Here is a 72,089-nt window from a genome sequence, read left to right as displayed (position 1 = left end):
CAAAACACTCTCTGACATCAACATCATGAATATTTTCTCAGGTCAGTCTCCCAAAGCAATAGAAATTAGAGCAAAAATAAACCCATGGGACCTCATCAAACTGAAAAGCTTTTGCACAGCAAAGGAAACCCAAAAGAAAACAAAAAGACAACTTACAGAATGGGAGAAAATAGTTTCAAATGATGCAACTGACAAGGGCTTAATCTCTAGAATATACAAGCAACTTATACAACTCAACAGCAAAAAAACCAATCAATCAATGGAAAAATGGGCAAAAGACCTGGGTAGACATTTCTCCAAAGAAGATATACAGATGGCCAACAAACACATGAAAAAATGCTCAACATCGCTGATTATAAGAGAAATGCAAATCAAAACTACCATGAGATACCACCTCACACCAGTCAGAATGGCCATCATTAATAAATCCACAAATAACAAGTGCTGGAGGGGCTGTGGAGAAAAGGGAACCCTCCTGCACTGTTGGTGGGAATGTAAACTGGTACAGCCACTATGGAGAACAGTTTGGAGATACCTTAGAAATCTATACATAGAACTTCCATATGACCCCGCAATCCCACTCTTGGGCATCTATCCGGACAAAGCTCTACTTAAAAGAGACACATGCACCCGCATGTTCATTGCAGCACTATTCACAATAGCCAGGACATGGAAACAATCCAAATGTCCATCGACAGAGGATTGGATTCGGAAGATGTGGTATATATACACGATGGAATACTACTCAGCCATAAAAAAGGATGACATAATGCCATTTGCAGCAACATGGATGGAACTAGAGAATCTCATCCTGAGTGAAATGAGCCAGAAAGACAAAGACAAATACCATATGACATCACTTATAACTGGAATCTAATATCCAGCACAAATGAACATCTCCTCAGAAAAGAAAATCAATCATGGACTTGGAGAAGAGACTTGTGGTTGCCTGATGGGAGGGGGAGGGAGTGGGAGGGATCGGGAGCTTGGGCTTATCAGACACAACTTAGAATAGATTTACAAGGAGATCCCGCTGAATAGCATTGAGAACTATGTCTAGATACTCATGTTGCAACAGAAGAAATGGTGGGGGAAAAACTGTAATTGTAACGTATACATGTAAGGATAACCTGACCCCCTTGCTGTACAGTGGGAAAATAAAATTAAAAAAAAAAAAAAAAAAAAAAAAAAAAAAAAGAGATAGAGACCATCTATTTCTCATTCTTGAGGTCAAGGAAACCCCTGAAACGAAAAGGTTCCTTGGGGGTCAGAGAAAGGAGGGGCACCAGACCATAGTACATCCTGTCAACTTCCCAGAAACCCTGGTGGTAGAATCTATCCTGGCTAAAAGACGGGAGGGCCCTCAGTCAGGCCAAATATGGGCTCAAGGACAGACTGAGCAAGATGATTGGCCAGAGGAAGCCTGGAAGGACATCCCCCATACAAGGAATTTAAAGGACCTTCAAACCATGTGTTGCTCTCTTCCTTTCTTGCTCTTTCTCTCTGCAACACCCCACCCCTACTGCCACAAGCCTGCCTGTGCTTTCATCACATGTATCATCTCTCTTAATAACACTTATTTTGCCTCACCACCCTCAGTCTCTTTGCTGAATTCTTTCTTCAAAGGGACAAGTCCTGGAGACCTAGGTCAAATGCTTAGTGTTCAGTGTTCTCACTCCACGGCCACCAGAGAACATTTTGGTCCTACGAACAATGTCATGAGGAGAAAAGGATTTTACAACGTGCCAGAACATTCAGGGAAAATAACTAGGTTAGTTTCCAGATTTTACGAGTTTTTTTTTTTTTTTTTTTTTGTAATGGTAAGCTTTTTGAAGATTGTAAGGTATTGTGATTTCTTTTCTTACTCTAAATAATTTTGTATTCATAATTTTTATTCTCTAAAGCGGTGTCTGCAAACTATAAATTTCAAGCTTCGCAAAACTTGGATCTGTCCCTGCTGAAGAGAAGGTAGAAGGCTGCTCTCAGAACAACATATTTTATGAAAAAGAGAGTAAAAGGACATCGAATAACAAAAACATGACCAATAAGCTTTTAAACTTGTTTTCAAATTTCTTAGCTTTCAATTCTGCTTATTTGAGTCTGATAATTTTTTTTTCTTTTTATAGCTGCTCCTACAGTATACAGAAGTTTCCAGGCTAGAAGTCAAATTGGAGCTGCAGCTGTGGACTACACCACAGCCACAGCCATGCCAGATTGGAGCCTCACCTGTGGCCTATGCTGTAGCTTGAGACAATGTCAGATCCTTAACCCACTGAATGAGGCCATGAATGGAACCCTCATCCTCATGGACACTACGTCAAATTCTTAACTCACTGAGTGACAATGGGAACTCCTGATAATATTTTTATTTGTAATGAAGCTATTTCAAAGTAGGGACTATGTGTTATTGTCCATCTGTGCCTCCAGTGATCAGCAAAGTAATTTGTATATAAAAAAAACCCATATTGACTTACTAATGCTTCTTTCCAGTACACTTTCTTCTATTGTTTAATAATCTTTTTTGGCTTATAAAAGCATTCTTTTTTTGGGGGGGGGGGCTGCAGAAGTTCCTGGGCCAGGGATTGAACCTGAGCCACAGCAGTGACCCAAGCTGCTGTAGTGACAACACTGGATCCTTAACCCAGTGTGCCACAAGTGAACTCCTTCTTTCCAGTACTCTGATTCCAAAATGATTATACTTTCTTTTTATTTGGACATACACAAAGGTCCAAGCCCCATAGCTTAAGCTAGGAGTTAAATTATTAACTCAAAGGATCCTATATAGAAATACTATTATGGCAATAGTAAAACATGTTTTATAGAACAACACAATGACCTAAGCATTGCTCATGGACTTATTTCAAATATTTATCTATTGCCTATGTCCCCCGTATTTGTTGAAATAGAACTTTTATTTATTTATTTATTTATTTATTTATTTTTTGTCTTTTTGCCATTTCTTGGGCTGCTCTAGGCTAGGCATGTGGAGGTTCCCAGGCTAGGGTCGAATCGGAGCTGTAGCTGCCGGCCTACACCAGAGCCACAGCAACACAGGATCCGAGCCGTGTCTGCAACCTACACCACAGCTCACGGCAACGCCGGATCCTCAACCCACTGAGCAAGGCCAGGGATGGAACCTGCAACCTCATGGTTCCTAGTCGGATTCGTTAACCACTGAGCCACAACGGGAACTCCTGAAATAGAACTTTTAACTAAAATGAAAAATCTTGCCTGATGTAAAGTAAGATTGGTATTAAGAAGTATTAAATGTAACTCAGTGTTTTCTAGCACCCTTGAAAAGTATACATTTATTTTAGTAGTTGCTCTACAAAAATGCATTTTAGGAAAGAATTAATGTGAAGCTACTTAGGAGAGAAACATTTGAATTGTACTTCTTACCCTGACCTTTCCAGAAAAGATTTTGGATTCTTGAGTTTTGTTGCTAACTGAAATTCACTCTCACTGAGAAAGCTTGTGAGAATCAATTTGGTCAAGTTTGTAGAGATTGTAGTCATGGGTAGGGAGAGGAGAAGCTCTCACTCCTGCAGAATCTGTGGCTTCTTCTAGAACTTCTTCACTTGTCAGTTATGGGTGACACTTTGACACATTATTAAGCAATCACAGTTTGGGCTTCTTGGGGTCTACTTGGAACAAATCCCAAACAAACATGCATTTATCTTTTGTACTTTGCTGTGTGCTAAGTCATCTCTCTCAGCACAACATATTCATTTGTGAAAACCAGGGTGTCGTTTCAGAACAATCTTTGAGGTCTAAGCACTTGTGACATTCTGTTATTCTAGGATCCTACTCTATATATTCCCTGGCAAATGTTGAAAGGCTTGATTAACATGGGAAGTAGTTCCCTGAAACTCTGGAATCTTCTTCAACTTATTGTAAATATACTGACTTTAAGCTTTTCTGGGAAATTTCTGGGAATGAGTAATATTTTCCAATATTTCTTAGAAGGGAGGAGATGTCTCTTTCCCCTCAGTGGTTATACCACCCCGCCTCAGAAATCATCTTGGATTTGACATATTTATAGAAATGGTTGGAAGGCTTCAGAATCACCTGAAGGTTTACCAAACCCAGCTAGTATAGGGCACAGTGAGAGTGTGCATTTATAACAAGTCCCCAAGTGATGCTGCTGGTGCTGTTTCACAACCAAATGCAGAGAACAATCTTTTATAGCATTCACCCATTTAGTCAATCCTTCACTTGAAGGATGGAGGACATTTAGTGTCTGTCCTCATGTAGGATGAGGTCTAGATATTCTTGTCCCTAAAGACATCTCTTTTTTCCCTTCACTGCCCCCCATCAACTCAGGCTAGGAAACTCAAAGCTACAGTACCAGGCAGTCCAGCCAGATGGTGGGTGCACAATTTCCAATCTCTGGCATGAAGTACGGAGGGGGCCTAGACAATAATTTCTTCTTTTCACCAGTGGTTTGTATTGGGAGACTTCTTATTTAGGTAGACTAGAGCCAGGTGGCACTCCTGACCTTTCATTCAATTAATTCTATAGATTCTTGTTTAATTCCAAAATATGGCATTTCATCCACCTATTTATCTACCTGCCCAGCTATACAGCCATTTATCTAAACAATTCATAAGCACTCTAAAAAACTGAAAAGTAAATGTAAACATAAAATTAAAAGCATCAAAAATTCAATTAGGCCAAGAAAACCACTTCCAAACATTTTTTCCATAACTATAGAAACACAAGGAGTTTCCTGGTGGCTAATGGTTAAGGACTTGGCATTGTTACCACTATAGCTTGGGCTTGGGTCCAATCCCTGGCCCAGGAATTTCTGCATACCATGGGCATGACCAAAAAAAAAGAAACACAAATTACAAACATGAGATTATATTGCTGTGAAACATGCATTGCCATCCATTATGAATATCTTTCCATGTCAATAAATGTATATACTACACATGTAATTTTAATTTTAAAATGATATATTATTGATTATAAAAGTAACAACATCCTAGTATAAAAGCTTCACACAATCAGAAATATATAAAAAAAGAAAATCTTATCCTGATAAAAAAGAATGAAACTGGATGCATAACCCTTCCAGACTTCAGACTATACTACAAAACCACAGTCATCAAAACAGCATGGTATTGGCATACACACAAAAAACCAGACATATTGATCAATGCAACAGAATAGAGAACCCAGAAATAAACCCATGTACCTATGATCAATTAATCTACAACAAAGGATGCAAGAATATACAATGGATAAAAGACAGTCTCTTCAATAAGTGGTGTTGGGAAAGCTGGACAACCTCATGTAAATCAGTGAAAATATAACATTCCCATACATCATACACAAAAATAAACTCGAAATGGCATAAAGACTTTCATATAAGACATGACACCATAAAACTAGAAGAGAACATAGGCAGAACAGTCTCTGACATAAATTGAACTAATGTCTTCTTAGTCTCCCAAGACAACAGAAATAAAAGCAAAAATAAACAAGTAAAACTTAAAAGCTTTTGCACAGCAAAGAAAACCATCAACAAAATGAAAAAGTCAACTTAAAAATGGGAGAAAATATTTGCAAATTATGTGACTGTCAAGGTGTTAATAGCTAAAATATATAGCCCATATAATCCAATATTGAAAAAGGAAACAACCCAATCAAAAAATGGGCATAAAATCTAAGTAGACATTTCTCCAAGGAAGACATACAGATGGTCAAAAATCACATGAAAAGACACTCAATATCACTCATTATTAGAGAAATGCAAATCAATACTACAATGAGGTATCACTTCACACCAGTTAAAATGGCCATCATCAAAAGTCTACAAACAATAAATGCTGGTTAGAGTGCTGGGTAAAAGGGAACCCTCCTACACTATTGGTGGGAATGTAAACTGGCACAACCTCTACAAAAAACAGTATGGAAATTCCCTAAAAACTAAATATAGAACTATCATTTGATAGTAATCCCACTCCTGGGTATATATCCAGATGAAACTCTAATTATAAAAGATACATGCACCCCAATGTTCATTGTAGCACTATTTACAATAGTAAAGACATGGAAACAACCTAAATTTCCATCAACAAAGGAATGGATTAAGACGATATGGTGTGTGTATATATATACAGAGTCGAATATTATTCAGCCCTAAAAATAAGGAAATGTTGCCATTTGCAGCAACATGGATGGATCTAGAGAATATTATGCTTAGTGAAATAATAAGACAAAAACATGCAATATATCATTTATATGTTAATATAAAAAATAATACAAATGAATCTATATACAAAACAGAAACAGACTCACAGACATTTAAAACAAATTTATGGTTATAAAAGGGAGGAAGGGAGGGATAATTTAGGGGTATGGAAACTACTATACACAAAATAGATAAGCAACAAGGATTTACTTTATATCACAGGGAATTATATTCAATGTCTTGTAATAACCTATAATAGAATATAATCTTCGATAAAAATGACTGAATCACTATGCTGTAATATGAAACTAATGCAATATTTTAAATCAACTGTAAAAGAGAAAGTCTCATTTTCCCATACCAAAACATCATTTTCAATAGCTGTATTTTATTACATAGAAAACACCATAACTTAACCATTTCCAGGTGAACATTTAGGCTATAAGTTGCTTTCTCTTTTGCTTCTATTATAAGTAGCACTGTACTGAAAAATTTTGCATATAGACATTGGCACATTTCTATGGTTATTTCCTTATTTTAATGCTATTTTAATATCTTCATGTTTATGAGGGTAATATATGTTTATAAAATTTAGAAATAATAAAAACATTTTTATCTGAGGCAGTTGTGACCAGTATAAAACTGATTAACTGAAAAAGTTAGAAAAGAAGGAATAAAAAAAAAGAGAAGGAATTTTATGAAAGGTTAAGATGACTCTAATAATATTTAAATTGTTTCATAGCATAGAAAGAAACATAATTCAAATGAAGCCAAAATAACATTTATAAAAATATGCAACTATTACACAGGAAAATCATAGAGAGGTCTTATTTATGAGTATCAGTACAACAACAAAAATCCGACATAAATATTAGCAAACAGACTTCAGCAGCATATTAAAAGAATAATAACATTAACAATTAGGAATTTCAGGGATACAAGGACTATTCAATATTTGGAAATCTATTATTATGGTAAGATAAAATTAATATTTTTTTCCAACAGGTACTAAGAAGGCATTTGATAAAATTCAACATCCATTGTTGGTAAAGATGCAGTAAGTTAGCAACAGATGGATACTTTCTTAACAGGGTCAATCACATCTGTCTCAACCTAAAAGCCAGCATTGAGCATTATGGAGAAAGAGCACACATTTCATTAAAATTAAAAGTAGGGCAAATATGTCTAGTAACACTGCAATTATTTAACATTATTCTGTAGGTACTAGCTAATTCAATTAGATAAAAGAGAGAAACTAGAAGTATATACGTATTTTTTAAAAAAACAGTTAACATAATCACTACTTGGAGATGAAGTATGCTCTACACAAAGTCCAAGATAGTGACATGAAAAATGATGTCAAACAATATGGGAAGAAATTTGGCTTGCTATAAAACAAACAAACAAAAAAACCTGACAGAAATAAACAGTCTTTTAAATAAAAAACAATAATCAGTTAGAGGATGTAATGGAAGACTCTATTTACACTGTAACTGAAAAAGTAAATTAAACTTATAATAAATATTGAAGTTCTTTTGGGGGGGGGGCATGCCTACAGCATGTGGAAATTCCCCAGCCAGGGATCAAATCCACACCACAGCAGTAACCAGAGCCACAGAAGTGACAACACTGGACTCTTAACTCACTGAGCCACAAGGGAACTCCTTGAAGTTCTAATTAAAGAAAAATTTAAAACACTACTGACAGATACATAAGAGAAGTGGACAAATGAAAAGGCATGTTCTGCTTTTGAGTAAAAAGACACAACATTGCATATAAATCAATGAAACTAGAACACACCCTCATACCATACACAAGAATAAACTGAAAATGGCTTAAAGACTTAAACTTGAGATATGATACCATAAAACTCCTAGAAGAGAACACAGGCAAAACATTCTCTGACATAAACTGTACAAATGTTTTTGTAGGTCAGTCTCCAAAGGTAATAGAAACAAAAACAAAAATAAACAAATGGGACTTAATCAAACCTAAAAGCTTTTGCACAGCAAAGGAAACCATAAAAAAAAAAATGAAAAAGACAACCTAGGGGATGTGAAAAAACAGTTGCAAACAATGCAATCAATAATGGTTTAATGTCCCAAAATATACAAACAACTCAATAACACAAAACAAACAACCCAGTCAAAAAATGGGCAGAAGAGCTAGATAGAGATTTCTTCAAAGTAGACATATGGATGACCAATAGGCACATGAAAAGATGCTCAACATCACTAATTATTAGAGAAATGCAAATCAAAATCACAATGAGGTACCACTTCATACCGGTCAGAATGGCCACCATTAGTAAGTCTACAAATAACAAATGCTGGAGAGGGTGTGGAGAAAAGGGAACCCTCCTGCAATTGTTGGTGGGAATGCAAATTGTTACAACCACTATGGAGGAAAGTATGGCGGTACTGCAGAAAACTAAATATGGAACGACCATATGATATAGCAATCCCACTCCTGGGCATATATCTGGTAAAAACTACAATTTGAAAAGATACACACACCTGTATGTTCACAGCAATACCATTCACAAGAGCCAAGACATGGAAATAACCTAAATGTCCATGAACAGATGAATGGATTGAGAAGATGTGGTACATATATACAGTGGAATACTACTCAGCCATAAAAAGAACAATACCATTTTCAGCAACATGGATGCAACTAGAGATTCTCATACTAAGTGAAGTCAAAAAGAGACAGACAAATACCATATGATATCACTTACATGTGGAATCTAAAAAATGACACAAATGAATCTCTAGAACAGCAACAGACTCATAGACATAGAGACGAGACTTTTGGTTGCCAACGTGTAGGGAGTGGGATGGACTGGGAGTTTGGGGGTAGTAGATTGAAACTACTAACATTTAGAGTAGATAACCAATGAGATCCTGCTATATAGCACAGGGAACTATATCCAATCACTTCTGATAGAACATATTGGAAGATAATAGGAGAAAAAGAATGTGTGTATGTGAGTGTGTGTGCATGACTGAGTTACTTTGTTATACAGCAGAAATTGAAAAAAACACTGTAAATCAACTATAATTTAATTTTTAAAATTTTAAAAAGATACACACACCCCTATGTTCTTTGCAGCATTATTCACAATAGCCAAGACATGGAAACAACCCAAATGTCCATTGACAGAGGAATGGATTAAAAATATGTGGTACATATATACAGTGGAATACCACTCAGCCATAAAAAAATAAAATAATGCTATTTGCAGCAACATGGATATGACTAGAGATTATCATACTAAGTGAAGAGAAAGAATGTGTGTGTGTATATGTATAACTGGGTCACTTTGTTATACAATAGAAATTGGCACAATATTGTAAATCAATAATAAAAATGTACATTAAAAAAGACAATATCATACTGATGTCAACTTTCCTTACTTTAAGGCAATCTCAGTAAAAACAGTGTAAGGAATTTTTTTGAGACCAATTACAATGCCTCTCAAGTCAATATGTGAAGTAAATGGGCAAGAAGAGCCAGGATAATTATTTTAAAAAGAGAGGGAAACCAACCCAGACATTAAAACATTGTAAAGTCATAACAATTTTTCTTGCATGTGTGTCTTTTTAGGGCCACACCCATGGCATATGGAAGTTCCCAGGCTAGGGGTCCAATCAGAGCTGCAGATGCTGGCCTATGCCACAGCTACAGCAATGCCAGATTCGAGCCACATCTGTAACCTACACCACAGCTCACAGCAAGGGCAGATCCTTAACCCACTGAGCCAGGCCAGGGATTGAACCTGCACCCTCATGGATACTAGTTGGGTTGGTAACCTGCTGAGCGACAACAGGAACTCCAACAATTTAGGAAGTACGGTGTTGACATGTGATAGGCAGCTCAATGGACTAGAGTGGAAAGTCCTGGAACGATCCCCAAAACTTATATATGACATAGTATATGGCACTTGCTGTTGTTCTGCTACATGATAAAGGTACATTTAAACAAGAAGAGAAAAAATAAATTATTCAGTCAATGGCACTGGAACAAACTGGGTGACTGTCTGGAAATAAACTAAGTTAGATCCATACTTCATAGCTTACACCAAATAAATTTCAGATGGGTCAAAGACTTAAATATAAGAAGTAAAGAGAAGTAGGAAAAAGTATGGAGACATTTTCATCTTGGAGTAGGGGGGAAGTTTTCTATGTATGATGAAATCTGGAAGAATTTTTTAAAAGTTTGATAAATTGAGCTACATAAAAATGAAAAAGTTCAATATAACAAAAATTACCATTAAAAAAGTCAAAATTCAAACGACAAACTGGGGGTAAGTTTGCTAGTTTTATCATATATAAAGATTTTTATTTCTCTGTTATAGTAAAGACATACAAATGAGTAAGAAAAATACCTACGACTACAAAAGGATGTGAACTGTTGCAGGAAGACACAAAAGGCTCTTAAATATATGAAACGATACTCTATCTCACTCATAATAGGGAAATGCAAAAAAAAAAAGAAAAACTGTAAAGAATTAACATTTCATATGTCAATTTGGCAAATCTCATAAGTTTGCTAACACACTGTGTTGGCAAGATAAAAATAAACGTTATATTACACCTACTGAATGGAGTGTAAATTGGCACAGAGACTATGAAGAGCAATTTGGTAATACCAATCAAGATTATAGATACAAATACACTTCCACCCAGGAATCATTCTAGGAATTTAGCCAACAGGTATCTCTCATATGTGCAAATGACATATGTGTGAAGTTATTCATTATAGTGCAACTTGTAGTTGTGAAAAATTGGAAACAATCTAAATGTTCAGCAAGAGAAGTTTGGTTAAATGAATCACAGTATATTCATACAACAGAAAAACATTGTGCAACTATTTTAAAAAGATGTAGTGACTTAGATTAGTTTTCAAGATAATGTATGGGGAGTTCCCATTGTGGTTCAGTAGTTAATGAACCCTACTAGTATCCATGAGGATGCGGGTTCTACCCCTCACCTTGCTCAGTGGATTAAGGATCCAGTGTTGCCATGAGCTGTGGTGTAGGTCACAGACTCAGCCCGGATCCTGCATTTCTGTGACTGTGGTGTAGGCCAGCAGCTGTATTCCTGATAAGACCCCTTGATCTGACCTGGGAACTTCCCTATGCCACAGGCACAGCCCTAAAAAAAAAAAAAAAAAAGATAATGTATGGCAGGGTGCAGAACCATTTGAGTGAAGAAAGTAAGGAAACTAATAGAAATATATTTATTTTTGCTTATTTATGCATAAAATCTTTCTGAATGGATCCCCAGTATCTTAGGTTAGTCTGCAACTAGACTAGATGCCATCAAGTAGCTAGCTTAAATAATAGAAATTAATTTTCTCAGAATTCTGGAAAGTGGAAGTCTGGGGTCAGGTTGTTAGTATGGTCAGGTTTTGGTGAGGGCTCTCTTCCTGGCTGTAGATGGCTCCCTTCTCACTGTGTGCTCACATGACCGAGAGAGTAACCTCTCTGATGTCTCCTCTAATGAGGGCACTAATCCCATTATGAGGGCTCTACTCTCATGACCTCATCAAAATCTAATTACCTTCGAAGGGCTCTATCTTTAGATACTATCACATTAGGGGATGGAGGTAGGGATTAAGCCTTCAACATATGAACTTGAGGGGGACACAATTCAATCCCTAGCACTAATAGCAGTTGTCTCTGGGCCCAAGGAGAGAAAGAGGAGGTAGGAGATGGGACTGTAAAGGTGATTTTTTACTATTTGCTCTCTGTACCTCTGTATTTCTTCAACACCAACTGGATGTGCCAAAATTCCATTCAATTCTGACCTTACCTACCTGGAGTTGGTGTCAGATCCCACAAGTTAAGGTCTCAGTCCCACAAGGCTTCCCCCACTTCAGATACCAATTTTGAGTTCTGGGCTACCAGTACTTCTGACCAGCCAGCTAAAATTGGAGGTGCCCACAACTCCCTTCTCAGGTATCATAATTTGCTAAAATGGCTCACAGAACTCAAGAAAACATTTACTGGTTTAGTATAAAAGATGCAAATAAAGAGCCAAATGAAGAGGCAGATAGGCAAGATCCAGAAGGGCCCCAAATGCAAGAGCATCTGTCTCTGTGGGAGTCCTCCATCCTCCCAGTGCCTGGCTGTGCTCACCAGCTCTCCAAACCTTGTTTGGGGATTTTTATGGAGGTTTCATTGCAAGGGTATAACTGTATCAAATCACTGGCCATTGATGATCCGCTCCCCAGGGGTTGGGTGGGGTGGGGTTGAAAGGTTCAACCCTCAAATCAAGGCTTCGTCTTTCTGGAAACCCAAAACTGAAGCTATCCAGAGGCCCTCGAAGAGTCACCTAATTAGCGTGAACTCAGAAATGGATGAAAGGGGATTGCTACACATAACAAAAGACATGCTGTTACTCAGAAAATTCCAAGGGTTTTAGGAGCTCGTGCCAAAAAAGGCATGGAGTGGGACACGAAGAGTAAATATATATTTCCTACACTGTCACAGTACCTTTTGAATTCTGATCTATGTTTACACACACACACAAATTAAAGTATTCAAACATTAGAGAAAAATGTTCAAAACCCTGGGTTAACCAAGTTCACATAACTTGTTAGGGTGAGACCTGGGCCTCAGATTTTCTTACTTCTATTTAAAGATTCTTTACAATGTGTCATGATTATTTTTTCATCTCTTTGAAAATGTTTGCTGATTTGGGGACTTCAGATTCCCAAAAGATTTCTAATTTTCATATTTTAAAAAGGTGAATCCTCCAGACTTGGGATTTAGGGCACTTGTGGAACCTTGACATTAATGTAGTTTTTCTCCAATGATCAGTGCAAGACATCGTATGCAGAGAGACAGCTATTTATATCATGCATATTGAGAAAGAGCTGGAAACCATTCCATCCAAAATTCCTCTCTACTAGTCTGTTCAAAGACCTGAAAGAAATCCTGTTATTGTAAACCTCTCAAGTGAAATGCAAATATTTCTAGGAGAGGCACTCTCATGCTCTGAACAACCATTATTAACTTCTGAAAAAATGAATTTATTAGGTTCCTACTTCCAGGTCAGATTTCAAGGGTATGCTCCTACAGAAATTACATAAAGATAGTAAATTTCGGTAAAAAAGAAACTTGTAAGGATCCGTTTTATCATCTGTAAATTGAATGGGCTGGACCAGCATGTCCTCAAATTTCCTTCCTTCCAGGCTCTGCTGTAGCTAAGAGGTTTTTCTTTTTTCTTTTCTTTTCTTTTTTTTTTTTTTTGTCTTTTTTAGGGCCACACTTGCAGCATATGGAGGTTCCCAGGCTAGGGGTCTAATCAGAGCTACAGCTGCCAGTCTATGCCATAGCAACGTGGGATCTGAACCACCTCTGTGACCTACACCACAGCTCACAGCAGCACCAGATCCATAACCCACTGAGGGAGGCCAGGGATTGAACCCCCAACTCATGGTTCCTAGTTGGATTTGTTAACCACTGAGCCATGACGGGAATGCTCTCTTTTTTTTTTTTTTTTTTTTTTGTCTTAGCTAAGACATTTTTCAAATACTTTATCTCACTTGTCCAATAGAAAAACTAGGATGTATGGGAAAGGGAGGGCAGTTGTTTTTCTTACTTGTCAGATGAGGAAACTGAGGCTCAAAAGAATTGAGTCTCTTGTCCAAGATCATCATCCAAGGAACTTGTTTCACAGGATCACTTAACACCAGGTTCAGTGACCTTTCCACTGCATCATACTCATTCCTTCATCTACTGAGCATCTACCACAAGGTGTGGGGCAGAGATGCAAAAGCAAAAAGATGAGGCTCCTGCCCTCTTGGAGCTGGCAGCCATTGGAGAAGATAAGTACTTAGCTACATTGTCAGTTCCCTGCTGGAGAGACAGAAGGGAGGACGGAGAGCTGGGAGTGGGAATCAGAAAAAACTTAACAGGAGAGGCAAGTGGCTCAAGGTGAACTAGGAAGATAAGTAGGCACTAGGTGTAAAGAGAGGGCCAGCACCCTCAGGAGAAAAAACTTCATCCTTGCAGTAGGACACTTAGGGCACTCCATCAGTTGTCTGCAGCAGACTGGCAGACAGAAACTTTGGGGCAGAGGTGCCTTTTAACCTCTCTGGATAACATCATTTGTCGTTGCCTTATTCAGGTTGGTGCCAGATAGTTGGGGTCATAGGCTGCTTCTAACTGGTGGCTCTGCCATCCCCTTGTGGTTCTTTATTTAAGGAGTTATATTACTACACAATGGAATACTACTCAGCCATAAAAAGAACAAAATAATGCCATTTGCAGAATCATGGATGGAACTAGAGACTGTCATACTAAGTGAAGTAAGTCAGAAAGAGAAAGACAAATACCATAGGATATCGCTTATATGTGGAATCTAATATAGGGCACAAATGAAACTTTCCACAGAAAAGAAAATCATGGACATGGAGAACAGACTTGTGGTTGCCAAGGGGGAGGGGGAGGGAGTGGGATGAATTGGGAATTTGGGGTTAATAGATGCAAACTATTGCCTTTGGAATGGATAAGCAATGAGATCCTGCTGTATAGAACTGGGAACTATGTCTAGTCACTTATGGTGGAGCAGGATAATGTGACAAAAAAGAATTTATACATGCATGTGTAACTGGATCACCTTGCTATACAGTAGAAAATTGACAGAACACTGTAAACCAGCTATAATGGCAAAAATAAAAATTATTATTAAAAAGGGGGTTATATTATGAAAGGAGATGGAAAGTGGTGACATGTAACAGACAATGCCATAACTTCTTCGGTTGTTTCATGTTTAGTTTATTTCCCAGGTCATGGAGTAGGGTTTTCACAAGACTCAGTAACATACCAAAGTTACAGCGATGAAGGACAAGGGCAAGTTTTCATCCTTGCTTAAAAAAAGAAACCCATATGGCTACCACCTGAGCCAGATGGTGCTGTGGGTGAGGGCTCCCTGGAATGGGGACAAGTTGCTACCAGATGGTTTTCAGACACTTCATTGTGCAACCCTCCAATTAACATCCCAGCCCCGTAAGGAACACACTTTGGAAGCAGAATGAGGAAGTCTCTCTCTTCCCTTCCTCAGACTTGCTCCTTATTTTTTGATTACTTGGCTCAGTCTCACTCTGACATAGAGCAGCCTCCCAGGTGTCAGTGGTTCTCCTTCAGCTCATTTACAGACCCGTAAACACGCACAGGCAGACCTCTCGCACCTCACTCCTGAAGTGAGTGAAATCCATCTTCTGCTACACCTTTCACATTTCTAACACAAATACAACACTCAAGGTTCCTCAACGAAACTCTAATTCATTTCATGCTTATAAAAGAGACACAGGTTATTCCAAATCTTTTCCACATTCTACAAATTCTCTGCTCGTTTGCTTTTATGGTATGAGAGGAACATTGCATTCACCTGATTCTTTCTCAACCACACTGCATTTGTTGGTGGATCAATCCCTTTAAAGCTGCTCCAGGTAGATCCCATAGTGGGGGTGCAAGTGAAATGCACCAGAGAAAGACTGTGCTGTGTAGGGTGAGAGAAACTCGCACTGTTCCCAAAAGAGAGTGGGAAGGGAGGGTGAAGATGAAAAGGGGAAGGAGGAAAGAAAGGAGCCTGAGTGGCCATGCCACTATCTACCCAGATATCCATGCTTGTAACCTCAGTGACTTCTCTTCACATTTATGTGCCCTCCCCAGGCAGCCAGTGGCCAAAGCCTGCCATTCTTCCTTCTCTGCCATTTAAGAGAAATCTCCTTCATTCTCTTTCTACTATCACATCTTTAACGTGGATCCTCAACACTGGGCTCAGACTATAACAACTTGCGCCTGGCCAATTTATTAGCTTCTCAGCTGACCTTCCTCCAATCTCTGTCACATCCCCATTATCAGACCAATCTTCCTAAAACATATTTTGTTCACCACACTGGAAAAGCCTTCAGCGGCTCCCCACTGCCCTTTAATTAAAGCCTAAGAGTTTTAGCCTAGAATTCAAGGACCCAAGCATGCGGCCCTAACTTATCTTTTTGGCCTATCTTCATAGCATTAGCTTTTAGTAAGCACTTACCAAGAGCCAAGCGCGCTGTTAAAAGTTGCTAAATGTTATTCGTCCAGTCGGAATCCCTTTCCAGGAAAGGTGTGTGTCTCCTCTTTCGTGAGGTCCTGTCAGGCAGCCACTGATGAGAGCTGAACATGTGATGCAGTTCAGCCAATCAGAGCATTCTTCCACCCCAAGCCATAGGCCAGCCAATCAGAGCATTCCCTGTTTCCATAGGTCATCCAGTCAGAACGTCCTATGCTCCTCAATCTCCAAGCCCAGCTTTCTGAAATTTGACTGGTAGGTGCAGGAGAGAGTAGGTTTCTTTCTTCTGGGTTTGAAATCTACCTGGGGAAGCAGAGACGAGCAGAGAGGAGAGGAGATGGAGAATGAGAGAAGGAGGGGGACCCTGACGATATTTTGTCCTTCTGTCTCTCACCACACAGGAGCCTAGTTCTACATCCGGACTTTTCCCATAACGAGTCAAAAAGCCTGTTCCTTACTTAAGTTTGTTTGAGATAGGTTTGCTGTTGTTATTTACAACTGAAATGGCAACAAGGCACTTCACAGGATTTAACTCATTTGACCCTCATCATGGCCTCATAAAGTAGCACTGTCACTTTCAACCATTCTGATGGGGTAGCGACACCAGAGGGATGTGACTTGCCCGAGTTCTTGCAGCTTTTAACGCAGAGATAGCAGTTACAACCAGGTGTCATACTACAGAGCTTTTCCGATGCATTCCAAGGCACCTCAGGAACCTCCCCCACGCCCCGTATTTCCTGGGTGCTAGGAAGGAGGCTGGGCGCAGCAGACTCCTGCTCTCATCTCATCTGCTGCTGTGCTGCACACTGTAACCTCACACAGGTCCTGACTTTCCACATCTGGATCTTTACTCAGGCTGTTTTCACCACCTGAACAAGCTGCCAACCCCACCTCTGCCTGGTAATACTTCTCTGTCAAATCTGAAATCGTGTCAAATCCTTCTGGAAGCCTTCAAGCTTTCCCTACCCAGAAGCAATTACTCCCTCCTTTGAGTTTTAAAGACTTGGGGTTGAACACGGGGCCAAATGACTATCTTCCATCCAGGCCTTTTATTGCACAGTAACTTGTGGGCATTTCTTTTGGAGCTTAGAGGGACTGGTGGTTTGAGGTCACCAGATTTCCTTTCCAGTTGTTTTTACAACAACTCTGCAAAACACCACCCTTTTTGTAACAAGCCGTTCCAGAGTTGTGGTCATGAAGGATAGCTTTAGAGTAAGAGAGGGCTGGGTTGGAATCTGGCTGTGCAACTCTCAAGCTTAGGCAACCTTAACAGATTGCTTATTCTCTGGGAGTCTCTTTTTTCTTATCTGAATATGGGGATGAGAACAACATTGACCTTAGAGAGTTGTGAGAAGCAAATGAGATAACGACCTTAAGATCTTACTATAGTGTCCGGCTTATAGCATGTATCTTTTTCTCTCTATCTCTCTATCTATCTCTATCTACTGATCTATCGATCTATCGATCTATCTATCTATCTATCTATCTATCTATCTATCTATCTATCTAAGTTTTTATGTACGGGATCATACCTTTGACTTGTGTTGCCCACTCACACAGAGCAGACACAAGTAAAGCACATGTTTATTAAATGAAGGCCCCAGCCAATATCTACTCCCTTAAACCTTCTTCCAGGCTTCTGCAGCAATGGTCAATTGCAGTTGATTGAGGAAACTAAAAAGAATTGGAAGCAGCAGGTTGGGATGGAGGTGGTGGGAAGGAAGAAAGAAGATGGGGGGGGGTCAGAAAATAAAAGCCCCTTTTGGGAGTTCCCATTGTGGCTCAGTGGTAACCCGACAGGTATCCATGAGGATGAGGGTTCAATCCATGGTCTTGCTCAGTGGGTTAAGGATCTGGTGTTGCCGTGAGCTGAGGCATAGTTTGCAGACATGGCTTGAATCTGGTGTTGCTGTGGCTGTGGCACAGGCCAGCAGCTATAGCTCTGATTCAACCCCTAGCCTGGGAACTTCCATATGCCAAGGGTGTGGCCCTAGAAACACACACACACACACACACACACACACACACACAAGAAAGAAAAGCCCCTTTTAAGAAAGAGTATCATAAAAGCAGTGAAGGTAATCATGGTTAGCAAAAAACAGATTTTTGCTCATTAGACCAACCTTCAATTCATCCCTTACTTTATCTTCTTCAGTGGATTTCAGGTGAGGTAGCCAAGGACATAGGCTACACTATCTTTTGGACTTGTGCATTCTTGATTCAATCCTCCTTATATTGCTGCCAGAAGGGGGAGCCCTTCAAGGGCCCAAGAGGGTTGCCTAACATTATTATTATTTTTTTTGTGTGTGCGTGTCTTTTCAGGGCCACACCATGGTATATGGAGGTTCCCAGGCTAGAGGTCTAATCGGAGTTGTAGCCGCTTGCCTATGCCAGAGCCACAGCAATGTGAGATCCAAGCCGCATCTGTGACCTACATCACAGCTCACGGTGACACCGGATCCTTAACCCACTGAGCGAGGCCAGGGATTGAACCTGCAACCTCATGGTTCCTAGTCAGATTCCTTAACCACTGAGCCACGAGGGGAACTCCCTTGCCTAACATTCTTGACTAATACTCAGAAATGAATTGTCTGAGGAGACACATGTGCTGACAAAACAAAAGAATTTATTGGAAAGGGATGCTCAAGTGGAGAGCAGGAGGGTATGGGAACCCAGGAAAACTGCTCTGTCATGTGGGTTGCCATCTCAGGTTTTATGGTAATGGGGTTAGCTTTCTTGGTTGTCTCTAGCCAATCATCTTGCTTGTGTTCATTTTAGATTTGACTCACGGTCCTTCCTGGTTGCACATGTATTTCTCAGCCAAGATGGGTTTCATTGTGAAGGTTTCTGGGTGGTTAGAAGAACATATTATTGGCTGGCATCTCCTCCCTCCTTTTGGCCTCTCCCAAATTCTCTCAGGACCCCCTGTTGTGAGACAACACAAGCAAGTGCATGGCCAAGGTGAATGGTTTTAGTCAACAGTTTCCTAACACTATTAGTGGACACGAGGCAGCTGTGCTTCAGTGGTGACTGCAGCTTCCTGCAGCTCTGGGCTGCAGCTATGGTGGTGTGATCTTGAAACAAATATTCAAGTTGTAGCCCCTAACTCTTCCTCCAGCCCTTCTAACAATATTGAAAAGCATATAATCCTTTTTATTTTATCACTCTCTTCTTGAAATACCTAGAGAGGTTTCTGTTTTCAAGCATTAATTTCTGCTTAATACAGATAACATATTTAAAGCAAGCATATTAAAAATTTGTTTTTAGGAGTTCTGGTTGTGGTGCGGTGGAAACGAATCTGACTAGGAACCATGTGGTTGCATGTTCAGTCCTTGGCCTTGCTTAGTGGATTAGGGATCCAACATTGTCGTGAGCTGTGGTATAGGTTGCAGATCCAGCATTGCTGTGGTTGTGGTGTAGGTCGGCAGCAACAGCTCCAATTAAACCCCTAGCCTGGGAACTTTCATGTGTCGCAAGTGCAGACCTAAAATGCAAAAAAAAAAAAAAAGAATTCACTTAAAAATGTTAGTCAATTTAAAGTTCATTTAAAATATATTTATAAAATTATGATATATATCTATGGCAATTATTATGAAGATGATGATCACCAATGGCTAGATACTAAATTTGGGGAGACACTGATCTTGTTTAATACACTTAAGTGGGTAGGCACTATTGTTACCTTCAAGAGAAAACTTTGAGAGGTTAAATGACCTGCCTAGGGTCACATAGGTGGAAAATGATTGTTCTGACTCCACCTTTTTTAAAACTTAGAGAAGAGACTTGGAACTTCATTCAGTTGTCTTCAAGGATCAGACATCAAACAGCATCTGAGCTGTGTCCTGAAGAATTAATTGATTTGCCAGGTAAATGATGAGGTGGGGAGGGATTTCTAGGTTGAAGGAATAGCATGAGCAAAGAGGTGGTGGTGTGGGTGAGCATCCTTCATCACAGGATCCAACAGAGCCCTGCAATTCTGGAGCAAAAGGACAGGACTGGAAGTGAGGCTTGAGGTAAGCAGGAATCCAGTCCTGGGAGGCCTGGGAGGCCATTCTGAGGAGATGAAACTTAATTCTGAAAGCCAGGGGCTGATGGCATGACCTAGTTAACTGGGGATTTTAGAGCGGTCACTCTGGTATTCTGAGGCATGATGGACGAAGTTGTCCTGTAGAGACCTGGGATAAAGCTCTAGAACTATGGGAGAAGGATGGGCTGGAGGAGGCTGGAGGTGAATGATGAGAACCAAAACCATCTCCCTGTGTACGGTTGACAGTCCCCATCGGACATCATTTTACTATTTCTCTGTCTTCATTAACATGACTTCACTATTGCAGGAAACGCTTGCCAAGAAAGATAAAAGTTACAAATACCTCATGGGTCATTGAAGGAACTTCTCAACTGTATTAAAATGAACATCAAACTTTTTGTTATATATGGAAGTTCCCAGGCTAGGGGTGGAATTGGAGCTGCAGCTACCGGCCTATGCCACAGCCACAGCAACACCAGATCCGAGCTGCATCTGCGACCTACATCGCAGTTCATGGCAATGCTGGATCCCTGACCCACTGAGCAAGGCCAGGGATTGAACCTGCATCCCCATGGATACTAAGTTGGATTCCTTCCTGCTGTACCTGAAAGTCAAACTCTTTAGCTTTTCAGTAGTAAGCTTGAAATGACTACTTACTTCCCTGGACTTTTTAGACCCCTGCCCTCAAAATCCTTACTATCCAGCATTCTGCAATCCTGTACTCTTAATATCACGATACTTTTCCAACTCCATTCAAGCCCTTCTTGGAGAGGCCTGGCTGAAACCAGATTCTAAGTCTTCTTCTGCCTCTGCCCTGCCCTCTCTGGCTGCTTCAGGGACACACTGTGACACTGCTTAGCTTTACCAGCAGTTTGCGTGGTATTTTCTGGGTTGCAATGATGGAGAATCTCTTCAAGAGGGAACATATGGCAAGAAGAGAAGAAGCCCTAGGATAATAAATGCCAGGAATATCATCATTCAAAGGCAGTGGAGCTGCTACAGTATTTTTCTGACAGAGAATTCAATGTTAGAATAAATTTCATGTCGCTTCATTGACCCTGGAAATAGGGCTTTGAGAGACAGTGAGGAGGTAATTTGATCCAAGAGTCTTCAGATGGTTAGGACTCAGTGTTCTTTGCTTATTCCAGATACTATTGTCAGTTAAATGTTGTGAATAATTATATTTTCAACATCTTTATGGTGTTTTTGATGATAGGGAAAGGAATTTGTTATAATAAATTCATAAATAATTTTACTTTATAGTTTGTGATTTTTTTTAACTTGGTTTCAAATTTTTTGCTTCACTACGAATGAGGTCATAAAAATATTATTATTATTATTGTTATTTTTTTGCCTTTTCTAGGGCTGCTCCTGCAGCATATGGAGGTTCCCAGGCTAGGGGTCTAATCAGAGCTGTAGCTGCTGGCCTACACCACAGCCACAGCAACACCGGATCTTTAACCCACTGAGCGAGGCCAGGGATCGAACCCAAAACCTCACGGTTCCTAGTCGGATTGGTTAACCACTGAGCAACAACGGGAACTCCTATTATATTTTCTTCTAAAAATTTTAGCCTCTGGCTTTTCTTCTTTAGGTCTTAAAGTCGTTGCACCCAATTATTGGTTTGAGGTAAAGATCCAATTTTGCTTTTTTTCTATATAAGTAAAAAATTGTCCCAGCACCCTTTACTGAATATATCCCATCCTTTTTTTCTGCATTTATACCTCTGTCATCTATAAAGTTTCTATTTACATGCAGGTTTGTTCTGGGCTCTCTAAATCTGTTATATTAGATTATTTACTTTTCCCTATCCCCATGTCTCTTTATTACCATAGTTTTATGCAATCTGCCCCAATCTTCTACTACTGCTACTCCAAAATAGCTCTTATCAAAGTCACCATGATCTCCATGTTGCCAAATTAAGTGGTCAATTCCAATCCTTATTTTACTGAATCTCCACTTTAAAAAAAATAATTATTTTAAAAGATAAAATCATGACTCACATACAAATATAAAATGGACACGTCCATTATTTTACTTTACTCATTAATCAATGAAGGAACTAATAAGATATTATAATCAGTTCAAAGAAGAATTCAATAAAGCCCATGTATTACAACAATAAAGGGAGTTCCCGTCCTGGCACAGCGGAAATGAATCCGACTAGGAACCATGAGGTTGTGGGTTCGATCCCTGGCCTTACTCAGTGGGTTAAGGATCTGGCGTTGCTGTGAGCTGTGATGTGGGTCACAGATGTGGCTCGGATCCTGAGTTGCTGTGGCTGTGGCCTAGGCCAGCAGCTACAGCTCCGACTGGACCCCCAGCCTGGGAATCTTCATATGCCGTGGTTTCAGCCCCAGAAAAGGCAAAAAGACATAAATAAATAAATAAATAAAATAAAGAATGCTAGAAAAAAGTTATAAATAGACTCAGAACTAGCCTATTCACAGGCAAATTGCATTCTTACCAGTTCCACCAATGCAGTCGGTTGCATTCCACAATTCATTTCCATGGATAATAATCATTGCATTATTATCAGTTTTCAACTTAAAGAGTTATAAAATAACTCAAAGACAATGAAAGATGAAGACAACCCTAAGGGTATACGAGACAGACTTTTTTTGGCTCATTTCCAGGTCTTTCACAATTTTCAAGGTGTTTCAAGAAGGACAATATCTGTTTGTCCTTCTTGAAACATCTTCCCTGGCTTCTGTGCCACCTCGATCTCTTGATGTTCCTCTTACTTTGCTGCTTGCAATATCTCATCTTTTTGATCCTCCTCCTCTTCCCATTTTTCTCTAAGTGTTGGAGTGCCCCAGAGCTCTGCCCTCTCTTCTCTTTTTACACTCTCACTCAGTGGCATCATGTAGTCTAAGAACTGGCAAACTATAGTCCATAGGCCAAATCTTGCCTGCCACCTGTTTCTACAAATAAATTTTATTGGAACATAGTCATGCTCATTCATTCATATACTGTCTACACTTGGCGTCATACTACAATAGCAGACTTAAGTAAATGGTTGTGACAGGCTCCAACGTCATACCATTCCACATCTCTGAAACTGACTAATGTCTAAAGGTCTGATACTCAAGTATTGGCAAAGATGTGGAACAAATTAGAACTTTTAAACTCTCCTGGTTGGAAGACAAATTGGTATAATCACTTTGGAGAGCAATTTGGCAATATTTAATAAAGTTGATATACATGCCTTACAACACAACAACTCCATTCCTAGGTGCATACCTTAGAAAAACTCCAGTCTATGTACTTAGCGTTGATTATAGCAGTAGTGTTGTAGTAAAAATTTGAATGCAGTCTTCATGCCCATCAATTATAAAATGTTTAAGTAAATTGTTCTATGTTAGAACAACAGAGTACTAAATAGCAATGAAAAAGAAATGAACTAGAGCTACTCATATCAATATGCATGTATTTCCCAAACAAATCTGCAGAGGAAAAAATCAAGTTGCAGAATACATGCACATACCTAGATTTTTATGATAAAAAAATCTTTTTTTATCATACATTTTTTGTTAGATTTATCCTTAAGTATTTATATTTTTAGTGCTATTACAAATTATTTTAAAAATAATTTAATTTCCAAATTTTCATTGCTAGTGTATAGACATACAATTGATTGTTGTATTTTTCGTTTGTTTTTGTCTTTTTAGGGCTGCACCCATGGCATATGGAGGTTCCCAGGCTAGTGGTCCAATCGGAGCTGTAGCTGACTGCCCACACCATAGCCATAGCAATGCCAGATCCAAGCCAGGTCTGCAACCTACACCATAGCTCATGGCAACACAGGATCCTTAACCTACTGAGCAAGGCCAGGGATCAAACCCGTGGATGCTAGTCGTCTTCGCTAACCCCTGAGCCACGACGGGAACTCCTGACTGTTGTATATTAATCTTGTATCATACAACTTTGCCAAAGTCATTTATTCTAACAATTTTTTTGGGAGGGTAAACTCCTTCAGATTTTCTACATAGATTATCATATCATCTGGGAATACAGACAGTTTTACTTCTTTCTTTCCAATCTGAAGACTTTACTTTTTCTTGCCCGAACCCCCAGGACAAAGCTGAATAATGGTAGTGAGAGTGGGCATCCTTATCTTATTCCTGATCTTAGGGCAAGATAGTCTTTCAACATTAAGTATACTATTAGCTATAGGTGTTTTGTTGATGCCCTTCATCAGATTGAGGAAATTCCCTTCTGCGATACTGTGATATAATAAGAAATGCATATTCCATCTTCATTCTCAATTTCTGGCACAAAACTCCTAAACCCTGTTAAGTTCCTGAGTGACAGGGGTGATAGGAGAATTTTTGTTTTCATATTCGGTCTTAACTCCCTGACACACAATCTTCTAAGACCCTTAGAATCTCCAGAGTGATAAGGGTATCTTTCTGCTACAGCAATGAAATGACTTCTAGCTGGAGGACTTTAGATAGCTTCAAAACGGGGGCTGGTTTCCAGAAAGACCAAGGCAGGCCTTAGAGGGTTGGAACTTTCATTCCCCTATTCTGACCTCCAGGGAGGGGAGAGGAGCTGGAGATTGAGCTGATCACCCATAGCCGGTGATTCAATCAACCAAGCCTGTGTAGAGAGACCTCCATAAAACACCCTGAACTGTGGGATTGGGAGAACAAATGGGGTGCTGGAAAGGTGGCATGCCTTCTGTGCCCCTTCCCCTATACCCTGCCCTGTGAACCTCTTCATCTGTAGCCTTTATAATACCCTTTATGATAAATCGGTAAATGTAAGTAAAGTGTTTTCCTGAGGTCTGGGAGCTGTTCCAGCAAATAATAGAACCGGAGGAGGGGGTCATGGGAACCCCTGATTTGTAGCTAGTTGATTAGAAGTACAAGAGGCCTGGGGCTTGTGATTGGCGTCTGAAGTAGGGGACAGCACTCTGGGACTGAGCCTTTAATTTGTGGGATCTAATGCTAACTCCAAGCAGTTAGTGTTAGAATTGAATTAAATTTAGGTCACTTAGGTATTTGGAGAGTTGGATAATTTGTTGTTGGTATGAGGAACCCCCACTCCTATTTCATGTCAGAAATATTCTATGGGTAGAAACATCGTAATACCTTTTATTCTTAGTTTGTTGGGTGTTTTTTATTGTGAAAGGATGTTGGGTTTTTTGTCAAGTGCTTCTTTTTTAGTTAGTATGGTAAATTTTATTGATCGATTTTCTTGCTTTCTTGGGATAAAACTTACTTGGTCATGACGTATTGTGTTTTATGTAAAGATGCGTTCAATTTGCTAACATTTTGTTAAGAATTGTTTGTGGCTATGTTCATGAGGTGTATTGGTCTATAGTTTTCTTGTCTTTGCCTAGTTCTGGTATCAGGGTAATATTGGCCCATAGAATGAGTCAGAATGAGTTGAGAGGTATTTTCTACTCTTCAGTTTTCTTGAAGTGTGTGTGTGAAAAGTCAGTATGATTTCTTCCTTAAATGTTTGGGCCTGGAGTTAACTTTGCAAAGGTTTTTAACTACACGTTGAATTTCTTTAATAGATATAGGGCTATTCTGGTTATCTATTTTTTTCTTGATTGGGTATTGGTAGTTTGTATTTCAAGGAATTCGTCCATTTTACCTATGTGTCATTTCTATTTGTTGTTATTAGAATAGCAGATAAAAGTTCAACCTTCCCCTTATCTCTTCCAGGTAACTCTCCCTTTGGTGCTTTGAAGCAATAGAGGGTCTTGACTGGTCTCTGTGGTTCCCATCTTTGCCTAGGGTCAGCTCTTGGCAAAGCTACTCCTCACTCCCCCCCCCTCCCCCGCCCGCCACCTGTACCTCCGTAGCATTTCCTACCTTAAATGTCTCTAGTTAGCAGAAATCTACCTAATCAGAGAAATCCATTCCAAACTGTTTATTACTTAATGGAATAATCATTCCAGGAATATTTGTATTTCAAAAGAAAATACGCATAGCAAAAATAAATAAATCTTAGTAGTGTTCTTTTAGGCTCCGTGACAATCAAGGGAGGGAAGAACTTAGGAAGATAGGCTTTCCTCACTTTTTCAAGTCCTTTTCAAAGTACAAGTTTGCTGTACTCACTCTTCTCAACGTTTATTCCTAGGGAGTTCCCTTTGCCCTTTGGTCAACAAAAGATCTTTCACACAACCCCACCAGGTCCTGAGGCTTCTTAGAGTCATCAAAATCCATTCTTTTTGCTCTGCTTTTGTAGAGCCCTGTCCTGGCCCCTCAAACTGTTGGACTTCTCCGAGAAAGCGATATTTGTGCCCAAGAGTGGAGTCCAGAAATGTGAATATAAAACCAAGTCCTGCGGCTGACTCAAGCACGAAAGTTTGAGAGCCATGGTTGCAAGACGCGCGGTTCCAGACCGAACCCGGGTCTCGACATGCCCACCTCTTGGGCTGTCGGGTAACAGCCTTTTTCCAGGCGCTTCCTTCCAGACTGGCGACCAAAACCGACGCGGTGAGTGTCAAGGGTCTGTTGGGGTGGAGGAGAGGGCGCGGGAAGTGGCGGACCTGGGGGTGGGCGCACCGGGAGATCGCAGGCTCCGGGACCCTACAGCGCTGGGCGAGTGGCCGCGGCGACAGGGATTAGGGGATTAGCTCGGAGGGAAGAGAAAGGAACACAACCTGGGTCCGCGTGCGGCTCGAGCATTTTGACGCGCACTGGACGCAGAAGCCTGGGCGGACCCGCGGGCGGGCGGAGGGGGCCGGGTGGTTTGCGGCGGCGGTGCCCGCCGAGCTGGGTTGGGCGGGGCGGGGCGTGGTGCCCACAGCCCCCGGCACTTGGTGAGTTTCGCGCGGTCGTGGTGCACGGCGGCGCCATGGAGGCCGGCAACTTGGAGGTGATTTTTGACCGCGTGGGGCACTTCGGCAGGTAGGGAGCTGGGGTGCGGGCGAGGAGGGAGGACAGTGCGGGGGGAGCGGGAGCCACGTGGGTGGAGGCGCCGGTGGGGTCTGTTTCTTTCCGTTGCGGCTGGGTTCTCGCGCGGCGCTCGCATTCGGAAAACATCTCCACCTCTCCTTTCCCAGAGGAGTAGGGAGGCCAGCGTTCAGCCTTCTACCCTGAGTAGGATTGTGCTCTCGAACTGTGGCGCCGGGACCTCCCCAGAGCGATCAAGGGGCGCCGCGGCTCGCTTCTGGAGTGGCGGGTGCGGGGCTCGCCTGGCGCGCTTACTGCCGGGCAGGTGGAACCTGGGGCGCGCTCTCTGCGGGAGCCAGAGTCGGGAGGTCCGGCTGGAGAGGCTGGGGCACACGAATAGAAGAGTGACTGTTCTTGGCGGCTCGTTCCTGTAATCCGCCAAATGGGCTCCTCTTTCACTTCCCCAGGCAACTGCTGTCTTTCCCCGCCCCGCGGTGGCGTCTCCCGCAGTGCCTAGCAGGTATTGAATTGCCCCAGGAACAACCGTTAGATTTTTTTGCTGTTTTTAGAAACTTAGCAAGTGCCAGCTACACAGCGCTTCATTTGATGCCCAGGGAATCTTGCAGAGGGGGTTGAATACTTACTTCAATCATCAGGAAACTGAGGCTGGTAGCAGCAGGGACCCACAGCTACCTCAAGGTGGGACACAGATTTGACCTTTCTACATTGTCACTCTTTTTTTTTTTTTTTGTACAGTTGTCAAAAATTTTTCATTTGTCAAATTTAAAATATATTCATTCCTTCATTCATTCATGGAGAAACATTCCTCCGTCTGACCTAGAACGTTTTGGGAAGAGAGGCAGCTGGATGAGGGTCCATACAGCATGCTGATCAGAGGTTTGCAGCTCAGTCTGAACTCCAGCCTGCCGTTTACCTCTAATGTGATTCTGGGAGTACTGTGTCTCAGCTTCCTATTCATGAAATGAGAATTAGAATCATTTTTTGTGTGCGTCTGTCTTTTTTTTTTTTTTTTTTTTTTGTCTTTTCTGGGGCCGAACCTGCAGCATATGGAGGGTCCCAGGCTAGGGGTCTAATCGGAACTACAGTTGCCGGCCTACACCAGAGCCACAGCAATGCAGGATCCGAGCCACGTCTGCGACCTGCACCACAGCTCACGGTAATGCCGATGTCGGATCCTTAATCCTCTGAGTGCGGCCAGGGATCGAACCTGAAACCTCATGGTTCCTAGTTGAATTCCTAGTGAACACTGAGCCACTACGGGAAATCCTAGAATCATTTCTGCCTTAGCTCCTTCCAGGCTTGTGTTGAAGAGATGATGTGGTGCTGTTCTCCATCAGTGAAAGTTGCACAAATGTTGGTTATGATTTCCAGTGTCCACAGAAAGGAAGTGGACGAGCAGGCAGAGGAGGGGCAGGAGGCCCCAGCTCTCCCCTCCTTACTTTTGATACCTGCATTTTTGAGTCGTTTTGGCACCTGGCTCGATCATAAGTTCTTGGTACATGTTCCCTTTGTGTACCTTCACTGCAGCTCTGTGAGATTGGTGGCATCACTCTCATTTTATACATGAGAAAGTCAGGCCTTGTGACCAAATCACAAATATATTAGCAGCAGAGAAGAGCTGGATGTCTTCAGATGTCCATTGGCCTCCACAGCCCATGCTCTCAGCCATGGTGTGGTCCTGAGCACAACCCTGGGATCAGCCAAGTTCTTCATGTATTATCTCATCTTATCCTTCTTGAAGCAGAATAATGTAGGGATCACAAGATCAGCTCTGGGGAGGAATATATGAGTTCCAATTGTGGCTTACCAAGTATTAGCTTTATGGTCTTAAGCATTTCACTTACCACTTCCTCATCTGGAAAATGGGGGTAATAATAGTACTACAGATGTTTATTATAAGGACTCCATGTGCAGCCCTCTCATTTCATCCTCACAGTAACCCAATGAGGCAATAGTTACTAATACCATTCTTTCCCCATGTATTTTAGGGGTTAACTGAGATACTTAGGTGCTGTAACAAAGCGATCCCCGGATTGGAAGTCTGTCCCTTTCTGGTAACTGTCCAGGGCAGGATTTTTTTTTTTCCAATTTTGGCCACCCCTGTGCCATCTGTGCTGGGGGGAATCTAAGAACCTAGATCTTTGAGTTATCTTGGGATAGAGGGGGAGATGGTTTAAACTTCAGAGTTGGCATATTGAGCTTGGTGGCTGACTTATATATGGATACAGGTAGTGATTTTTCCCCCAATTTGCATGAATCTTTTAGGCTCTTGTTTTTTTAAAATTACTTTTTAAAAATTATAGTTGATTTACAATGTTGTGCCAATTTCGGCTGTACAGCAGAGTGACCCAGTCATACATATATATACATTCCTTTTCTTATGTTATCTTCCATCATGGTCTGTCCCAAGAGATTAGGACTGTGCTATACAGTAGGTCCTCATTGCTTATTCATTCTGAATGTAGTAATTTTCATCTACTAACCCCAAACTCCCAGTCCATCCCACTCCCTTCCCCTCCCCTTTGGCGACCATGAGCCTGTTCTGTTTTGTAGATAGGTTCATTTGAGCCATATCTTAGATTCCACATGTAAGTGGTATTGTATTTTTTGTATTTCTCCCTCTCTCTCTCTCTCTTTTTTTTTTTTTTTTTTTTTTTTTTGGTCTTTTTAGGGCTGCTCCCACGGCATATGGAGGTTCCCAGGCTATGGGTCGAATTGTAGGTGTAGCTGCCGGCCTACACCACAGCCACAGCAACATGGGATCCAAGCCACGTCTGCGACCAACACCACAGCACACAGCAACACCGGATCCTTAACCCAACGAGCAAGGCCAGGGATTGAACCCGCGTCCTCTTGCATACTAGCTGGGTTCATTAACGGCTGAGCCAAGACAGGAGCTCCTGTCTTTCTCTTTCTGATTTACTGTACTTAGTATGATAATCTCTGGTTGCATCCTAGGCTCTTCTTTTTTGACTTCACCTCATGAACATCATAATAGCTGTAACACTTATATGCACCTACAGTGCTTTATGTGTATCAACTCTTTACATTTCCACAACAACCCATTTTCAGATGAGGAAACTAAGGCACAGAAAGGGTAAAGATTTTGCCCAAAGACTCAGGTGGAAGTAACCAGAGACAAGATTCAAACCTTGGCAGTCTGACTCTGGAGTCCATGCTCTTAACCACAGGGGGATATATCAGTTTTGCTTCATTATACAGAATAATGTAAATCTAGGATTGAAAGTAATTTCTTTCACTTCTCACCCAGATTGCAGGGGTCTGTTTCCTTGGGGGGAGGTGTTCTAATCATCTTTGCTTTTCCATACCTCTGAATTTTCTGTCTGTCGTGTCTGTATGATTCTTTCTTCCATTAGTATTTCTCTCCAGCTGTGTGGTATGTTGTGTTTCTTAAGTCTGTTGTTCTGAAGGGGCCTAGGTTGGGGGATGCCTGATGGACAACAGTCTTTTATAAGGGAGAGTCTGATATGTAAAAAAAACCTAAAGAAGTTTTTTTCAGGAAGTTATAATAAGGCAAAGGGAAATTTGAATTGAAAGGATGCCCAACACCTTCCCAGCACATAGAAAGTATATTTAATGAACTAGTGTAGCTTCTCTGGAGACTCCTAGTGGCTTATTATTCCTGGAGTATAAAGTGAGAGAAGGCTGGTAAGAGGTAAGCTTATAGTTATCCCCAAGAATAATTTTTTTATTTTTTATAATGATTTTTATTTTTTCTATTATAGCTGGTTTACAGTATTCTGTCAATTTTCTACTGTACAGCAAGGTGACCCAGTCACACATGCATGTATACATTATTTTTTCTCGCATTATCATGTTCCATCATAAGTGACTAGATATAGTTCCCAGTGCTACACAGCAGGATCTCATTGCTTATCCACTCCAAAGGCAATAGCCTGCATCTATTAACCTCAAATTCCCAGTCCATCCCACTCCCTCTCTCCCCCACCTTGGAAACTACAATCTATTCTCCAAATCCATGAAGTTCTTTTCTATGGAAAGGTTCATTTGTGCCATGTATTGTATCCCAGATATAAGTGATATCATATGGTATTTGTCTTTCTCTTTCTGACTTATTTCACTCAGTATAAGAGTCTCTAGTTCCTTCTATGTTGCTCCAAATGGCATTATTTTGTTCTTTTTTATGGCTGAGTAGTATTCCATGGTATACATATACCATGTCTTCTTAATTCAATCATCTATCAATGGACATTTGGGTTGTTTCCATGTCTTGGCTATTGTGAATGGTGCTGTAATGAATATGCGGGTGGATGTGTCTTTTTCAAGGAAAGTTTTATCTGGATATATGCCCAAGAGTGGGATTGCTGGGTCATATGGTTGTTCTATGTACAGTTTTCTAAGGTACCTCCATACTGTTTTCCATAGTGATTGCACCAATTTACATACCCACCCACAGTGTAGGAAGGTTTTCTTTTCTCCACACCCTCTCTAGCATTTGTTATTTGTGGCCTTATTAATGATGGCCACTCTGACTGGTGTGAGGTGGTGATTCTTCTTTTGTTAATGTGGTATATGACCTCGATTGATTTGTGTATGTTGAACAATCCTTGTGAACCTGGGATGAATCTCCAGGTGTGTGATATGTTGTATTTGATCTTTTTTATATGTTGTTGGGTTCGGTCATGGTGTGTGATCTTTTTTATATGTTGTTGGATTTGGTTGGCTAAAACTTTGTTGAGAAGTTTTGTGTCTGTATTCATCAAAGATATTGGCCTGTAGTTTTCTTCTTTGGTAGTAACTTTGTCTGGTTTTGGGTGATGTTGGCTTCATAGAATGTCTTTGGGCGTGTTTCTTCTTCAGCCTTTTGGAAAAGTTGAAGGAGGATGGTATAAGTTCCTCTTTGTATGTTTGGTAGAATTTGCCTGTGAAGTCTGGTCTTGGACTTTTGTTTGTTGGCAGTGTTTTTATGACATATTCAATTTCATTTTTAGTGATGGGTCTGTTCAGTTGATCTGTTTCTTCTTGATTCAGTTTTGGCAGGCTGTAAGTCTCTAGAAAGTTGTCCATTTCTTCTAGGTTGTCAAATTTGTTGGCATACAGTTGTTCAAAGTATTCTTTTATGTTTTTTTTATATTTCTGCAGTATCCGTTGTGATTTCTCCTTTTTCATTTCTTATTTTGTTTATTTGGGATTTTTCTCTCTTCTTCTTGGTGAGTCTGGCCAGAGGTTTGTCAATTTTGTTTACCTTTTCAAAGAACCAGCTCTTGGTTTTATTGATTTTTTTCTATTCTTTTTTGAATTTCTATTTTATTGATTTCCTCTCTGATTGTTATGATTTCCTTCCTTCTGCTTACTTTAGGGGTTTTGTTTTGTTCTACATGAATTTTCTAATTCATTTAGGTGGTGGGTTAAGTTTTCAATTTGAGATTTTTCTTCTTTTTTGAGGAAGGCCTGTATTGCTATGAATTTCCCTCTGAGCACTGCTTTTGCAGCATCCCATGGATTTTGAGTGGTTGCATCTTCATTATCTTTTGTCTCGAGGTATTTTTTAATTTCCTTCTTGATTTCCTCATTGACCCATTGGTTTTTTAGTAGCATGTTGTTTAGTCTCCATGTAGTTATTTTTTTTTTCTCATTTCTTTTCCTGTGGTTGATTTCTAGTTTCATGCCATTGTGGCCAGAGAAGATACTTGAAATAATTTCTAAACTCCTAAGTTTGTTGAGGTTAGCTTTGTGCCCCAGTATGTGATTGATCCTTGAGAATGTTCCATCTGCACTTGAGAAGAATGTATATTCTGATATTTGGGATGTAATGTCCTGAAAATGTCAATCAAGTCTAACTTTTCTACTGTGTCATTTAAGATCTCTGTTGCCTTATTGATTTTCTGTCCTGAGGATCTGTCCATTGATGTGAGTGGGGTGTTAAAGTCTCCTACTATGATTGTATTCCCATCAATTTCTCCTTTTATGTCTATTAATATTTGTTGTATGTATCTGGGTGCTCCTATATTTGGGGCATATATGTTGACGATTGTAATATCCTCTTCTTGAATGGATCCTTTAACCATTAAATAGTGTCCTTCTTTGTCTTTCTTTCTTTATGGACTTCATTTTAAAGTCTGTTTTGTCTAATGTGAGTATTGCTACTCCTGCTTTCCTGTCTTTTCCATTGGCGTGAAATAGCTTTTCCCATATCCTCACTTTCAATCTGTCTGTGTCCTTTGCCCTAAGGTGAGTCTCTTGTAGACAGCAGATTGTACGTTTTGCATTTTTTTTTGGGGGGGGGGGGTCTTTTCCAGGGCTGCATCCACAGTACCTGGACGTTCCCAGGCTAGGGGTCTAATCAGAGCTGTAGCCACCAGTCTACACCAGAGCCACAGCAATGCAGGATCCAAGCCACGCCTGTGACCTACGCATAGCTCACGGCAACACCAGATCCTTAACCCACAGAGCAAGGCCAGGGATAGAACCTGCAACCTCATAGGTTCCTAGTTGGATTTGTTAACCACTGAGCTGAAACAGGAACTCCTGTTTTTGCTTTTTTATCCAATCTGCCACTCTGTATCTTTTGATTGGAGCATTCAGTCCATTGACATTTAAGGTAATTATTGATAGATATGTATTTATTACCATTTTAAACCTTGTTTTCCAGTTGATTCTGTTTCTGCTTCCTTCCTTTTGTTTTTTGGTCAGATGATTTCCATTTATTTTATTTTATTATTATTATTATTATTTTTGTCTTTTGTCTGTCTGTTGTTGTTGTTGTTGCTATTTCTTGGGCCGCTCCCGCGGCATATGGAGGTTCCCAGGCTAGGGGTTGAATTGGAGCTGTAGCCACCAGCCTAGGCCAGAGCCACAGCAACGCGGGATCCGAGCCGCGTCTGCGACCTACACCACAGCTCACGGCAACGCCGGATCGTTAACCCACTGAGCAAGGGCAGGGACCGAACCCGCAACCTCATGGTTCCTAGTCGGATTCGTTAACCACTGCGCCACGACAGAAACTCCTCCATTTATTTTATGCTTGAGTACTTTTCTTTTTAGTTTTGTGAACGTAATGTTTGGTTTTGATTTGTGGTTGCCCTGTTTTTTAAGTGTGCTAACCCTTTGCTGTATCTGCTTGCTTTATCCTGATAGTCATGTGGGCTCAAACACATTATAAAAAAAAGAGTCTATATTTTCTTACTTTCCTTACCCACATTCTATGATTTTAAAGTCATTTTTTAAACATCTTCATATTTGTCCTTTTGCTGTTCCTTGTGTTTATCATAGATTTTACAGTAGTTTTTTTTTTTTTTTTCTTTTTTCAGTCTGTATGCTGGCTTATTTAAGTGATTGCTTTCCAATTGTGGTTTCCTCGATCCTGTTTCTTCTTACTTCTTTTTTTGTTTAGAGAAGCCCTTTCATATTTCTTTTAGAATGGGTTTAGTATTGCTGTACTCTTTTAGCTTTTGTTTGTTGGAGAAATTCTTTATTTCCCCTTCTATTTTAAATGATATTCTTGCTGGATAGAGTATTGTAGGCTGCAAAATTTCTCATTTCAGAACTTTAAATATATCTTGCCATTCCTTTCTGGCCTGCAGTGTTTCTGCAGCGAAATCAGCTGATAGCCTTACCGGGGTTCCCTTATAATTAATGCTTTGTGTTTCTCTTGCTGCCTTTAGAATCCTCTCTTTAACTTTTGCCATTTTTATTAGAATATGTCTTGGTGTGGGCCTATTTGGGTTCAACTTGTTTGGGACCTTCTGTACTTCCTGTATCTTGATATCTTTTTCCTTTAGATTTGGAAAGTTTTCAGCCGTGACTTCTTCAAATATGTTTTCAATCCTCTTTTCTTTTTCTTCTCCTTCTGGAATTCCTATTATGCATAGATTGGCCAGCTTTATATTATCCCATATATCTCTTATATTGCTTTCATATTGTTTTCATTTGGTTTTCTGTCTGCTGTCCTGATTGGGTGATTTCCATTATTCTATCTTCCAAGTCACTAATTCATTCCTCTGCATTATTCATTCTGCTCTTTAGTGCCTTTAGCTCAGTTGGCATCTCTGCAAGTCAATTTTCTAATTTTTCTATGTTACTCCTTATATTTTCTAGTTCATTTCTAAAGGAATCTGCATTACTGTTCATATCTGCTCTTAATTCCTTGATAGTCAGCCTTAATTCCTTCAGTATTTTCACTGTCTCCCTTTTGAACTCAATGTTTATCAGACTGCAGAAGTCTGTCTCATTGTTTGCTGCTTCAGGAGAATTCTCCTGTTCCTTTAACTGGGAATGGTTCCTGCACTTCTTCACCTTGCTTATGTTTTTCTTTTTCTGTGAGCTTAGGGAAGCCAAACTGTATTCTTGGAGGGCTTCTTCTATGCAAGAGCACTCCTTTGTATTGCATTGTGGGGGATTACTATTATTTTTGGTGTGGGAGTTTGGATATTTGCTGTCTCTTTCTTCAGTGTGAGCAGGCTGTTATCCCCAGGGTGCTGAGTGTGTTTTCAGGGAGGAGGAGGCAATGGGTAGGGCTAGTGGTTAGTGCCTGGTTGCTGGGCTCTTAATAGCAGTAAGAACCTGCAGGAAGGTGGTGCAGCTACTCCTAGTCGAAGGGCCCTGGGAAGTGGTAATGAGCTTTAGGGGGATTTACAAGGTGTCCAGAGCATTTGGCAGTGGCAGCAGGAGGGCGTGTGAGTTCCCAGGGGAGTCAGAGCAACAACAGGTAGTGTACAGTTGCAAAGCCCTCCTCTGAGATGATTGGAGCTGCAAGTGCTGCCTGTTCGGGGACCTCTAGTGGCAGTGGGCCACGCCTGCCTCTGGAGTAAGTGATAACTGTGGTGGTTTGCCCCCACCTGCAGACCACACAAGAAGCACCCTGTCTCACATGGCCCACATAGGAGGTGTTGCACAGGCTGCTCCTAGTTGCAGGACTCTGGGAAGGGACAGTGATCAAGTACCTGGGCACTGCCCAGAGCATTTGGCAGTGGCAGCAGCAGGGCAGTTGTGCTTCCCAGGGAGCAAGAGCAATAACAGGTGGTGTTCCATCACAGTGTCCTCCTCTGTGGTGCCCTCTGAGGTGGTTGGGGCTGCAAGTGATTCTTGTTCAGGGATCCCCAGAAGCAGTGGACCACGCCCACCTTTGGAGTCAGAGATAACTGTGATGATTTGCCCTCACCACCTTCAGACCACACAAGAAGCACCCCTTCCCACTTAGCCCATGCAGGAGATGCTGCACCAGCTGCTCCTAGTTGTAGGGTCTTGGGAAGAGACAGTGATCAAGCATCTGAGCACTGTCCAGAGTGTTTGGCAGTGGCAGCTGCAGGGTAGGTATGCTCCCAGGGGAGTGAGAACAACAACGTGTGGTGCTTGGTTGCAGTGCCCTCCTTGTTTTTTCTTTTTTTGCCAATCCCTGAGGTGACTGAGGCCAAAGGTAAAGCCTACTCACAGGCCCCTAGTGGTGGCAGGGCATGCCTCCCTCTGGCCTCCCAGACGACCTCTGCAGTCTGTCCCTGTCACCTGTAGATCACGCAAGAAGCACCACGTGGCACTTAGCCCACCCCCCCACACACACCCCCTGCTGCCCTTAGCCCACACAAGACCTGGCCACCTGTAGCCTGCACAAGAAGCGCCTGGTCTCCCATAGCCTGAGCAAGTGGCTTCTTGCCACCTGTAGCCTGCACCCAAGGTGCCCCACCCTCCGAGAGGGTGAGCGCTCCTGCGTGTGCAGGGAGATTCCTATGGCAGTCCACCCTCCTTCTCTCGCCCTCCACAACAGTGGCTCTTTGCTTCTCTTGAAGGCCCAGACCTCCTCCCAGGTTCTCTCTGCCATGGCGTTCCACTCACCAGTCATAGCACACCGCTCCCCCGCCCATGGCACACTGCTCCTTAGCCCCTCAGGCAGTCCCCACACAGCCAACCCCATCCTCTCTCCAGGACTGACCTCCGAAGCCTAAGTCTCAGTGCCCAGCCCCCACCTGAGCATCCCAGGCTGTGGTGTCTGGCCGGTGGTACAGATGATCTGTGCGGCTCTCACTCTACTTTGCCCTCCTCAGTCCAGCTGCTGCGCTTTTCTCGGTGACTTTGAGGTCCCTCCAACTCAGCTGATCTTTCCGTCGGTCAGGTGGCTTCCCAAGAGGTGGGTTCCTTTTCTCCTTCACAGCTCCCTCTCAGAAACGCTAGTTCCATCCTGATTCCTTTTCTCACTCTCTCTTTTTTTCTTTTGTTCTACCCAGTTATGTAAGAGTTTCTTGCCCTTTTTGGAGGTTTAAGTTCTTCTGCCATCATTCAATAGATGTTCTGTGCCAGTCGTCTTACATGTAGGTTTTTTTTTTTTTTTTTTTTTTTGTCTTTTCGTCGTTTTGCCTTTTCTAGGGCCGCTGCCACGGCATGTGGAGGTTCCCAGGCTAGGGGTCTAATCGGAGCTGTAGCCACCGGCCTACACCAAAGCCACAGCAACGCGGGATCCAAGCCGCATCTGTGACCTACAACACAGCTCATGGCAATGCCGGATCCTTAACCCACTGAGCAAGGCCAGGGATCAAACCTGTAACCTCATGGTTCCTAGTCGGATTCATTAACCACTGCGCCACAACAGGAACTCCTAGATGTGGTTTTTTGATGTGTTTGTGGGAGAAGGTGAGTGCGACCTCTTACTCCTCCGCCATCTTGATCCCCCCCTCACTGCCACCAGAATATTTTTGATGTCATGTTAAGCAGTTTGGGAATTAGCATCACTCTGAAGCCTGGAAGGTACATTGGACGGGCAGGAATTGGGGCAAGGAGACCAGAGAAGACCCAGAGAAGAACTGTGGTGGGAGATAATGAGGGTCTGGACTAGTGCAGGGGGAGTGTGAGCAGGTAGGATGGGATAGTTTTCACAGGTAGAGTGTGTGAGACCTCCCGGCCCTAAGGCATGAAGAAGTGGGAAGGACCACGAGGGCCCCCATGCCATGCCTCTACCCCATATTTCTAGTTTGTGTGGATAATGGTGCCCTAAACTCAGCAGCAATTACATTCCAGGTGGGGCAGGCTTGGGGCTTGGATACTGAGATCCATGGGAAAATCTCCTGTAAGTTCATTATGGGAATTCCAAGTCAAGACATCCCATAGGCATTCAGGTAAATACATATTGTTCAGGCAAACCGCTTCTTTGTCATTGTGGATTGGGGGGCCAGCCAGGGCTGCAGTCTAGCTGATAGGCACCGTGTGGACAGGCTGGGTGTGCCCATTCCAGTCATGCCTCGGCAAGGGCATTGCTGAACACGTTTTCCTCCCCTGGGTCTGGCAGATGTAAGACTTGTAAACTGATGTATTAACATGTATACAGAAACGTGGACACCGAGTCTACAACCTGCTGAATCATCAAGTGAGCACACATGTGGGACCACTCAGATCACCCTTCTCATGCCTCCGTCCTCTCCCCCAACTGACTACTGTCCTCACATCTAACACCATAGATTAGTTTGCCCGATTCTACACTTTATATAATTGGAGTAAAAAAATCACTCTCTGGAGCTCCCATTGTGGCTCAGCAGAAATGAATCTGACTGGTATCCATGGGGACATGGGTTCGATCCCTGGCCTTGGTCAGTGAGTTAAGGATCTGGTGTTGCCATGAGCTGTGGTGTAGGTTGCAGATGTGGCTCGGATCTGGCATTGCTGTGGCTGTGGTGTAGGTCGGCAGCTACAGCTCCTTTTGGACCCCTAGCCTGGGAACCTCCATATGCCATGGGTGCAGCCCTAAAAAGAAAAAAAAAAAATCACTCTCTGTCTTCCAGTTTCTTTGGTTCAATACTTATGTGTGCGCTTTACCCATATTGTATATGCATTACAGTAGTTTGTTGAGTTTCACTGCTGTGTCCTGTGTGTGTCATGACGTGACTCTTCCACAGTGTATTCATTTACTGTCAACAGACATTTGAATTTTCTCCAAGTTGGGCTTGTATATGACTTTTGAGAGCTCATATACCACTGGGTATTTACCTAGGAGAGGAATTGCTCTGTTGCCCGAGTGTGCGTGCGGTCAGTTGCTGACCAGTTTTGCAAAGTGGTTGTGATAAACCACACCCTCACAGGTTGTTTATGAGCATTCCAGTTGCTCCAAGCAATTGTTAAGTACTTTGTATGTCAAACCTTGTATCAGCATATTGCTTAAACTAGAGAATTTGATTTCTGGGGGGCAGTGTTTCTTATCCATATCAGAATCTCCTAGGAAGCTTTTTAAACTTGGATAGCATTCTGAATTCCATCCCACACCTCCTGAATCACAATCCCCAGGGGTGGGGCAGAGAAGACAGATCCTAGCTTCAGAGGCCTGCCAGGATAGGTGCTGTGTTGGGGGCACTATGTGATTGGAGAATGTGAATACTGACTCTGTAGAGACCTTAAGTGACAACTGTAGGTTCAGACTGGCTTGGGAAGGAGCTGAGGCCAGGAAGGTGGCAATAAATTTGAGAAGCTAGTGGCATCCAAAGATTGGAGCCCTGTACCCTGCAGGCGATGGGATCAGTAGGAGGGACGGAGGAGCTGGGAGGATGAGAGGCCGTGGTCAGGGAGCAGAATGTCAGCTTTTCAACAGTGGAGCCACTCTAGGTGATGACACTACTTAGGTATCAAACCTAAATGCCATCAGGGGCAGGCAGGTAAACTTCAGACAAACAAAATCTGTCAGCTGTTTGGCGGGGGGGCGGGGGGGGGGGCTATGTCATAGTTTGCAGAGTCAAAATTTGTGAGGTGCAGAGAAGTCAAAGAATTATAAAAATAGATGTCACACTTGATTGATGTTATATTTTCAGTCATATTCATAAAGGATTGTTATTATAGGATACCTCTTAGGTCCCAAACAAGGTTTGGTTGCAAGAGGATCAGATGCCCGAGTCTTTATTGCCTCAGCGTCTGGCAGTTAAGATGCTGGCCCACCACAGGCTCCACACTGTAGTGATCTGGGTAGGGTGATTCTCTCTCTGTTCTAGACCCCAGGAGCTTGCCTTCAATGAAAAACTCCACACTGTCCTTTCCCTCTGGCATCTCTCAGGCAGTATTTATAATGTTTACCACAATTTACATAAACCAATCTCCTGCTGGAGGACATTTAAGTTTCCAGTGTGGTTTTGTGTTTACAGTCGTGCTGAAAACTAAGTTTAGACATCAGCTTTGGGGAGAGTGGATATCTTTATGATGTTAAATATTTGCTACTCTAGGGAAGTTGTATTTTATTGCTCTGAAGGGCGGATGGTAATATCAAAAGTAGAGACGCTTAGATTTTTTTTTTTAAAGGAATTCAAAAATCTGAACTGTTTCCATAAGTAAGATTAGCTTTCCACTTTGTTTACATGAGTAATTTGCTAAGGAAAGATTAACCAGTCAGTTTCAGCTAGTCCACAAACTTGGAGGTATGCTGAAATGCTTAAATGAGATAAAGGCCACAAAAGTGCTTGAATTGTAAAGCGTAGTCTAACATAAGATATTCTTAGAGTGTGCACAGTGACCAAAATGGTGCCAGGTAGGTGTTATGTACAGTACAGGCAGCAGGTGTGAAGTATGTGGGAGAGTGGGGAAATGAGGACCTGCCTTGTGTGAGAACAGGCCCTTTTAGAATCTGCCCCATAGATGGGAACCTGAACTAAAGGATTGTCAGAGGACCCTGCGGTGAGAGGGAGCACTAGGACCAGGTTGGGGGGAGGTCTGAAAAGTAGGAATCCTGGTGTATATACACAAGGGAATACTATTCAGCCATAAAAAAGAACAAATTAGTGCCATTTGCAGCAATATGGATGGGACTAGAGACTCCCACAGTAAATGAAGTAAGTCAGAAAGACAAATACCATATGATGTCACTTATATCTGGAATCTAATATAAGATGACATATGTCTCCAGTGCAGTTTTGCCTCAGTGTGCTCTGACAGGACCTATTTTGTACTTCCCATTATGATGATATGATATGACATGATAGTAGGTCCTTCATTGTCTGGGTGGATTCTGTTTTAAATCTAAATAATGAAATCACCTGCCCACAGGGTCTGTTCTGACTCTCAATTCCAGGGGCTTGAAATTTGTGGGGCAGGCTAAATTTTAAATCTTCTACCTGGCTGTCCTATGGACACAGTCATCCTTGTGAGATAATTTTTTAGTTCAGAAAATACATTGCTGTTGATTTGAATCTGTGAATTTGGAGACCCTACATTTATTTTTAAAATTTTGAATAAACTTTAAATTTGGGGATAATTTTTCTTTTTTTTTTTCAATTTTTTTTTCTTTTATGGCCATACCTGTGGCATATGTGGTCACAGCTGCAGGCCTACACCACCACCACAGCAACACTGGATCCTTAGCCCACTGAGCAAGGCCAGGGATTGAACCTGCATCCTCATGGATGCTAGTAAGGTTCTTAACCTGCTGAGCCACAATGGGAACTCCTGGGGATAATTTTAAAGTTACGGAAAAGGTTCAGAGAGAGCAAGGAGGGCTCCTGTGTGACCCTCACTGAGTTTCCTCCATCATTAACACTTTATGTTACCATGGCATATTGTCAAATCTGAGAAACTGGCATTAGTATGTTACTATTAACGGCACTCTAGATTTTATATGGCTTTCAGCAGTTTTTCCATGAATGCCCTCTTCCTGTTCTAGGAGTAAGTCCATGGTACCACACTGCATTTAGTTTGTCATGTTATCTCTGTCTCCTCTGTGGCAGTTTCTCAGTCTTTCCTTGATTTTTTTTTTTTTTCATGACCTTGACAGTCTTTAGGCGCATCGGCCAGGCAACCTGTGGAATGTCCCCAAATCTGGGATTATCTGTTGTTTTTCTTATGATTAGACTGGGGTTATGGTTTTTGGAAAGAAGGCCGCAGAGGTGAGGTGCCTGTTCAACACATCATATGAGGGGATCTGTGATTTCAACACAGCATCTCTGGGAATGTTAACCTTCAACATTTGGTTAGGATAGGGACAGATTTTCCCCCTGTAAAGTTTCCTTTTATCCTACTATATTCTTTGGAAATAAGTCACTAAATGTAGCCCACCCTCATGGGGTAAAGAGTGGGAATTAAGCGCTCTCTCCCATAGGGGTGGAATATCTGTAGGTATTATTTGGAATTGTACTGTGAGAAAGATTTGTCTCTTTTCCCATTTTTCTTTATTCGTTCAATCATTTATTTATATAAGTATGCTGTTGTCAGCATTCTCCAGAGAAACAGAATCAATGAGAGACAGATAGAGATAAAGGTAAGAGGAAATTCATGTAGGAATTGGTTCATACGATCATGGAGGTGAGATGTCCCGCAAGGTGATGTCTGCAAGCTGGAGACCCAGGAAAGCTAGTGCTGTCATTCAGTGCAAAGGCCTGAGAACCACAGGTTGATGGTATAAGTCCCTGTTGGAGCCCTAAAGTCCAAGGACCAGTAGTGCCAATGTAGGGTGGAGAGCAGGAGATGGATGCTACAGCCCAAGCAGAGAGGTGGGATTTGCCCTTCCCCTACCTTTGGTTCTGTTCTGGCCCCCAACAGATTGGGTAATGCCCACCCCCGCTGGTGAGGGCCATCTTCCTTACTCTGTCAAAGGCTAATCCCTGCAGACACCCTCACAGACACACCCCAAGCTGATGTCTTAACAGCTATCTGAGCATCCCTGAGCCCAGTCAAGGTGACATATAAAATTAACTATCATAGTGTGAGATATTCCAAAGTGTTAAAAGGCTATTTTTCAACAGGTGAAAACAATGATGCAAGAGGGTTCACTAGATCTGAGTTCCCTTCTGTAAGACACTGCTGTTAATACATTTGACTCAAAAGCTATCAGTGTGTGTACGGGTGGGCTTCAAATAATTTCAGATGTTGTGAAACTAATTCTCTGTATTAATGTAGATGGTAGGTACATGGCACTTTCACATTGCTGAGCTGCTTCAGGTTTTAGCTTGACATTTGGAAAGGGCTTGCTTTGGCTTAAGGTACACTGAATCCATCTCCCAGCTCTTATTTGTATGCTCTGAGTGAGTTACTACCCTTCCCTGAGCCTCAGTTTCACTCTCTGTAAAATGAAAATAAAAAATATTTTGTGGAATTGTTTGAAAATTATTATTTTACACTTTGGGGTATACTGTGCTACTTATTTTTTGCTCAAATTGTTTCAGCTTTGGCCATTGGGAACTCTTTCAGATTGATTCCTCTGTCCCTTTGTCATGCCTCTATATTTTTCGTATTTTGAGCACTTCCTTACTTTCTGATACTACAAGATGCTCCAGGCCTGTTTTGTCTTGGCCTTAATCAGACATTTTTCCTGGTTCCTTTTATTGGAGAATGGTATTTAGAGACCAAGATCTGGGCACTGGGTGTGCTTGTTGCTTTTGGGTTATCATTGCTTTTATGCTCTCTCAACAGACAGAGCTAGGTTATATGTGTGTGTGTACAAAAAATGTGTGTAAATACATATATTTATGTGTGTGTACAATGTGTATACATGTATATAAATATATGTGTGCACACATGTGCATGTACATATATTATGTATATACACTAATCTATGTATATAGACATATCTGTAATTATTTCTGTGTTTATCCATGTGTATGTATATTAAGCTAAGCATGATGGAGACCCTTGTTATTTGCTTATGTCCTTTTTTAGCCCAGAGGTCAGATATAATAACTTGCTTTTTTTTCTCTTTGCAGATACCAGATATTCCTCTATTTTATGTGTGCCTTCCAGAACATCTCTTGTGGTATCCACTACTTGGCTTCTGTGTTCTTGTCAGTGTCCCCCCAACATGCCTGCAGGCCCCCAGGCAATGTGAGTCAGGTTCTTTTCCAAGATATCTCTGGTGTGAGGTTGGAGGACATCTGGACCCGGTTTTCCGTAGGCCGCGAAGATCGCATCATAGTGCAATTACAGAACGGGGAGATCTGGGAGCTCACGAGCTGTCACAGGTTCCGGAGGGACGACAAGTCGAGTTTGAACCATGATTATAATGGCCATAAGAGTAGCTTTCCTTGCCTGGATGGCTACATCTATGACAAGAGCAAGTGGCGCAGCACCGTGGTGACTGAGTGGGACCTGGTGTGTAACCGAGAATGGTTCGGAAGGCTGATCCAGCCCGTCTTTATGCTTGGAGTTCTGCTGGGAGCGGCAGTCTTCGGCTACCTTTCTGACAGGTAAAATGAGATACTGAGTATTGTTGCATCACTGTAGGGTCCATTTTCCTGTCTGATTTTCTCAGGGGACAGGGCATTATGTTCAAAACTTCAGTCGTTTTCACACTTGCTAGCTAAATACATGCTTCTTTTCTGATATGTTATTTAGGATACGAAATAGCATAGTGGTAAGGGGATGGGTTCTGAAGGTAGTCTCACTGTGTTCTGCCCTTTATGTATGTATGTATTTTTGTCTTTTTAGGGCCATACCCGTGGCATATGAAAGTTTCCAGGCTAGATTTCAAATCAGAGATGCAGCCGCCAGCCTATGCCACAGTCATGGCAATGCCAGATTTGAGCTGCATCTGTGACCTATACCATAGCTCATGGCAATGCCAGATCCTTAACCCACTGAATGAGGCCAGGGATTGAACCTATGTCCTCATGGATACTAGTCAGATTCATTACAGCTGAGACATGATGGGAACTCTTGTTCCATTTATTACCTGTGGGCCCTGGGCGAATTGCCTAACCTGTGTTTCAGAATCTCATTTGTAAGCTGGCAGTGGCAATAATAGCATTCACCTCAGAGGGTTTTTGCAAAATTTATACAGAGAAAGTACCTTGGACATAAAACCACTCAATAGATACTGGTTATTACTTTGGATTTCTTTCTTTAAACAGACCTGCTTTTCAAGAGAAATAGCCTCATCCTAATTGGTAATATCTCTGGAATTGTGAGTTATACCAGCGATATTAAAAAATACACATTAAAATGAATATATAGCTCTTAAAATAAAGCATGGTTCATCTCTGTACGGATGTGGGCCACATTCTAAGTACCTATCCTAAAGCACAGAGAAGAATTTATTTATTTGGTCCCCATAGTTGTGAATTTTATGGTTATATACTGGGTACTGGGAACTTAAAGACAACTGCTTAGGTCAGATGTGCCAGTCTAATGGGGCCAACAAACACATCCAAAGAAAAATTGTAGGGCTTTGTTGTGTCCAGGGCCATACTAGAAGTGAAAACAATGGAGCCCAAAGCTATGGCAGCCTAAAGGGAAGAGTACCTCAGGTACCCTCCTGTTCCCCGACATCTCCTCCAGAAGGTGGCATTCGAATAGTGAAGTTGGAGCAGAAGTGGAGTCCATTTATTATTTGGTGACTGAAGTTATGTTTCTTTTTTTTTTAAATGATTTTTTATTTTTTCCATTATAGTTGCTTTACAGTGTTCTGTCAATCTTCTACTGTACAGCAAAGTGACCCAGTCTCACATACAAATGTACATTCTTTTTCTCACATTATCCTCCATTATGCTCTGTCATAAGTGACTAGATATAGTTCCCAGTACTATACAGCTGGATCTCATTGCCTATCCATTCCAAAGGCCATAGTTTGCATCTGTTAACCCCAAATTCCCAGTCCATCCCTCTCCCTCCCCCTCCCCTGAAGTTATATTTCATTGTTTAAGAATCTTCTGCTTCATAACTGTCTTTCTGGGAAGTGTGGAAATTAGGTTGTCAGTGGGGAGAGGAACAACATAGGAGTTGAGACAAGAGTCCCTGCTGGTACATCTGTCAGTGGAGGAAATGCAAGATGCAAGGTGGCTACAGGAGTAATGGGCTTCAGAGAAGCTTCCTGTCTTTGGCTGGAAGAGGCTTGAACTGACAGAGGAGTCAGAGGGGAGGGAAGGACAAAGGAAGAAGAAGTAATTGGTAGAATCAGGCCTCAGAGAAGGTGGGAAGAGACATGACCCTATATTAAAATTGCAAAATGGTATTTGGAGACAAAAGGGTGTGTCTCTGGAGAGGAGAGAAGAGGAGAAGGCTGAAAACAGATGCAGGTGGTGTTGGCAGGTGGGCAGAGCAGGAAGTTGCAGGGCTTTCTTTTTTTTTTTTTTTTTTGTCTTTTTGCTATTTCTTGGGCCGCTCCCGCGGCATATGGAGGTTCCCAGGCTAGGGGTCGAATCGGAGCTGTAGCCACTGGCCTACACCAGAGCCACAGCAACGTGGGATCCGAGCCGCGTCTGCAACCTACACCACAGCTCACGGCAATGCCGGATCGTTAACCCACTGAGCAAGGGCAGGGACCGAACCCGCAACCTCATGGTTCCTAGTCGGATTCGTTAACCACTGCGCCACCACGGGAACTCCAGGGCTTTCTTTTTGATGGTCTCTTTTCTCTGCAGGAGAGGGCTGCTCATCTGCTAGAGTGAAGACTTTGTGGGTGGTAGAGGGGGTTGATCAGGGATGGGTAAAAAATTGTTTTAAATGGCATTCAGGGCTCAAGTGAGATTGGGGAGCATTTTATGTGTAGGACCAACATTCCCTGCTAGTGTGTGTGAGAGCAGAGAAGGCTGAGGCCATGAAGATGACAGTTTCTGATTTGCCTGCATAACCTCTGCAGCACTGGGCAGGCCTGTTGGTTGGTTGGAACCTCAGTAGTATATTCTTTTGCCTTAAAGTCATCTGTCAGGGACATATCCTTGGGAGAAAATACTTGCAAATCATATATCTAATGAAAGTCTGATATCTAGATTACATAAAGAACCCTTATAACTCAACAGGAAGAAGACAAATAACCCAGTAAAAATGCGCAAATGAGGAGTTCCCGTTGTGGTTCAACAGGTTGTGAACCTGACTAGTATCCATGAGGATGCAGGTTTGATCCCTAGCCTTGCTCAGTGGGTTAAGGATCTGGCCTTGCCATGAGCTGTGGTGTAGGTCATAGACTCGACTCAGAACCCACATTGCTGTGGCTGTGGCATAGGCTGGCAGCTACAGCTCTGATTCGACCCTGAGCCGGGAACATCCATATTCCATGGGTGCGGCCCTTAAAAGAAAAAAAAAATAGGAAAAACAAAAAACAAAACAAAACAAAAGGGCAAATGATAGATATTTTGCCAAAGAATATATGCAAATAGCCAATAAACACATATAAAAATCCTCATCATTAATCATCAGGGAAACATGAACCAATATGACTTCACTAGAATGGCCCGAATCAAAAAGACAACCAGTATTGTCAAGGATGTGGAAAAATTTGTGGGATTGTAAAACTGTGGCACCCACCCTGGAAAACAGTCTGACAGTTCCTCCAAAAGTTAACCATAAAGTTAGCATATGACCTAGCAGTTCCACTCCTAGGCATATGTCCAAGAGAACTGGAAACGTAAGTTTACACAAAATCTTGTTTACTAAAGTACATGGCAGCATCATTCATAATAGCCCAAAAAGCAGAAACAATCCAAATGTCCATCAGCTGATGAATAGATAAACAAAACATGGGATAGCCATGCAGTGTAACATTATTTAGTCATAAAAAGAACTGAAGTACTGATCCATACCACAGCATGGGTAAACCTTCAAAACGTAATGCTTCATAAGCCAGGCTATGTACTTACTGTGTGACTCCGTTTGTATAGAATGTCCTCAGTAGGCAACTCTACAGAGACAGAAAGTAGATTAGTGGCTATCAGGGCTGGAGGGAGCAGAGTATGAGGAATGGTGGCTTCTGGGTGCAGAGTTTCTTTTTGGAGTGATGGAAATGTCTTGGAACTAGGTATTGATGAGAGTTGCACAACTCTGTGAATACACTAAAAGCTACTGAGTTGTATATTAAGAGGTTGGATTTTATGGCATGTGAGTTATATCTCAATTTTTAAAATCTGCAGGTGTATAATTATATTGATTTGCTTTTTAGACAAAGAAATGTCCTTCCTAATTATGAAATCATAGGGCAAGTAAGTAACTTATTCCAGGAGCAGAACATAGCCAGACTTGTGTTTTTAGAGGGTCTTAGTAAGAGCTGTCTCACTCTTGGTGGGCAGAGCCAGCCCGATGGGGAAGATGATCCAGCAGGTCATAGAGCAGGTCCTGACAGGGAAAGGATATATCCTCCCTCCCCTTCCTCTCAATGCCAGGTTCAGAGGTCCCCTGGGGACTACCCAGAGTGATGGTGTGTCTATATTAGCAGCACAGGTAGAGGCCTGTCAACTGAAAAACTGGCCTCTTATAGAAATCATGTGTTAACTCATGACTTGCCCCAAATAAATGAATGAATAACAATCAAATACATAAGCTATTAAAAATATAGGGAACACTCATCTTTCATGAATGAGAGTGGATGTTTAAATTGTTACAGCCATACTTTGCTCTTTCCACTGTATGATTCTTCTTTTTCAGGACTGGAAGGCGAGTTATCTTGTGGACCACAAGCATTGGGGTATTTCTGTGTGGCATAGGAGTGGCATTCACATTTGATTATTACAGCTTCATGATTGCACGCTTTCTTCTTGCTATGGTGAGTTGGGTTTTTTTTTTTTTTAACCTCTTTAATTCTATTGCAGTACTTTTCTGTTAAATCTTAACTCTCTGTCTTGCTCATTTAGAATCTAGTGAGAGAGATCAGGGACTAATCTTTGTTCACTCTCCTGCAGAAATCTTTCTGTAGAATATTAGTGCCTTATGCTCAGAATGGAACTCATTTGAATTGTTGCAGTAAGGCAGAATCTTTTAATTTGACTCTGTGTCTGACATATGATCCACATTCCACAATTACTGACAGCAAGAAGCTGTGAAACACCACTTCTACTTAGCATTGGCCTGGGGATTCTAGCCAATATTATAAGGCAAAAAAGAGAGAGAAGAGACAGGGAGATCGAGGGAGGGAGGAAGACCTAAAGGGAAAGAAAGAAGAAAAAATGTTGTTATTTGTGGTCATTACAAGTAATGGCTGCAGGATTTCCTGTTGTGGCTCAGCAAAAACGAATCTGACTAGTATCCACGAGGACACAGGTTTGATCTCTGGCCTCGCACAGTGGGTTAAGGATCCAGTGTTAGCGTGAGCTGTGGTGTAGGTTGCAGACACAGCTTGGATTTGGCATTGCTGTGGCTATGGTGTAGCCAGGGGCTGCAGCTCCGATTGAACCCCTAGCCTGGGAACCTCCATATGCTGTGGGTGTGGCCCTAAAAAGACAAAACAAAAACAAATAATGGCTGCAAGTTATTTTACTTCTGAGCAATTAGATTGGTCTAATCAGGTCTTGTATGCATGAGCCGGACTGTTAAGGTGTATTGTTAAGAAAACCATTTGTAAAATGTGCAGGAAGAATGAAAACAAGAAAGCCTTTCTGTTATGGGGAGCAGGGGAGCATAATGGAAAAGGCATGACTTTGATTTCCAGCTTTGTGACCTTGGGCAAACACGTTATCCTCTTTGAACCTTAATATCTGGTCTATAAACTGTAGAAAATTATATGTGCTTCAAGTGGGTTGTGACCAGGATTCAGTGAGATTCAGGTAAGCATCCACAATTCAGCACCTGGTGCAGAGTCGGCATTCCTCACAACAGTGACTGTTAGTGGAAGTGGAGAACCGCACTTAGTAAGGCTTCCAGATGGGTTCCAAACTTCCAAACCACAGCAGCAGTGATTCTGTTTGGAGGTCACTGGTCAAGAAAAGCAGAGTGAAGAGCTTGTGCTCTTGCTGAAGGCAGAGAAGTGTACGCATCCTATCTCACCACAGTGGATGATCCCCAAAGGTCTGGAGAGAAGCCAGGAACTTCAGTCTCAGAGGAGGAGGGCACTGCACCCCCTCAGAGGGCAACGTGGTGTGTTCTGTTTTGGAGTCTTCGTCGGTGACTGGGAGGGGTTCCTAGAAAGCCACACAGATGACCAAGGATAGGAGGATGCATTAAGGAAAATTTAGGAGAATTGAAGGTGTCGCATCTTAAAAAAGTATTAATATATTTAGGAATATAGAGAGGGTTTTTTTGTTTGTTTTTGTTTCTGTGTGGGTTTTTTTTTTTTTTTTTTTTTTGTCTTTTTAGGGCTGCACCCATGGCACATGGAGGTTCCCAAGTTAGGGGTAGTATTGGAGCTGCAGCCACCTGCCTACACCACAGCCACAGCAATGTGGGATCCAAGCCGCCTCTGCAACCTACACCACAGCTCATGGCAACGCCAGATCCTTAACCCACTGAGCAAGGCCAGGGATCAAACCCACATCCTCATGGATACTAGTTGGGTTTGTCACTGCTGAACCACAATGGGAACTCCCTATAGAGAGTTTTTAATACAAAAGATAACCAGCAGTCCTGTCCTTATTGAGGAGACAATAAAAGGAAATGGCTCTGTAGAAGTTCCCGCTGTGGTACAATGGGATAGGCGACATCTTGGGAGCCGAGGACGCAGGTTCAATCCCCTACCTGGCACAGTGGGTTAAGGATCTGGAATTACCATAGCTGCAGCTTAGATCTCGACTCTGGCTCATATCTGATCACTGGCAAGGGAACTCCCCATGCCACAGGGCAACCAATAAAGAAAAGAAGGGGAAAAAAAGGAAATGGCCCTTTAGCTGCAGAGCGAGATTTGGTAAGAGACCTTCTGATAGGAATGATAGTACAACAGAGGCACAGGAAGGTATTGAGAGAGCATAGGGCCCTCTTTTGGAAGATTTAAGATCATTCTAAAAATACCTATCTTGGTCTTGTAAAATACTATGAGTTGATTTCCAGAGCCAAGAAAATGAGACAGCCACCCATAGAAATCATCTGTAAAATATGGCCTTAATTTTCTGTGGCTTTTTCCTTTGGTTTTTTTGGAAAATGTATTTGTGATACAATTTTGAGTAGGGAAGATGCAGGCAGATCCATTCACTCAGCCCATTTATTGATCTGCCCATACAGTGTATTGCTAGGTAAACCTGACCAGTCTGTTTCAGGGATCCCACCCTGTAGTGGGAAGGTGAGACATGGATGGGCCAGCTTAACAACTCCATACTGTGCTGATGATGGTGGGGCATCAGTGGAGGGGTCCCATGATGGGGGGTTGGGGATGGATGAGAGAAGAACCTTGCAGGCAGAGGGATCAGCACGTGACAAGGCCCTGAGATGAGAGAAATTCGAAGGTCCAGAGGCCTGGAGAATAGAGAGGAGGTAAAATGCACTGATGAGGCTGAAGGAGGGGGAGATGGTTAGCAGGACCTAATAGGGTGACAAAGAGTTTGCCTGGTTTCCTAAAGGCAGTAGAAATCCACAGAAAGTGTTCAGTGCCTTCAGAGGTAAAGTGGTCATTCTGGCTGCTATGTCGGGGTAGGATCAGGGTAGTCGTGAGGAATAGTGTTCTCAGTGGAGGTTTCAGGTGTGAATGGAGTCACAGAGTCTTCTGAAATTGTTTAGGTAGCTGTGTATGGAGTGTTTGAATCCCATGACAGCAGTAACCAGTAGGACTCGAAAGGGAATGGACTCAGAAAGAATTGGCATTGAAAACAAACAAACAAACATTTTTGGGACTGATGTTATAGCTTACCTTAATGGGGAAATTTGTAGTATTTGAAGGTTTAAATTTACCCAACAACTGGATTCTTCAGTAGAGGAGTCCTCATTATCAGGGTTCATTATCTGAGACTTGCAGTTACAAGGTTGCATGGGGGGAAATAAAAGCTGTTGTCACAGAATATGAAACTGCATGTTCATACAGTCGTCCCCATCAGGCACCTCGCTGCTGAGCACTAGTAGGCCAGCCTCTTTGTTACTCTGATGTAAAGTGAAATTGCAATCTTACAAAAGATGTTTGATTGTAAAAAGTCTTTGAAAGCAGGAGGGGAGGGAGTTCCCATCATGGCTCAACGGTTAATGAACCGGACCAGCATTCATGAGGACGCAGGTTTGATTCCTGGCCTCGATCAGTGGATTAAGGATCTGGCATTGCCATGCACTGTGGTGTAGGTTGCAGGTCCTGTCCAAAACCGTTTGGCAAAGACCAAACATGTTCATGCATGTTTTTGATGGGACCGATTTCAAGGACTTTTTTGGTATGGACCAAATGTTTTATGGATGTTTCTGATGGGGCCAGACGTCCTTCAAGACGGGTTTGTTTTATTGTTGAGTTTTAGGAGTTCTCTGTATATTCTTTTTTTTTTTTTTTTTTTTTTTTTTTTTTTTTTTGGTCTTTTGTCTTTTTTGTTGTTGTTGTTGTTGTTGTTGCTATTTCTTGGGCTGCTCCGGCGGCATATGGAGGTTCCCAGGCTAGGGGTTGAATCGGAGCTGTAGCCACCGGCCTACGCCAGAGCCACAGCAACGCGGGATCCGAGCCGCGTCTGCAACCTACACCACAGCTCACGGCAACGCCGGATCGTTAACCCACTGAGCAAGGGCAGGGACCGAACCCGCAACCTCATGGTTCCTAGTCGGATTCGTTCACCACTGCGCCACGACGGGAACTCCCTCTGTATATTCTTGATATTACTCTCCTATCAGAGGTATGATTTGATTATCTCATTTTGTAAGTTGCCTTTTCACTCTGATGTTCTCTGATGCAGAGACGTTTTTCATTTCCATGAAGCCCAATTTGTCTGTTTCATTGTTGTTGTTGCCTGTCAGAATGAAGCTTCAGTCAGACCTGTTTTTCTTCTCTCTGGTTACCATAAATTTTTTGGTCTCCATTTAAAATTTAGGGTTTACTAACAGGGCTCTCCTCTAGATGGATAAATCAATACACACATTTGCAAGGAACTTAGAAATAAATTCACACTGTGAGGGAAGATTTAAATGAAGCAAAGGGCAATGTCTAACATATCATGTATAGCCATTCAGGTTTTGCCATTGGGATGGACAGGGTGTGAGAAGATGGAAGGACCCATTTGAAGAAGAATGGATTGTCATAAACACCATAGTATAAATGTGTTTCGGGTTTCAGAAAACAATGCTTTGTCATTTTCCTTTTTGTCTGTGTAGATTTGCAGAGAGATCTGACCACTCTCCCTGCTTTGTTTTGCAGGTTGGAAGTGGCTATCTCGTGGTGGTGTTTGTCTATGTGACGGAATTTGTTGGCATGAAGTCCCGGACGTGGGCATCCATCCACTTGCATTCCTTTTTCGCGTTTGGAACCATGGTGGTTGCTCTGACAGGCTACTTTGTCAGGACCTGGTGGATCTATCAGATAATTCTCTCCATGGTGACCGTCCCCTTTGTCCTATGCTGTTGGATGCTCCCAGAGACACCCTTTTGGCTTCTTTCAGAGGGAAGATATGAAGAAGCACAGAAAGTCATTGATAGGATGGCCAAGTGGAATAGGACAAGATCCTTTAAGCTGTCAGAACTTTTATCCCTGGCTGGCAGTGGTCCTGCTGGTACCAAGGCCTCACCAGTTGAGAAGCACAGCTTATCAGATCTCTTTTATGACTGCAGTATTGGAACAAGGACACTTATTGTTTGGCTGATTTGGTTCACGGGGTGTTTTGGGTTCTACTCCTTCTCCTTGAATTCTGTTAATTTGGGAGGCAATGAATATTTAAATTTCTTCCTCATGGGTAAGTGGTTAAATTAGATTTAAATGCATCCCTGAAGTGGTGATGAAATTTCTACCAAGTTTTGAATGTGTTGCTATTGTCTTTTTTTTTCCTACCAGGAACAATACTGCGAACTATATTATTATGGTCTCCTTTAGTGTTCCACATGAATATATTTTCTTTAAAAATTGCAAGCAGGAGTTCCTGTTGTGGCTCAGTGGTTACCGAATCCGACTAGGAACTATGAGGTTGCAGGTTCGATCCCTGGCCTCGCTCAGTGGGTTGAGGATCCGGTGTTGCCGTGAGCTGTGGTGTAGGTGGCGAAGCGGCTCGGATTTGGAGTGGGCCGGCAGCTACAGCTCCGATTCGACCCCCAGCCTGAGAACCTCCATATGCCGTGGGAAGCAGCCCTAGAAAAGGCAAAAAGAACAAAAAAATATGTGTATATTTTGCAATCAGTCAGAGGATTTGAGTCCCTCCTTCTTTTTCTGCCTCTTCTAGATACGGCTTCCCTCCTTTAAGCCTGTCACCATTTCAGAACTTTCATTCAGAGATAACCTCTTTCACATTTGGCTTGTGCCCTCTTAAATCCCCCCCCCCTTTTTTTCTATCTTTTTGCCTTTTCTAGGGCTGCTTCCCACAGCATATGGAGGTTCCCAGGCTAGGGGTCGAATTGGAGCTATTGCTGCTGGCCTACACTAGAGCCACAGCAACTCGGGATCCGAGCCATGTCTGTGACCTACACCACAGCTCATGGCAACACTGGGTCCTCGACCCACTGAGCAAGGCCAGGAATTGAACCCGAGACCTCTTGGTTCCTAGTCGGATTCGTTAACCACTGCGCCATGACGGGAACTCTCTCTTGGATCCCTTTTTATGCATCTCCACACATTTGTGCAGATAAATGTTTTGTGTTTTAACATAAATGAGATTATTCACTATATGCTGTTCTTTGCAAGTTGCGTTCCTTTTAAAATTTAACATATCTTGGAGATCTTTTGGTATCTTTCTACCTTCAAGTGCCCTTAATTTCAGAATTTTAGTCAGTAAAATAACCTAAATACATGCAACTGTAATTTATTTTTGTCATGCTTCTTTCAATTCAGTAGCAGGTTAAAATCACTTCAGACCCTGCTGTGCTAGCTTGAGGTGTGACTTCTAGGGTAAACCAAATTCATAGCAAACATGAGAGAATTTTTCGAAATCTGCCTTTGTCCAGCTAGTCTTAACTCATGGTTATTTCCATGTAGGCTGCTTTATATTATCCCCAGAAAAATTTACTTTAAAAATTTTATATGTAAATATCATCCCTTCTCATTAAAATGCTCGAATGACACATCCGTTTTTGTTTACTATAGCTTAGTAGGAATTATGAGAAAAGATATTTTAAGAGGGGAAAAAAAACTTCTCTCTTTTTTTGAGGCAGATCAACAGGTTTTTAAAAGAGCCCATCTTGACTTCAAACCCATCTATGTGTCCATTTGAGAAAGGATGCGGTATTTCTAGAACAGAGTAGCAAATAGTAGGAGAATCAAGTTGGGGTGGGATGTGGCATGGGGAAGCTTAAGAATGCTGGAGTTTTAGATCTTTATAATATACTTTCTTCATTTTGATGCAGATATAAATTCTCAAGAAACCAGGAAATCTCATAAATATTAAAAAACTGTTTCCAAGACAAATAACATGGTTTTATCATCTCTACTGTCTTTGATTTTTCATGTCATCGTCCTTGCCTGCGGTCCTCTGCCTGACAGGTGCTTCTAGTCAGCACTTCTGAGCTGTGCAATTTTTGAGCAAGTTTTTTTTTTTTTTTTAATTATTCCCATAGGACCTCATTTCCACTCCCTGAACTGTCTCTTACTTGGCTCAAATCTTTTAATAATAGGAAAAGTCTGGATAATAATCTAGGCCTACTCCTATGAGGCTTTTTTGAGAATCATTATTGTATTTGATCTTGAAAAGTACTTGATGGAGTAAAAAAAAAAAAAAAAAAAAAAAAAAGAAAAGAAGAGAAATGTGTTTGGTAAACTCTTAAAAAAAGAGGAGTTCCTGTTGTGGCTCAGCAGGTTAAGGATCCAGTGTTGTCTCTGTGAAGATGTGGGTTCCATCCCTGGTTTTTCTCAGTGGGTTAAAGATTTGGTGATGCTGCAAGTTGCACCGTAGTTTACAGATGTGGCTTGATCTGGCATTGCTGTGGCTGTGGTTGTGGCATAGTCTGGCAGCTGCAGCTCCAATTTGACCCCTAGCCTGGGAACTTCCATAAGCCACAGGTGAGGCAATAAAAATGAAAAAAAAAAAAAAAAAAAAAAAGAAAAGAAAAAAAAAGGAGTAATCGATGTGCCTGCTGTTCTGGCCCACAGACATGGACCTTACACAGGGTCTGTGAAAAGGAGGCATTTTCTCTGGAGTTGTTTATTTGTCTTAATGAAAAGGCAAGGGGACTGTTTCTCCAACAGGGCTCAAAATGTTCATTTTTGCCTTTCCCAGCTTTTTTTTTTTTTTTTTTTTTCTGAGCAGCTATAATGGAGTTTAATTTCTGATGTTCTGCTAAGAATGTTAACTCAGAAAATATGTTTCCACCTCTCCCTGTGAGGTGTTCCTAAAACCGTGGGAGACATGTTGACCCAGACCTGCCTGTGCAGGTGCTTTGAATGGACAGATGCACATCAGTCTGAAAAGGTGCTGGTGGGTAGTGTTCTGAGGTTAAGCAAGCTGCCGAGGGACAAAGGAATAGACCTTTGAATTACATGGATGGTCTAGGCTGATAAATAGTGACAGTTTCTCAGAGGCTATAGTTGGGCTGGCTCAGTTGTGCTAAGATCTTGCTTGCTCCCTGTTTCATTCTGGCTGAGAGATGCAAAGCTTTGTTGTTGTCGTTGTTCTAGATCTAAGATACAAACTTGGGTTCTTCAAAGGAAGGGTTTTGAAGTCAGTTATGGACTTAGGAATTCAGCTGTTTATTTTTTTATTTTTTGGTCTTTTTAGGGCTGCACCTGCAGCACATGAAGTTTCCCAGTCTAGGGGTCAGATCGGAGCTGTAGCCTCAGGCCGATTGCCAGAGCCATAGCAACGCCAGATCCGAGCCGCGTCTGTGACCTACACCACAGCTCATGGCAGCACTGGATCCCTAACCCATTGAGTAAGGCCAGGGATCAAACCAACAACCTCATGGTTCCTGGTGGGATTCATTTCCACTGTGCCACGATGGGAACTCCTGCTCTTTATTTTTTGTTGTGGGGGAGCAAAAAGAGATCCAAGACAAATTCCCTGCCCTGTGGGGGATTCATATTAGGTTTACTTTATGTAAACTCCGGAGTTCCCCAATGGCCTAGTGGTTGCGGATCCAGCGTTGTCACTGCTATGGCGCAGGTTCAATCCCTGGCCTGGGAATTTCTGTGTGCTCTGGATGCAGCCAAAAAAAAAAAAAAAAAAAATCCATCAAGTAGTTATAGCTGATCCTGAATTTTATACTTTAGTTTCTGAGTTTGAAATTAGTGATACAAAAATTTCCCCATGGAGTTCCCGTCGTGGCTCGGTGGTTAACGAATCCAACTAGGAACCATGAAGTTGCAGGTTTGAACCCTGGCCTTGCTCAGTGGGTTAAGCATCCGGCGTTGCCATGAGCTGTGGTGTAGGTTGCAGAGATGGCTAGGATCCTGCGTTGCTGTGGCTCTGGTGTAGGCTGGCGGCTACAGCTCCGATTAGACCCCTAGCCTGGGAACCTCCATATGCCGCGGGAGCGGCCTAAGAAATGGCAAAAAGACAAAAAAAAAAAAAAAAAAAATTCCCCATAGTTCTGCCAAGCAAGAAGCCAAAGATCAGAAATGACCAGCGTTGTCTATTAATTTACATACTTATTCCTTCATCTGGCCTATCCTCCAGGCTTTGTGCTGTGTCCAGGGGAGCTTCCAGCCTAGTTGGGGATGAGATGCCGAGGGCAGGGGATAGGTCATAGGCCATGTCACAGAAAACATCCTCTCTGCTCCTCTGAGTTTAAAAGTTGTAGGGCTTGCTGCCTCTTAGGCAGTTGTTGGATAGTTCTTAGAAACCCCACCGGAAGCAGAAAGAGGGCTGACCATTCCTTTTCGGTGGTGGGTTAGAAGGTAGTGTCCCATTGTTCAGTTGGATGCTATGGCTGATAGCAATGGGTCCTTTTGCTCCATGACAGGTATAGTGGAGATTCCTGCCTACATCTTTGTGTGCGTCGGGATGGATCGTTTGGGGAGAAGATGCATTCTGGGTTTCTCCCTTCTCTCAAGTGCAGTGACCAATGGTGTGATTATGGTGATCCCCCAGGTGAGCTGTTTTATGGGTTTTTGTTTTTTTTTTTTTTTTTTTTTTTTTTTTTTTTAGGGAATGGTTAGTTTTACTATGACACCTTAATGGGACCATTTTTAGCTTATGAAATGGAAGATGAATTAAGACATATGGGTAGAGTTCATACAAACTATTTAAAATGTTTTCTTAAAAAAATCATTCTTTGTTTTATAGAGATTAAAGGAAAAAAAAGAAATGATGGGTTGGGGGAAGCCCATAACCCCACTTCCCAGAAATGGTCAGTGTAGTATTATTATTATTATTATTTTAATGGCTGCACTGGCAGCATATGGGAGCTCCCTGGCCAGGGATTCAATCAGAGCTGCAGCTTCAACCTACACCAAAGCCGTGGCAATGCTGGATCCTTTAACCACTGTGCCTGGCCAGGGAGCGAACTCACACCTTGTCAGCGACCTAGAAATGCTGCAGTTGGATTTTTTTTTTTTTTTTTTTTTTTTTTGTCTTTTTAGGGCCACACCCGGGGCATATGGAGGTTCCCAGGCTAGGGGAATGGGAACTGTAGCTGCTGGCCTACACCACAGCCACAACAACACAGGATCCTTGACCCACTGAGCAAGACCAGGGATCAAACCTGCAACCTCATGGTTCCTAGTTGGTGTTCGCTGCACCACGATGGGAACTCCTACAGTTGGAATCTTAATCCACTGTGCCACAGAAGGAACCAGTATTGTATTTTGTAAACATGATGATCTTGATCGGGGAGAGCAGATCGCAGCCTCCTGTGATGATCATTATCTTAAACCTTTATTCATTCATGAAAGATCTGCCAGCATCTAGTATGTGCCAGGTCTTTTTGGGTGCTGAAGGCATGCAGTAAGTCAAGTTTCTCTGGGCATAATGAAGATGGGTAAAATAGGATGAGGGGTAGAGAATGACTGTGTATGGAGCAAGGAACACACGTACACGATTTCATTTTTTCCAAGGTGACTGAGGATGGTGTGCCTCGCAGAGAAGGTGACATATGATCAGAAACCTGAAGGAGGGAGGGAGCCATGGAGACAGCTGGAAGATATGATGGGTCTCATGTGCAGGACTGTTCCACTTTAAATACTCTTGCTTTTCACTGTGGTAGACTAGTAGTTTCCAATTTCTATAATGCTTAAATCTCCCAAGTAGCTTGTTTTTAAAAATGGAATTTCTCAGTGAAAAACACTGCCATAAACTACCAAGATGGCTTTCATATCCCTATATTTTGTCAAGCTCCAGCCCTAGAATACCTCTTGCACCCAGAAGTGCTCCCTCCCCAAATGTTATTAGAACCTGTATTTTCATTCTCCATTTGCAAAATTTGGTCCCTGTAACAGTACTTGAAAATATTTTATAAAATTTCATTTGGTGATTATATAATTCTTAACCAGTAGTGTCTCCACATTTAGATCCAGGCATTTTAAGTTGTGCATATTGTTTGACCTTTTCATTTAAGCTAACCAGTGCCTTCCTTTTATAGTAACACTTCACTTAGTTATTAGGGTTGCCAAAGCAAATATTTTATATATTGAAATTTCCAGTTGATTGACAACTGATTCATGCCAGTTAAAACAAGGTCTATGTCAATTTGAAGGAGCTTCATTCATACCTTTTATGTTTGTGCTTTTAAGTGGTTTGCAGTTATATTAGTTGAGGTGATGGCAGCTGTTGACCTGTTGAAGACTTAGGGAACCCTAGAACCTTCAAGATCTACAGTGGTTAAGCCCCAGAAGTAAAGAACGACAGGGACATGGCTCATGGGGATTTCTAGAAATAGAGCACTAACCCTTAACCACAAATTTCTCCCCTCTCTTTAAAATTCTCTCCAAATGGTAATGTCAACCCAATATGATTTTAAGTTCCATTAATTCATTCAACAAATATTGTTTACAATAGTGATTCAGGTCACAAGGTGACACTACCTGCTCTAGTAGAGGCAGCCTCAGATCGCAGTGACTTCACATCATAGACATTTATTTCCTGCCCATAGAAAGTTTGGTGTGGGTGTACCTCTTTGGTGGCTGTGGGAACAGTGAGGGGGTATTTGGCTCCATGGAGTCACTCAGAGACCCAGGTTGACAGAGGCACTGCCATCCTTAACACATAAACTCCAAGGTCACCTGGGACTCAACACCCAGCTGGCAGACAGGGGAGGAGAGAAAAGATGGATTGTGGAAGGTCTTTGTGAGCCGTGCTTTGAAGTGGAACACATCAGGGACGGCAGCAGAAACACACCATCTGGGCAGGTCTCATTCTGAAGTGTCTCCTCCCAAATGGCTTTTCTTATTTGGTAATTTGAAATCCCCAAGTCTGGGGGGAGGTGCAGTAAAGCTTTCCTCTAAATTTCATAAAGATGGAAAACTTGGTCAGACCATGTGTAGGGTTTACAAAATAAATTCAAACAGAAACAAAACTTTTTCATTGTTCTGAAAAATACTGGAGAATTAGAAAGTTTTATGTGATAATTTTAAATTATATATATATATATGTATATATATATATATATATTTTTTTTTTTTTTGTCTTTTTGCCATTTCTTGGGCTGCTCCCGCAGCATATGGAGGTTCCCAGGCTAGGGATCCAATCGGAGCTGTAGCCACCAGCCTATGCCAGAGCCACAACAACTCGGGATCCGAGCCACATCTGCAACCTACACCACAGCTCACAGCAGCACCAAATCCTTAACCCACTGAGCGAGGCCAGGGATCGAACCCGGAACCTTATGGTTCCTAGTCGGATTTGTTAACACTGAGCCACTACGGGAACTCCAAGACTTTATATTTTTCTTTAAAAGTATTAAAAATTGACAGAACACTGCAAACCAGTTATGATGGAAAAAATAAAAAATCATTAAAAAAAAAATGACCTGATGACACAATGATGGTCAGCCTTGCTCCTGTTCTTTGTTTGTTTTTTTCTTTTGCAGGATTACCATGTTTGTCTAATGGTGGCAACCATGGCTGGAAAGTTTTCCATAGGGGCAGCCTTTGGCCTCATTTACCTTTACACAGCAGAGCTGTATCCAACCATTGTAAGGTAAGAGTTCCTTATTTTTCTGTTGTTTTCGTGTTCTCTTTCACATATGTGTCATTTCATTATATCTGGCCCTTGAGGATAAATGCTTTTCTTCTGTGGAAGTTGCCGGAAATCCAAGATATGGGACGACACATGAGGGTGATGTTTCTGAATCTGAGGCTTTGTCTGCATGTTATTAGCAAGGATATTAGAGAACTTTTTTTGGAACTCACACTCTCCTATCCTAAAAACATTTAAAATCTCAAAGACAGTTGACTTCCACCAGACTCAAGGCTAATTTTCTCAGGATGTGTGTCTTGATGTCAGTTGTATTAGTTTGTTAGGGTCAAACAAAACACCACGGGCTGGGGGCTTAAGCCACAGAAGTGTATTTTCCCATCATTGTGGAGGCTAGAAGTCTGAGATGGGGACTTTGGCAGGTTTGGTTTCTCCTGGAGCCTCTCTCCTAGGCTTAATAAAAGATATTTATTCACAGAGGAAGCATATTCTTTGTTTTTTACTAAACATTCTATAAGATTTCTTTAAATAACTTTCAAAGAAAAGCACTTTAAGATGTTGCTGGACTTTAAAAAATTGAGATAGAATGTTCCATAGATATAAATCTTTTGGCCTCCCAAATTCCCACTCCATATCTCAAATAAATTCCTGCTCTAGAAGACCGATGTTATCCTCAGTATTAGCCTGAATGAGTGTATGTAGGGGCCTGCATAGCTGATGAAGATTGGTGTACAGGTTGGGGATTTTTTTGGTCTTAAATTGTCTTGAATTATCTGCATGCTTGTATACATCACTGTTTCACAGAATGTGAAAATGAATCATGAACCATTCTTGAAAAAGTAGAATAAAATGATTTCTAAGCATATTAAGCCAACTTGTGTTTTTTAATTTATTCTCTGCTGGGAAGGTGGACAGGGGTTTCAGGCAGCTGTTCCCTCTCTCAGGCAGCTGTTCCTTCATTCTCTGCATCATGGGTGCCCCACTTGTCTTGCCTTCTTGCTGCTGTCTTAATACTCTTGGTTGTTTTCAGGTCACTGGCCGTGGGGAGTGGCAGCATGGTGAGCCGTGTGGGAAGCATCATGGCCCCGTTCTGTGTTTATCTCTCCAGCATTTGGATCTTCATGCCACAGGTGTTCATCAGTTCATAGAACTTTACTGAGATAGCAGAGAGGCAGAGCAGCTAAGTTCTGTTTTTATTTCCTGGGATCCAATTTATAATTCAGTTATGGCGGTTTGTAGAAACCTTATTAACAGCGCACCAGTTAGTAAGTAGTGTGGTGGTTGCGGTTTTCTTTTCTTTTTTATTTATTTATTGTTTTTTGTTTCTGTTTTGTTTTGTTTTTGTTTTTGTTTTTTTAGGGCCACAACCGTGGTATATGGAAGTTCTCAGGCTAGGGGTTGAATAGGAACTGTAGCTGGTGGCCTACACCATAGGCAGAGCAACCCCAGATCTGAGGCATGACCTACACAGCAGCTCATGGCAATCTGGGATCCTTAACCCACTGAGCAAGGCCAGGGATCGAACCCCCATCCTCATGGTTACTACCGGGGTTTCTACCGCTGAGCCACAACAGGAACTTCCTGGTTACTGTTTTCTTGCTGGTTGATTGCCTTCCACTTTCCCATTCCCACCCCCTTATGAGCCATTAATTAATTTCAGCTCTGCCCCTCTCCCCTGAGAGGGTCTCCCCTCAACCATATCATGAAGCCGGGATTGCACAGGGAGAGCTCTGGGCTCTGGGCTCTCAGCCTGCACCCCTCCACCTGGCTCCCATGCCCAACCCTTGCCTCTGTGTTCCCACTGTGTGGCCTGGTCAAGGCCAGTTCTGGAGGCAGCTGCTCCTGGAAGGATCCCGTGGTGTCTGGTGGAGAGGTTAGGGATCTGTGGTTTTCAGCTTCCCCTTCAACTTGAGGGGCCCTTCTCCAGTGAGGCTGCCTGTGTGCTTCCTCCTGTTCCAGTGGTGTGAGCTCTTTGCCTGTGTGTGAAGAGTGAGAGCAGTTTGCCGATTTCCTTGTCGAACTGAGAACTTGGGAAGCCCCATGGAGCTCTGTTACATACCTGGGTCAAGAGGAAGATGGGAGACCTGGAGGAAAGGCTGCAGGCAGGGAGGTGGGGACGGTGGGGGAAGTGGGGGGGGGTTGCCCAAGGTGCTGCAGTGACTTGGGGAGAGCCCTGGATGTGCTGGCCCTCCTCCTCCTCTTCCAGGCTCCCTCTCCCAAACTTCTTGGCCGTAGCTCTCTCTAGGTGGTTCCCTCTTAGTCTCCTCCTCTGCTCTTCCTTCTTCCAATTGCCCCTTAATGAGACTCACTCTTCTTGACCGTCCTGGCCGTCTTTCCCAACCCCTACATGGATAACCTCTCCTGAGTTCTGCCTACTCTTCCAAACTGCAGACCTATCAGCCTCACGGGGTATTCTCCCAGGGCATCTTACAACTTCACTGTGTCCCAGACTCAGATAGTTAGTGACTTATGTTCCCTCTTCTGTCTCCACTCTGGGGTAGGAGCCTGTGTCCTCTAGCATGACACTTTCGCATCATGCTCCTAATTCCCCCTCTCCTCCCAAGCCATGACACGGGATCCTCACCTTCTCTCTCAAAATCGCCCAACTTGCCTGCTTCCCGGTTCAGCTCCTCCTTCACAATCCGTCTCCGCCCTGCACCTCCCCCCCCCACCCCATCAGAATAGTTTTCGGAACCACAGCTCCCATGCATCTGCCCCTCACCTTCAGAATAAAACCCAAACTCTGCCTGATACTCACACCCTCTCCAGGTGGACCCTGGACCATCTTCCCTATTTGGTTTCGGTTCCTCACAGACTTTTTCCTCCTCTCTACGCCCATCCTGTTCTCATTCATTACCCCTCCTCTGCCTGAACACCCCCTGGGTAGAGTGCTTCTTTCCCACCTCTCCCCATCAAATTTCCATGTATCTGTTTTTTTTTTTTTTTTTTTTTAATAAGAAAATGGGACTAGTTTTACACAGTCATTTTGTAGCCATGAAAGTGATGTTAAAACCAGGAAAACAGATAAGGCTCCTTGACTAGAGCAAGACCTCCTCCTGTGGAGAACAGAGGGGGAGGCTTCTGGGATGCAAGCAGTATTTTGTTATGAGTGAACAAGAAAGACCATGATGTGTGTGCTTTATCATTATTTCTTAAACTATGCATTTGTTTTATGCATTTTATTTTATTTATTTATTTTTTGTCTTTTTGGAACCACACCCACAGCATAGGAAATTCCCACACTAGGGGTTGAACCGGAGCTGCAGCTGCCAGCCTACACCACAGCCACAGCAACGCCAGATCCTTTAGCCCACTGAGTGAGCCAGGGATCGAACCTGCATCCTCATTGATGCTAGCTGGATTCTTAACCTGCTGAGCCACAATGGGAACTCCTGTTTTATGCACTTTATTTATTTATTTATTTATTTATTTATTTGTCTTTTTGTCTTTTGTTGTTGTTGTTGTTGTTGCTATTTCTTGGGCCGCTCCCGCGGCATATGGAGGTTCCCAGGCTAGGGGTTGAATCGGAGCTGTAGCCACCAGCCTACGCCAGAGCCACAGCAACGCGGGATCCGAGCCGCGTCTGCAACCTACACCACAGCTCAGGGCAATGCCGGATCCTTAACCCACTGAGCAAGGGCAGGGACCGAACCCGCAACCTCATGGGTCCTAGTCGGATTCGTTAACCACTGCGCCACGACGGGAACTCCCTATTTTTTTTTTTGTTTGTTTGTTTGTTTTGTCTTTTTGCCATTTCTTGGGCCGCTCCCGTGGCATATGGAGGTTCCCAGGCTAGGGGTCTAATCAGAGCTGTAGCCGCCAGCCTACGCCAGAGCCACAACAACTCGGGATCCGAGCCACATCTGCAACCTACACCACAGCTCACAGCAGCGCCAGATCCTTAACCCACTGAGCAAGGGCAGGGATCGAACCTGCAACCTCATGGTTCCTAGTCGGATTCGTTAACCACTGTGCCACAACGGGAACTCCCCTGTTTTATGCACTTTAAAGAAATTATATTTTATAGTAGGTAGATAGACAGATACAGCATTTTTTTCTTTTCATTTTAAGAGGTAAACCAAGAACCATTAGGACTCAGGCTGCTTCAGAAGCTCTAACTCCATCTGGGTCAGAGCCTTGAAGGGCACCCAGAAACATAAGATGCATTAAGGCAGTGATTTCTTCCCAGCACCTCTGTGAAGTCCCTTTCACGGGGTCTTCCCAAGCTTTGTGGAGAGCGATGGCCCTGCCAGGATCTTCTGGAGGAGGCTGTTCTGGAGCTTAATGGCTATGACTTATGTAGCTGGGGAAATGAGACCAGAACTGGACACACTTGCCTCATTCTGTACTGCTCTGCTACACAACTCGTGGAGGCCAAATGTTCTAGGGGTTTAGATGAGGCAGCCCCCAGGAATCTTTTAAGACTCAGAGCAGCCCCCACTTCTTCAAGAAGGCCACCGAGATCCAGTGACCTTTCCTCTCCCTTTCCCAGGTCTGCGTGTCTTTTTACAGGTACCCTTTCCACAGCCCAGCGTCACAGTCTGGCTGTGCTATTTGCATGCATACCTTTGTCCCCCAGTTAAACCATTCCACTCTTGTTGGATAGGGCATTTTGTATATCCCACAACTGGGTCCAGCAAAGCCTTTCTCTCCCCTTGTGTGCCATTCATAATTATAATTCACTTAATATTTTAAATCAAATAGATTGGCTTTTAAAATTTAGCTTTGCCCTAAACAACAACAGTGAAGCCATGGGTGTTATTCTAGTTATATGTTTTTCTAAAATACACTGACAAAATCCTACAATAAAATAAGTTGAGACAACCTAAAAAAAGTCATCTTGCACACACAGGTGGTATGTGCCTGCATTTTCTTTGAGAGTTGTTGGCTTAGCATGGGTCTCATTCATGTCCCAGGAACAGGCCCTCAGGCAAGTTCACTTAATTGGGGGCAGGGTTGGGCCTGGTCTGCACAAGAAGGGGTTTTGGAGCATCCTCCAGTCTTCTTAGGACATGGACTTTTCCAGAAGCATCTTCTTTGTGCCAGCACTTTATGTTCCTCATTAAATAACTAAAAGATAAAAATGGAAAAGATGCTTTTAAAAATAAGCTAAGACACCCAGAAGATATATCAATCTCTAAAGGCAAACTGCTATTAAAAACCACTAAAACCAAATAAAGATTTTTTTTTTTTTAAAAAGGACATCCATAAGCATCCATTATGGACTATGGAGGTGAGAGGGATTTTTTTGTGTGTGTCTTTTTTTTTCTTTTTGTAGGGCCGCACCCGCGTCATATGGAGGTTCCCAGGCTTGGGGTAGAATTGGAGCTACAGCTGCTGGCCTATGCCACAGCCACAGCAACACCAGATCCAACCCGTGTCTGCAACCTATACCACAGCTCATGGCAACGCTGGATCCTTAACCTACTGAGCAAGGCCAGGGATCAAACCCACAACCTCTTGGTTCCTAGTTGGATTCCTTTCCACTGCACCAAGATGGGAACTCCTTAAGAGGGATTTTTAATTTTACTTAAACAGGTATTTAAATAGTGCTTGTTATGTGATAGGCCCTATTTTAAGTACTTTACAAAAAGGCGTCTTCATAGAATGCAGGTACTGTTTTTGCTGTCCCCAGTGCATAGATGTAGAGACTAATGTCCAGAGAGTAATTATTAGTCCAGGGTCACACACCTTAAAACTGACAGAGCTTGGGTTCAAACCCAAATACCGTGCCTTTGGAATAGGTTAAACAAACAAAAAACAAACAGTCCTGAAGGGGATGCAGAGAAATAAAGCCCTCCTCCTCCCTGACCCTGGACCCCTTCTCCAGGACAGCCTCTCTGTCAGCGGGGTCAGTGTATGTTTGTAAAAATATTCTGCGAATGAGCTTCATTTGGATGCACCAGATGTTGCCTGTTACTTTTAATGAGTAAAAATATGTTATTAAATTTCTCATTAAGCTTTTTTATAGATGTCAAACTGCCTAGAAAGCCAGTGTTTTCATTTTGAGGAATAGAAACACTAATCTAGAAGATATGTTTATATTTTCTCTTTTAAAAAGAAGTAAATGAAAATCACTCATTCTGATGCTTTTATTATCAAACATTTATTTTTAGGAATCTAAGAAAAAAGGGGACATCTAATTCATACTGTCTTTGTATTCGTGAACTGATTTGGCCCAGGTTGAGTGTTGACTTTGAACTCACCTCCTTGCTAGGTGATAAGGAGCAGAGATGAAAGAAACAGCATTTGTCCTGAGAGATGTCCAATCTGGGAGGGAAGGCAGAGACCCGAGGGAAGAGGGCTGTAGTAGGGAAATTCTGGGGTTCAGGGGTTATAGGAGAGGGCTACCAACCCAGACTAGTGCCAGAGGGGAGGTTTCCTGGAGGAGGGGGCCTTTGATCTGTGTCCGGAGAGGCCAGTGAGAGTCAGCCAGGTGGAGAAGGAGAGAAGGGAATTCCATGCAGAGGGAGCAGAAAGGCAAAAACTTAGTGGAGAAAAGAAACATGGCCAGTTTGAGTTTGGGTGCAAGCATTATTGCGAACACTCAGGGTGGGTGGTGGGAATCAGAAGATGAGATCAGAACAGAACATTCAGACTAAATGTGGGTTTGGAGAGGGACAGGATGGAAGAGTTGTAACCCCAGGACCTGTGCCCAGTTGGGTATGGTGGAGCGGGGGGCCAGCTGAAGGGATGGAAGGGTTGTTCTCCAGGCTGGAGGGAGCCCAGGAGGAAGACCAAGGTTGAGGTGGGGAAGGACAGTGCACTTGAATTGTGTGTGATGAGTGTGAAGTGCCTGCCTGCTGGCTGGTAAGGCGTCCAGGAGGCAGGTGCCTTTACAGGCCTGGGAGCTCAGGGAGGCAGCTCCCACGGGAGGTGCAGATTTGGAAGTCAACTTCTGAAGAAGTGAGGGAGACTGGAAAGTAGAACCCTGGGGATGGTGGCACTTGAAGTCTGATGGGAAGAGGGGTCCAGGGTGGAGACCAAGGCATAGCAGCCGGGGAGGTGACCAGGACCCCAAAGAAGGAGGGGAAGGTGAGGAAGGTAGGACGGGACAGTGGCAAAGAAGGAGCAGAACAGGAAAACGTCCATCCTGTTTGGCAGCTGCGAATATGGGGCCTGGGAAGAGCAGCTTCTGTGGGAGGTGGGAGTGGGCCATGCTGCAGGGGGCAGGATGGAAGGAGAAGCAGTGACGCCATGGGAGAGGATGGGCTGGGGGCTGGAGTGGGTGTGGGCTGAGGCAGAGGGCCTCTTTTGCTTATTTCAAAAGATATGAGTAGGTGTTCCTGTCGTGGCGCAGTGGTTAACAAATCCGACTAGGAACCATGAGGTTGAGGGTTCGATCCTTGGCCTTGCTCAGTGGGTTAAGGATCCGGCGTTGCCCTGAGCTGTGGTGTAGGTCACAGTCATGGCTCGGATCCCAAGTTGCTGTGGCTATGGTGTAGGCCGACGGCTGCAGCTCCAATTAGACCCCTAGCCTGGGGACCTCTATATGCCTCGGGAGCCCTAGAAAAAGGCAAAAAGACAAAAAAAAAAAAAAAAAAAAAAAAAGACATGAGTAGCATTTATTGTTTTAAGTGCCTTAAATGTGTCCTTTGACTTAGTCCTTTCAGGGCAGGTACTATTATTATTTCCATTTTACAAATAAGGAAGCTGAGGAGCAGAAAAGTTAAGTTGCTTGCCCAAGGCCACATGGGTGGCAAGTCCAAGTTCTGGGCAGAGTGGGTACCAAGATTATCAGAGGCTCAAAACTTTTATTTTTTTAAGGGGAGGGAAAAGATCAAAACTTTGTGAGAAAGGGGGAGGTCTGTTGATGGAGGAAGACACTCCCCAGCCCCTCCACCTCCCACCCACAGGAGGTGGTGAGAGGTGACGAAGGCTCCTCTTGGCCAGGGGGAGGGAGAGGTGGGGTGGAGGAGGTTGTTGTGTTTTGTTTTTTTTTTTGTCTTTTTGCCATTTCTTGGGCCGCTCCCACGGCATATGGAGGTTCCCAGACTAGGGGTCCAATTGGAGCTGTAGCCACCGGCCTACAACACAGCCACAGCCACAGCAACACGGGATCCAAGCCGCATCTGCGACCTACACCACAGCTCATGGCAATGCCAGATCCTTAACCCACTGAGCGAGGCCAGGGATCGAACCCGCAACCTTATGGTTCTTAGTCAGATTCGCTAACCACTGAGCCACGACGGGAACTCCGCTGGGATGTTTGTGGAGGGGTTGGGGGCGCTGGCCGGGATGGCGGGAGATCAGACCTTCTGCTTAGAGTGAGAGGGAGGATGGAGGACTCTGAGTTTGTTCAGTGCCTGCCTAGTGTTGCTAAAGAGAATAGTCAGTTAAAAAAAAGACAGTCCAGTCCTGTCTTGGATCCTCCATTTGATTCTTCTTCTTGTTTAGACTTACTGTTTTTCAGACCCTGACAGGCTCTTCTGGGGTTTCAACGTCCTTTGCAATGTCACCTTTAAATTCTTCTGCTGTTTTAAGGCTTACTTTGTATTTCTAAGTAATTTCTAATTACTTGCCATATTTCTAAGAAGTAAGTCATCAGTGTCTGCAAAACAAAGAAAAGAGCTGTCTTCCCAGGTCACCCCTTTTATTGATGTGGCATCATGTCACATCACAGTTGCAATGTGTCTCAGAGGCTGTAGAAGCACCAAGGATACAGATATATGAGAAAAACCTTGCTTTAATCTATTTTTAGGGGCTTTTCCCAGGCAGTACTTTTTGCTGAAGGAGTTTATCTCTAAGGACAAAATTTTTACAGACCATGTAGAGATTTAGTTCTAAAGTCTATTGAAAATCTTTGTAATGATCAACAGAGAAAAGATATGCAGACTTTACTTTTTAACGTGATTTGCATTTTTAAAAGCAAACATCATGGTGCTAGTCTGAAGATTGCCTTTTATGTTTCAAAACCTGGAAAGTAAAGAAATTCTGAATATTGATAGGAAATCACTTGGAAACCTCCCCCCCCCCCAAGTAGCAGTTAGTTTCCATTGCCTCTGTTTTGTTTCCCCCTAAATTCTATAGATTTTGGTTCATTGAAGCAGTCATTCCTGCATGGGGGTATTCAGCCATTCATTCCCCACCATTTATCGAATACTGATAGCATGTTGATAATTGAGGCAGGGGCAAGGTTGGCTAAGACAGTCTCTGACCCTCAAGTCCACTTCCAAGGCTCTTAGTTTCCCCACAAGACTCTGGAGTCTGGGAATACAGGAGGACAGGGATTTTTTTTTTTCTCTGTGTACCTCCTAGAACAGTGCTTACTTGTGTAATAATGTGAGAGGTAACTGGTATTTATTGAGTAAGTGCTCCTCAGTGGTTAATAAATGATCAGATTAAGCCTAGTCAGTGATGGTGGATAATGTGAGAAAAAGAATATGTGTGTGTGTGTGTGTGTGTGTGTGTGTGTGTGTGTGTGTGTGTGTGACTGAGTCACCTTGCTGTACAGCAGAAATTGACAGAACAATTTTTGTAAATCAACCATAATTTTAAAAAATCTTAGGAGTTCCCGTTGTGGCTCAGCAGAAATGAATCTGACTAGTATCCATGAGGATGCAGGTTCCATCCTTGGCCTCACTCAGTGGGTTAAGGATCCGGTGTTGCCATGAGCTGTGGTGTAGGTCACAGATGCTGTTTGGATCCCACGTTGCTGTGGCTGTGGTGTATGTAGGCCAGAGGCTACAACTTGATTCGTCCCCTAGCCTGGGAACTTCCATACACCGAGGGTGTGGCCCTAAAAAAGACCAAAAAAAAAAAAAAAAATCTTAAAAAAACCCAGCCCAGCATAAGTAACCCAAAAGGTCTCACTGAAGAATAAAAATGAAAATTATGTCCAGTTCCATTCTATTGCCCTCTGAAAAAGGTTCAGAAATGATTATTCTCCGAAGGGTACATTTCTTTCTCAATGTGTCATTTATTATTTTTTTTTAATTCCTTCTAGTTGCTTGTTGGAACTTTTGCCTTCATGAGTGGAATACTAACATTCATGCTTCCAGAAACCCTCCGGAAGCCTCTGGCAACTACTTGGAAAGAGACTGAAAAACAGAGCAGTTCAGACAAATGAAGTCCCACAACCAAAAATACGGCATTGAAAAATATCGAAGTGATTAACTCTGGGCGTTCTGGTCTTAAGAAATAACCATGGCTGGTGTGCTGTCTAGCACGTGAAATATTAATGCCTTTGTATTAGAGGAACATTATTCTCATCTCCTGCATGTCGTGTATATGTGTCTTTTTTTAAATTTTGTAAAAGGGTTTTGAAAAAATTGTTTTGTAAAAGTAGAAGAAATAAAAAACAAGATGAGAATTCTCATTTTTTACATTGCTTTCTTATTGTCACAACATATTTTTCCCTGTTTGTTCTTCTGTGTTTGACTCTTGCAGGCCTGAGGGACAGCTGCACACCCACTTCAGTGCCAGGACCCCCTTCTCCTAACACCGGGACTTTTGACTGGGAAGAGGGGGCATGTGAGAGTGTGTTTCTTTTGACAAAGCCACTTAAAGATTCTGTTTCTGACATTCCTTCCCCATTAGGAGAAATACAGCTCTAATTCAGGTCTTATAGAGAAATGCCCCTACGGAGTTCCCACCTTGGCACAGTGGGTTTAAGTATCCAACTGCAGCAGCTCAGTTTGCTGCGGAGGTGTGCGTTTGGATCCCTAGCCCTGGTGCAGTAGGTTAAAGGAGCTATTGCTGCAGCTGTGGCTCAGATGCAGTCCCTGGCCTGGGAACTTCCATGTGCTGCAGGTGGGGGCATAAAATAAAACAAAAAAACAACCAAAAAAGTCTGTCTAACCATAAGAACTATAGCTACCAAAAAAAGATATCTTGCTTTCCAGCATGCCGAGGGCTTGAATGTGTAGACCAATGGCTTGTGTTTGTAAGGGACATATATCTGCTAGGGGTCAGGAGTGAGTTTTCTAGCCTGATATTCTTTTTTTTTTGGTCTTTTTTTAGGGCCACACTCAATGGCATGTGGAGGTTCCCAGGCTAGGGGTCATATCCAAGCTACAGCTGCTGGCCACAGCCACAGCCACAGCAACGCCAAATCCAAGCTGCGTCTTTGACCTACACCACGGCTCACGGAAGTGCCAGATTGTTAATCCACTGAGCAAGGCCAGGGATCGAACCCCCAACCTCATGGTTCCTAGTCGGATTCATTTCCGCTGTGCCATGATGGGAAGTCTAGTC

At 42.6% G+C, this 72,089-nt stretch overlaps 1 protein-coding gene across 3 annotated transcripts; it reads left to right on the top strand.

The window, feature by feature from the left end:
• Positions 1-24,822: 24,822 nt before the first annotated feature.
• On the top strand, positions 24,823-71,211 carry SLC22A16 (solute carrier family 22 member 16). 3 transcript variants are annotated; one of them, XM_021091125.2, is made up of 9 exons: positions 24,823-25,061; positions 26,501-26,751; positions 43,803-44,282; positions 48,451-48,568; positions 53,045-53,576; positions 57,724-57,851; positions 60,787-60,896; positions 61,924-62,023; positions 70,840-71,211. In XM_021091125.2, the coding sequence occupies exons 3-9, from the start codon at positions 43,825-43,827 to the stop codon at positions 70,960-70,962; spliced, it is 1,569 nt and encodes a 522-aa protein (XP_020946784.1). In that variant the 5' UTR covers positions 24,823-25,061; positions 26,501-26,751; positions 43,803-43,824; the 3' UTR covers positions 70,963-71,211. The 3 variants fall into 3 exon arrangements, with proteins under 3 accessions (XP_020946784.1, XP_003121397.1, XP_084819038.1); XM_003121349.6 differs by lacking the exons at positions 24,823-25,061; positions 26,501-26,751 and adding an exon at positions 27,070-27,165; XM_084962912.1 differs by lacking the exons at positions 24,823-25,061; positions 26,501-26,751 and adding an exon at positions 27,070-27,670.
• Positions 71,212-72,089: the final 878 nt, after the last annotated feature.

This window comes from Sus scrofa, chromosome 1 (assembly GCF_054392235.1).
Source record: "Sus scrofa isolate SSC_HxYL_T2T_F1_AM1 chromosome 1, Sscrofa_HxYL_maternal_Yorkshire_Landrace_v2.0, whole genome shotgun sequence".
Lineage (NCBI taxonomy): Eukaryota > Metazoa > Chordata > Mammalia > Artiodactyla > Suidae > Sus > Sus scrofa.
Note: the sequence above shows the minus strand (reverse complement) of the source record. Positions and strands in the feature narration are given on the sequence as shown.

Bases quoted from the DNA above. Each gene is read 5' to 3' on its own strand.
- SLC22A16 (XM_003121349.6), top strand. From the start codon at position 27,113: ATGGAGGCCGGCAACTTGGAGGTGATTTTTGACCGCGTGGGGCACTTC. The intron at 44,283-48,450 runs GTAAAATGAGAT...CTTCTTTTTCAG, and splicing joins TTCGGCTACCTTTCTGACAG to GACTGGAAGGCGAGTTATCT. The intron at 60,897-61,923 runs GTAAGAGTTCCT...GGTTGTTTTCAG, and splicing joins CTGTATCCAACCATTGTAAG to GTCACTGGCCGTGGGGAGTG.